General features: G+C 35.9%; 2 protein-coding genes and 2 long non-coding RNA genes across 6 annotated transcripts; 2 read left to right on the plus strand and 2 right to left on the minus strand.

The window, feature by feature from the left end:
* Positions 1-16,305: 16,305 nt before the first annotated feature.
* LOC126703372 (uncharacterized) lies at positions 16,306-17,722 on the plus strand. Its single transcript, XR_007648035.1, has 2 exons — positions 16,306-16,774; positions 17,118-17,722. It is a non-coding gene; the product is annotated as an uncharacterized LOC126703372 (long non-coding RNA).
* Positions 17,723-18,897: 1,175 nt separating this feature from the next.
* On the minus strand, positions 18,898-31,178 carry LOC126701516 (protein THALLO). Of its 2 annotated transcripts, XM_050399660.1 has the most exons (18): positions 31,055-31,170; positions 30,957-31,010; positions 30,726-30,818; positions 29,774-29,859; positions 29,190-29,241; positions 28,177-28,325; positions 27,792-27,944; positions 26,962-27,101; positions 24,972-25,059; positions 24,258-24,437; positions 22,729-22,899; positions 22,534-22,611; positions 22,109-22,248; positions 21,891-22,026; positions 19,866-20,134; positions 19,444-19,507; positions 19,280-19,348; positions 18,898-19,195 (listed from the first exon to the last, which is right to left on the minus strand). In XM_050399660.1, exons 3-18 carry the CDS (start codon positions 30,814-30,816, stop codon positions 19,064-19,066), a joined length of 1,998 nt encoding a protein of 665 aa, XP_050255617.1. In that variant the 5' UTR covers positions 30,817-30,818; positions 30,957-31,010; positions 31,055-31,170; the 3' UTR covers positions 18,898-19,063. The 2 variants fall into 2 exon arrangements, with proteins under 2 accessions (XP_050255617.1, XP_050255616.1); XM_050399659.1 differs by having other exon boundaries at positions 30,957-31,178.
* Positions 31,179-43,352: 12,174 nt separating this feature from the next.
* Positions 43,353-44,996, plus strand: LOC126702529 (uncharacterized). Of its 2 annotated transcripts, XM_050401250.1 has the most exons (3): positions 43,353-43,699; positions 43,797-44,273; positions 44,388-44,996. In XM_050401250.1, the coding sequence occupies exons 2-3, from the start codon at positions 43,798-43,800 to the stop codon at positions 44,809-44,811; spliced, it is 900 nt and encodes a 299-aa protein (XP_050257207.1). In that variant the 5' UTR covers positions 43,353-43,699; position 43,797; the 3' UTR covers positions 44,812-44,996. The 2 variants fall into 2 exon arrangements, with proteins under 2 accessions (XP_050257207.1, XP_050257206.1); XM_050401249.1 differs by having other exon boundaries at positions 43,354-43,699; positions 43,797-44,996.
* Positions 44,997-47,804: 2,808 nt separating this feature from the next.
* LOC126702530 (uncharacterized) lies at positions 47,805-51,780 on the minus strand. The gene is made up of 3 exons (XR_007647770.1): positions 51,483-51,780; positions 48,452-48,650; positions 47,805-48,363 (listed from the first exon to the last, which is right to left on the minus strand). It is a non-coding gene; the product is annotated as an uncharacterized LOC126702530 (long non-coding RNA).
* Positions 51,781-72,089: the final 20,309 nt, after the last annotated feature.

Below are 72,089 nucleotides of genomic sequence, written 5' to 3' on the forward strand. Positions count from 1 at the left end.
CAATGGGAGCAGCACCTTCGGCATGGCAAGTTTGAGAGAGCGGAGTGTCTGAGAGTGAGTTGATTTTGAAATTTTCACAGTGAGGGGAAGAGTTTGAGAGAGTTTGAGAGAGTTTGAGAGAGCTTGAGAGAGTTTGAGAGAGCGGTGTCTGAGATTGAGAGATTTTGAACGGGTCTCTGTAGATTGTTTTAAGTGGGAAGGGAAAAAAGCGTTAAAGCGAAAGCGAGTTTATAAAACTCGATTTTGGAAATCGAGTTTTATAAACTCGCTATCCAAGTGGAAACTTTTGCCATGTCAGCAACTGAAAAACAACAAAAACGAGTCTTAAAAGCTCGATTTTTAAATTGAATCTCGAGTTTAAGAAACTCGAGATGCTATTATTACAAATTGTTTCGTAACAGGACAACTAACAAAATACTTAGCATATTACAGTTATTTAGCAACAAAAATCTCTTTTAGCCTCTCTAATCGTTTCACTAGGTTTTCATATTTTAAAATTTTCTTTCATTTTCTAGCCACCAATCATGTATTCAAATTCCTGAACCCACCAAAGCAATCACTGGGATTGAGTTCAGACTTCAAAGCCACAGTCAAGCAAGAGCGAAACGACGTTGGTGAGTCCATTGCAGGCTGCGACGTGGAGAGCTGTGTAGCCGTTGCTATCCTTGAAGTTGCCGTTGATGCCAGAATCCAATAGCTCTCTGATCCCGTCCAGGTCGCCTTCTTTCGCCGAGTACATCAACCTCACTTCTGGATCGATTGGTCTCTCCATGTCATCAGTCTCCTCCGCCGCCACCGCCTCCGTGGCTTCGTGCCTCTCCGACGCCATCGACGACTGGTTCCTTAATGTGAATCTCCGGCACCAGCGACCGAGAATGGGGTCCATGGGTTTTGGCGTAGAATGGGGAGAGGAGTGTAGAGAGGTGGTGGGAGGTTGAGTTTGGGAGTCTACTTTCACTTCCACATCTATTTCTTGGGGTGTGTTTGGTTGGTGAGAAAATTAGAGTTTTAATTTAAATTTTTCTTATTTATTTAATTTCTTTATATTGAACAAAAAAAAAAAAAGGTTTAATTTAAATTTGATTTTCTTTCTTTCTTTGAACTCAAAGACTCTGAATTTTAGTTTCGTTGGAAAGAAGTTTTGGTTTTCATTTTTCAGGTGAGTTTTACTGTGAGATTAATCCATTCTATTCTAACAAATTTCTACTTCTGATTATTATTTTTTTTTTTTTACAATTTTGTGCATGTTTGAATTGTTTGGTTACTGATGTATACTTTGATTGGTTGCTGAGAAAATACTGGAAATGAAAATGATGCTATTTTTATTTATTTATATTGAACCAAAAAATAGGTTATTTAATGGCATTTTCACTTTAATGGTATTTTGGTAATTTTGATAATTGGGTAATTTGGTGAGTTGGGATTTACCCATAATAATTGGGTTGGGTTAGATTCAGGTTAAAAGCAATTAGTTAAATGAATTTTAATGGATAAATAGGTTTTATATACCAAACTCAATTATATCTACCCCAAACCCACCTAAACCCACTCATTTGACACCCCGAAAAACAGTACCCATTAACTTACTTAAGCTATTTATGGGCTTTTCTTGGACCAAATAATAATTTTTTGTGAGTATTGGGCTGAGCCTTTGGAATTATGATTGAAGGCCCAAGGAATAAAACCCAGAAGGGCAAGCCTGAACTTGCAGTTATAAGCTAGCACGTGAAAGGCACGTTACAAAATCAGGCTCCTGTGACGTCATGTACAGTTATTACAACGGCTACATATTAATAGCCGTTATTAAAAAACGTGGAAGATTATAAGGGCTACTAAGCAATAACCAGCATGGGAAACATGGCACAATGATGAAGCTGCAATGTACATGTGGCGTTAAGAGACATTATAGTAGGCATGTCCTCAATGTATAAATAGAGGCCTCAATTAATAAAGAAAAGAACAGCAAGCCAAACGAGCAAACCAGAGAATTTGTTCAAAGCACATAACAACGATCATAGAATATGGACTAGTCTCTTAGTCTTTTAGGCATGTAAGGAGATCTTCATCGTATGCTTGTAAGTTTATGTCTAGGTAGTTGTATTTATGAATATTTTAAAGTTTATTGCAATTTATATATGTTTGGGGTAATTTGATCTATATGAATGCCCATTTCAATTCAATTTAGTGCCATTATGAATATGATTGAATCAACTGAATTTTTGTGATTTCCCTTTAATCGAGATGATTTGCTTTTGTACAATTCCAATCGAGAAGACTTATTTCGAGCTCTTTGATTCTGAAATTATGCAAAATCATTTCCATGTCTTGAGAACCATCTCAAGGTAGCATCAGTTGTGTAAGGTTCATCTCAAATAACCTGCAAGCAACTGTAAACACTAAAATTAATTTATTTGTTCAAATATCTTTATCAGGCTTTGGTGGAGCTTTGGAACGAAGGATACCCTCTTGTTTCAATCTTTCTTCAAGGGCAACTCTTACTTTTAACATTTCCATGCTTTGTACACCTGTACACCAACTTGACCACTCTTACCATATTTTAACTGTTGCACATCAGCCAAATTGCAGCAACTAAAATTTTGTGTTAATTGAAAAGGTGATGGGGGAGATAGCCTAGACAAGGCAAAGTAGCATAAAAAGATTTATATGTAGAAGACTCCAATTATTTAGGATTGCAGCTTAGTTTTTTTTTTTTTTAAATTGAGTTAAAAACAAAAATGTCAAAGGGAACAGGTGGATTTTCAGTTGTTTTTTTAACATTTTTAATGGGAAAGTAGGATCAGCAATAGCATGCTTTAGAAGTGTTAAGCTGTTACAAAATGGAATGTTTGGTATCAACGAAATACTTGTTCATGTTGGTATTCTCTTTAATCTTTGTGAGAATTTGAGAACGAAAATTCTGTATTGCATTAATCAAAAAAGAATATACAAGAGCCTATTTATATAAGAATTGATACAAGAGCTAAAAAATATCTAATCCAAACTAACTTCACTTTATACGGATCTAGCCCTTACAACCAATCAAAACATTACATGTGTCTATGTATAAATAGCTACTTAACTACTGAGGCAACTAATTCAAAAACTGCAAGTCATATTAGCAGTTCTAGAGTGTCGTATAAGTGTTACTGCTGCAAGTCTTCCAGTGTTCTATTTTGAAGCCCTGCCTCTCTACCTGAAGGTTTGCTTCTTTGCAATGAATGCTTGCTTCAGCCTTGCTTCAATCCTAGTTCATCCTCAGGCTTACCCTTTTGATCAAGGAAGTCAATACTGTACCGGAAGCTGTACCAGTTTGGCCAGCGGTACAATATATTTCAGATACCGGTCAATATCGGTATACCGTTTCGGATTTACCATTATTTTATATAATACTTTCATGTAAATAAGTCATTCAAGATAATATATAAAAAATATCTTAAGTTCACAACTCATTAGATATAAGATCTTAGTGAGCAATGAGCACGTCACTAATCACTAGCCCTTCAGGTCAAGTCTTAGACCTGGCTTCTTAAGTTTAAAAATAATTTAAACAAAAGATGAGAAAAGACTTGCCATTTAAATTTGAAAATAATTAAAACAAATAAAGAGACAACTCATTCCCACTGTCACATTTCCCAAGCAATCTAAATATGATAAGTGATAATTTCTTCTAGTCTTTAATTAGCTTTTCTTCTTCCCAACATATGCTTCTCTGTCTTCAACTCATTCTTCTCACTTTTCAATCTCAACGTATGCTTCTCAGTCTCCATCTCCTTTTTCTCACTTTTCAGTCTCTACTTCACTTCGTCTTCCCCAGTTTTTCAAACACAAAGTAAAGCAACAAATTATTTCTCTCTCACAGCTTCAGCCTTCACTTGCTCTACCTCTTTCTCTCCCTTTCTCACTTTTTCTCATCTTCTTCTTCCTTTTCTTTTTCTTTTTTCTTCTTGTTTGTATTGGTCCAAAACATCTTTACCGATCGAAACAGCCAGATTTCACTGGTACGGCCGGTATGAGGCTAGTATGGCTGATATTTTTTCCGATACGAAACAAAGGGTGTACTTGTACCAGTGCACTGGCCGGTACGATATATACCGGTAGGTACGGTACGGAATTGACTTCCTTACTTTTGATACTCCCCCTCAAGAGGAATAGGGGCATGAATATTGAGCATGTTCATCTTGGACAGAAGGTGAGAGAATTGTCGTGAATTCAATGCCTTTGTTAAGAGATCCCTAACCTGTGACTTAGTTCTAATGTGCAATAGTTTGATCACCTTTTCCAAGGCTTTATCTCTAACAACATGGTAGTCTATCTCAATATGTTTTGTTCTCTCATGAAATACAGGATTAGCTGCAATGTGAAGAGTAGCTTGACTATCACTGAAGAGTAAGGCTGCCCTTGAATGAGAAACTTGAATGTCCTTAAGAAAGCTGATCAACCATATAACTTCTCACACTGCAACAGCCATTGCCCTATATTCTGACTCTACTGAAGAACATGAGACTGTTTGCTACTTCTTAGACTTCCAAGAGACCAAAGATTCTCCAATAAAACACAATAACCAGTAGTAGAGCTCCTGGTATCTGGACAAGCAGCCCAATCCGCATCTGCAAAAGCCTTAATATGTAATTCAGACTTGCTAGAAAACAACAGACCTTGCCTAGGACTGCCTTTAATGTATTGCAAAACCTTATTAGCTGCTTGAAGATGTGGCAACCTTGGTTTAGCCATGAATTGGCTAAGTTTGTGAACTGCAAAGGTAATATCAGGCCTTGTGATGGTTAGATAGAGTAACCTCCCAATCAGTCTCCTATACATGCGAGGATCCTTTAACTCTTGCCCTTCATACTTGCTTAACTTCAAAGCTGGCTCCATGGGAACCTTTGCTGGTCTACAACCCAACAACCCTGCATCTTCCAACAACTCCAAGCCATATTTTCTTTGGCAAAGGCTAATGCCTTCCTTAGACCTAGCCACTTCCAAACCTAGGAAAAATTTCAAGTCCCCCAAGTCTTTAAGCTTAAATTGCTTATCCAGCAGCACCTTAAGGTTTGCTACTACTTGAACATTATCACTAGCAATGAGAACATCATCCACACACACCAATAAGGCAACAAAGGAACCAGAACTGCTTCTAGTGAACAAAGAGTAATCAGCTTTAGATTAATGAAAGCCTAATTGGATCAAAACGTGAGAGAACTTGAAAAACCATTGCCTAAAGCCCTGCTTGAGGCCATACAAGGATTTGTTGAGCTTACAAACAACCTCCCTCTTGTTGTGAAAGCCTGGGAACAAGACCATATAAACCTCTTCATCAAGATCACCATGCAAAAATGCATTGTTGACATCAAGTTGGGATAAATGCCACCCTTTCACAGCAGCCACTGCAAGCAAAGCTTTAATAGAAACCATTTTGGCCACTGGGGAGAAAGTTTTTTGTATAGTCCAGCCCCTCCCTTTGTGTAAAACCTTTGGCAACCAACCTTGCTTTGTATCTCGCAATAGTACCATCAGCCTTATACTTGACCTTGTAGACCCATTGACAACCTATAGGCTGCTTATGAGGAGGCAAAGAAGTGAGGGACCAAGTCTGGTTAGCCTCAAGAGCAGCAATCTCAGTTGCCATGGCTTCTCTCCATTTTGGGTCCTTAACAGCTTGGGTATAAGTACTAGGTTCCACAATTGAAGAGATTGAATTGCAAAAAAACTTATAGGAAGGAGACAAATGAGAATAGGAGAGAAAATTTTGAATAGGGTGAGAAGTACCTTTCTTTGGAATGACTGGAGCGATGAAGGAAGCACTTACTTGGTTGCAATGATAAGATTGTAAGTAAGAAGGTTTAGTGGACACCCTAATAGATCTTCTAAGGGTCTGGGAAGGAGGGGAAAGTTGGGATGGAGCTGTGGGAGGTGATTCATATGGTAAATGAGGACTTGAAGTGGCTGGACAGTCAAGTGCAACAGTGGTGGAATCAATTGAAGAAGGAACAAGAGGAATAGGCTCAACAGAAGGTGTAGAAGTAGCTAAGGAGTCCAATGCTATTCTGACTTAAATAGGAAGAACAGTGGAATCATCTTCAAGGTCAAAATCGGAATCAACATCAGGAGCAAAATGTTGATCATGAAAATATGAATCATGATACATAGGTGAAGAAGATGAGTACATGGGCAGACTAGTGAGTGTGGAAGTAGTGTCATTTAAGGAAGGAAAAGAAATAGGAACATGGGAAGGACTTGAATAGACAGAATCAATAGACTAGAAAGGAAAAATATGTTCATGAAACACAACATCCCTAGACACAAACACCTGTTTAGAAGCAAGGTTCAAGAGTTTGTAACCTTTAATAGTAGGTGGATAACCTAGAAGAACACAAGCTTAGGCTCTAGGTTGAAATTTATCTCTATTGACAGAAACAGTGGATGCATAACACAAACACCCAAACACCCTCAAATAAGCATAGGAAGGCTTAATATGAAAAAAAGTTCAAAGGGGGACTTGTTCTATAAAATGGGAGATGGTAACCTATTAATAATGTGAGTGGCAGTGAGAATGCAGTCCCCCCAATAGCACAAAGGGAGATTGGACTGAATTCTCAAAGCCCTAGCAACAGATAAGAGATGTTGGTGTTTCCTTTCCACGACAGAGTTCTGTTGTGGAGTGTAAACACAACTTCTCTGATGGATAATACCATAATTGGAGTAAAAATCAGACATAACAAATTCTTGGCCATTATCAGATCTTATAGACTTGATATTTTCCTTAAATTGAGTGTGTACCATTTTGTGAAAGGAAATTAAATGAAGTCTAGCATCAGATTTAGCTCTCAATAGGTATATCCAAGTACATCTAGTTGCATCATCAACAATGGATAAAAAATATTTGAAACCATCATGAGTAGGTATAGAGTAAGGCCTCTATATATTAACATGAACAAGGTCAAATGGTGAATCAGAAAAATTATTATTAAAAGGAAAGGACAATCTTTTCTGTTTTGCCATTGGACATATGTTGCAAATGTCAGTACAAATGTCAAAGGAAACAGATAGACTATCTTTTAATGATACCAACTTATTCAAGGAGGGGTGACCTAACCTAAAATGCCAAATTCTAGGCATGCTACTAATAGCATTGACAAAATGAGAACAAGAACTAAGCTTGTGCTTGGTGAGATAATCTGACAAAGAGGAAGGACTAACACAATCTGATCTTTGCAGCAAGTAAAGTCCATGGTGTACTTCACCTAGTCCAATCGTCTTCCAAGATGAAAGGTCCTGAATGAAACAAAATTGAGAAAGGAAAACAAGGCAATATGGCATTTTCTGAGTTAGTTTGCTTATGGATAGCAAATTAAAGGAGAAAGATGGTACACAAAGAACATTATCTAGGAACAAAGTAGCAAAAAGTTGTACTGTGCCAATGTGGGTGACTTGAGCACTTTCTCCATTAGGTAATTCAACAATAGATTGGGTTAGGCTAGTTATAGTAGTAAGTAAAGTAGCAGAACAAATGATGCGGTCAGTGGCACCTATATCTAGAACCCAAGTGTTGCAACTATAAGCATTCCTATTCACTATCTTAGCAGCAAAAACAAAATGCTTCAAGTTGTAAGGCTTACCTGCAATTGGAGTAGTAACCGAAACACTATTAGCCATAGTTGGTGAGGTAGCTTCTGGTGTTGCATTGCTCCTTTGAGCTTGAAAACCACTGCCTGGACCTCCAATCAAAGCCAAGAGTCTTTGATATTGATCTGGAGTGAATGGAAAACCTTGTGGAGAGTAAGGTTGCTGCACAGGCACAAGATTTAACTCCACACCACCAAAAGCAAATCCAAATTCTAGCCCAACAACTTGATTAGCCTTTGGATTCTTTCCCTTGGCCCTATATCCAGGGGGATACCCATGGAGTTTGTAGCATTTTTCCATGGTATGCCCTGTGATTCCACAATGGCTGCATACAGGTCTATCTTTACCCTTATTCTTGCTGTCTTTCCCTACTGGACCACCTCCGCAGGCAAGATTGGCGAATCCTACAACTGATTGAGTTGCTAATGCAATGAACTCAACATAAGCCCTAGCTGAATGAGCAATAAACCTTTGACTTTCATCCTGAATCAGCAAAGAGTACATTTTGTTGATTGAGGGCAAAGGATCAAGTAGAAGTATTTGTCCTCGAAACTGACTATATGTTTCATTGAGTCCCATCAAAAATTGCATCACAGAATCTTCTAATTGATATTAAGTCAACTTCTCATTGATTGAGCACTTGCAAGAACCACAAGTACAACAAGGCAAAGCTCTATAATTCTCAATCTCATCCCATAGAACATTCAACTGAGTGAAATGATTTGTGATAGAAAGCTCTCCTTGTGTAATTGTTGCAAGTTGCTTTTGAAGTTGGAAAAGTCTTGGTCCATTCTTCTGAGAAAACCTATTCTTCAGATCTGTCCATACTTCCAAAGCAGTGTTCGCAGACAATACTAGTAAGAATTTTGGGAAAAACACAATTGAGAATCCAAGAAACCACCATATCATTGCACTTAGTCCAGGCCTGAACAAGCAAAGGACTCTTTCATGGATGGAGTCAGTGAAAGACTGCCATCAATGAATCCTAATTTGCTTTTTGCTCCTAAAGCTCTTCGCATTGACTTGGCCCAACTAGGGTAATTGTCATTGACTAGAGGTTGAGCAACAAGAATCGCGCTTGGATTCTCTCCATAGTGCAAAAAGAAAGGGTGAGATTCATCAATGGTTGTGACAAATTGTGTAGCATCCACCATTGAAGGACCTTGAGAGTGAAAGGGAAAATGAAGCTAAAGGAAAAGAAAAATCTAGAAGAAAGCAGAATGCTCTAATACCATGTGAGAATTTGAGAACAAAAATTATGTATTACATTAATCAGAAAAGAATATACAAGAGCCTATTTATATAAGAATTGATACAAGAGCTAAAAAATATCTAATCCTAACTAACTCCGCTTTATATGGATCTAGCCCTTACAACCAATCAAAACATTACACGTGGCTATGTATAAATAGCTACTTAACTACTAAGGCAACTAATTCAAAAACTACAAGCCGTATTAGCTGTTATAGAGTGTCGTATAAGTGTTACTGCTGCAAGTCTTCCAGTGCTCTGTTTTGAAGCCCTGCCTCTCTGCCTGAAGGTTTGCTTCTCTACAATAAATGCTTGCTTCAGCCTTGCTTCAATCCTAGTTCATCCTCAGGCTTACCCTTTTGATAATCTTCTTCAAATGTGGCGGTATCCAGTCTGAATTTATTAAAGGAATTTTGAGTAGTTTTGAACCGAAAGATGAGACCACAGTCTACACCAATTGGTTCTACTGTTAAAAGTGCTTGGATGCTGAGGGTGCTGTCATAGCATGCAGGTGTTCTAAAATCCCATGAGTTCAAGGCCTCTTGGACTTTTTTTCTCTCAGCAATAATTGAGGCAATTATATTCTCACAAGAGATAAGGATTATTTTTTTTAGTGTGAAGCCATTAGTGTCTCATAACAATGATGTTCTTCAAATGCTCCGTTTGGCCATCTAATAGAGGAATTCAAATGATGTTGCTAGAAAGCCACATTTGCCACATTACAGAAAACTGGGCCTATAGTGGCGTTTGTAAAACGCCACTATAGGCCCATTTAGGCTATAGCAGCGTTTGCTATACTCGCGTTTACAAACGCCACTATTGTACAGCAACTATAGGTCTACCCTATTTTTTTTATTTTTGAAAAATGCTATAACAGCATTTTAGAACGCCACTATAGGTCTATAGTGACGGTACAATAGTGGCGTTCTACAAACGCCACTATAGCCGAAAACCACCAACAAAAGAAAATTTTGATTACCAAAAATTAAATTTTGGTAATCAAATGTTTTTTTTAATTGAATTAAAATTGTAATTAAATTAAAAGATACAAAAAAAAATTAAAAAAAAAAAAAACATAAATAAAACAAAATACGTCCAGCAAAATACAAATCCAAAAAAATACAAAATACAAACACTATAGCCCAGCAAATTCAAAATGAAACACAAACCCACCAAAAAAATTCAAAATCAAACACAATATGCTCACATCCAAAAATAAATAAATAAATAACAATTCCACCCCAACACATTCAGCCGCCATAGACCAACCTGCAATAAGAAATCATCAAATAGATTTCGAATTTTTCACTACTTTTTTTGTTCTATTAACAAAGATATTATCAAACTTGAGATCTCTATACCTATCAATAATAAAAAGCCAAAGTCACAAAAATTAATCAAGGAAAAGACCAAAACAATCATTAATTTTTTTATAAAAAAAATACTTACTTGCAACTATACAACCAATGGCATCAAACACAATAGCACTCTTTCTTAAATCACAAATCCCATAACAGTAGCACCATTTACAAATTTAAACAAAATTAACAAGTTGCAACACCATCTTCAAATCCAAAACCCACTAACATTAACACCACCACAAATAAATAGGGGAAATAAAATCAAAGTGGAGAGGAAGAGAAAAGAATAAATCCAGGTGTGTAGTGAAAAAAGAGTGAAAGATGGAAAAAAAAAAAAAAAAAGAGAGAGAGAGAGAAAAGAAGAGTGGAGAAGCTAGCTAGACATGGAGAAAATGGATTGATAAGGTGAGTGGGAGTAAGGGAGAAAAAGAAGTTTGAAGAAGTGAAGATAAGGGAGATAAGGGAGAAAAGAAAGAAAGGAAAAAAAAAAAGTCTGAAGAAGTTGGCTAGACGTGGAGAAATTTGATTGATAAGGTGAGTAGGGTAGGTGGGGTTAGGTGGATTTTGAATTTTGAATTTTGAATTTTGTAATTTTTTAAACGCTTTTTTACGTGCATATATATATATATATATATATAAATTAAATAGAGAAATGATATGTTCACAATATTTTCACAACATTTTTACAACAAATCTTAAGTGGTAGGTTGTTACAAGTTGTTATTGTTAGAGCAAAAAAGTAATCTTAGTGTTAAGTTTAAATTTGAACCAATAACAACTAACCACTTATAATTTTTTGTGAAAATGTTGTAAAAATATTATGAACATAGCTTAGCCAAACTGTGAGCAGGAGATGGATCAACCTAGGTGTTGGTGCTATCAACCTTCATACCAACTTCCCACTATTGATCAGGTCTCAACTCTCTCCCATTTCCCATGATATTTGGGGTAGGAAAATGCCTTTACACATTTAAGGGAGTTCACTCCTTATAAACATATTTTCATATGCTTTCATAGGCAATGTGGTATTCCATTGATTACAAGACCCCTTTTGGGTCTCTACAATCGACCCCTACTATCACATGCGTCCTCACGTGTCGAACTCACACTTCCAGCTAGGGCATAGATATTGTCCGCTTTGAGGCTCATACCCTCATGGTTTTGTTCTCCCCCAAAGTCGACAATATCTACATAATTGGAGTGGGTAGTTACAATAATAAATCTAATTTACTAGTTGTAAAATGCTTAGTCACTGGAATGTATCAACAAAATTATTTGATAATTTTTGCTAATGATTCTAAACAAAATCCTTTTTTTTTCTTGTACAACAATAATTTGCATTCTAAAATGCTATTAGAACTTAGAAGGATTTGCAATCATTGTGGAAAATATACAGAAATATAACAAATCATCATCACACGGCATAGAAAACAGAAAAGTAAATATGATAAGTAGCAAAGACAACACAAAAATGCAATTATTTGTTTATTTTTGTTATTGGAAGTGCAATCTTTTCTGTTCATGCTTCATTGCTTCAGCCTTGGTAAACTGAAGTCAAAAACCGTCACCTGAAGACCAAAGTCTACTATCATTACCAGCACGGTTATCCACCTAACCGTATCATAGACATTATCACATCCACACAAGATTCTACAGTTGTGATCATAATCGCCTGTGACTAACAAAGAGGGATTCGTGATCTACCGAAGGTGGCACAAGGACCAGCCAACAAGAAAACACACAAGGGGGCAAAAGGAGGTCTAGGAAGAGAGAGACGCATAAGTGGAGGTCAAGATGGAAAGACTATCCTAGATATTGATAGGGACTATGATCCAACTCTACACATCCAAAAAACGGGGAGGCCTAAAGTTGGGTTCCATGTCAGACAAGCCAATGGCGGTGTTTAAGGGTGAGTTGAAAGTTGGGGTGGAGGGAAGGGGGCAAAAGGAGGTGCAGGGACAGAAGGAAGCATTGATGGAGGTAGAGATGGAATGGCAATCCCAGCAAACATCAATAGGGATTGTAATCCAGCTCTACATAGCAAAAGACCAGATGTCTCACGAGCCAATGGCAGTGACAAAAGGCGAAGTGAAAGTTTAGATGGACTGGGTGAAAGTGGACACGAAAGCACTGTTGGAGGTCAAGATCAAGAGAGAGGCGGCACTACATCAAAAAATTTCTATTACATCAAGTGTTACTACAGCAAAATATGTATATAGTAGTTTTAGACAAAATATCGCATCTACAAGTTAAAATGGTTGCAATAGTAACTTAAAAGTGTTAAATTATTGCATCAACAATAATAAGTTGCAATAACTAATAATTTTCAACTGCAATAGAAGCTTTAATATATAAGGAAAAATTGTTGCAATAACTTAAAATGAAAGAATCGTTGTAATAAATTGATACCAATTGTTTTTGTTATCTATTACAATAGAAATTTTGAATTAATAGCTATTGCGTCGAAGTTACCATTGTAATAATTTGATATTAATTCTTTTACAATCTATTGCAATGACAAACACGTAACTACAATGAATACATCGTTGTAATAACTTGGTATCAATTATTTCATAGTCAATCGCAGTGACAAAATGAATTGATTATCTATTACAATGAAAATATCATTGCTATAATTTAATCCGACTTATTTTGTTAAATTATTTGCAATCTATTACAATAAGTTTCGTGAAACAATTGCCTATACTTACAAGATATTCGAAATAGTAAATTGTTTATTACAACAATATATATATATATATATATATATATATATCAATGCATTAAAGTTATTATTAAAATATTTTGGAGTTTATTGCAACAAAATTTTTTGTTGCATAAACCTATTACCTCAAATTTTATTGCAACATCTTGTATCAACTATTGCAATGACTCTAATGTTATTGCAATGGTTTTTTTCGTTGCAATAAACATTTTTTCTTATAGTGCGGGATAGGTGGAAGTGAATGCCAAGATGCAGAAGGAGAGGGGAGCAAATCAAGTGCAAGTCAAGCTCGAGTGGGAGAAAGTGAGGGAAGCTTATCAGGTGGAAGTCCAAGTCAAGATGGAGGAGATGGGACTGCATCAAGAGTAAGTCAAGGTCAAGATGGAAACAGAGGGGGAAGCGGATCAAGTGATGATGAAGACGAACGCAAACATGAACGTAGAGTCAAGGGTGACATAGAACATGGAAGACAAGAAAGTAACCAGGAGGAGATCGACTTCTCTAGAATATCAGAGACATTCATGGCCATAATTGGCACGATAACAATTGCTGTTGTTGACTTCCATAACAGTGGATCTATTTCTTCCAGGATTCTAGGCCTCCTCATTGTTATAAATGTATTTGGTTTCTTCTGTTGCATGACTTCTATGTTGCACAAGCATAGGGAACCAAGGGCTGGGCTTATCTCCGGAACTATAGGGGCTGCTGGTGGTGGCTTGGGGTTGTTACTACCGGTATCTATACCTTTTTCCAGCTATTATAGTTGGATAATACTCGCCCTGGGATCGCTTGCTATATTGGTCATCTCTGCCTTAGTCAGATCAACGTTATAGGGCCAAGTCAGAGATGACCAATATAGCAAGCGATCCCAGGGCGAGTATTATCCAACTATAATAGCTGGAAAAAGGTATAGATACCGGTAGTAACAACCCCAAGCCACCACCAGCAGCCCCTATAGTTTCGAAGATGAGCGCAGCCCTTGGTTTCCTATGCCTGTGCAACATAGAATCATGCAACAAAGGAAACCAAATACATTTATAGCAATGAGGAGGCCCAAAATCCTGGAAGAAATAGATCCACTGTTATGGAAGTCAACAGTAGCAATTGTTGTCGTGCTAATTATGGCCATGAATGTCTCTAATATTCTAGAGAAGTCGATCTCCTCCTGGTTACTTTCTTGTCTTCCATGTTCTATGTCACCCCTGACTCTGCGTTCATGTTTGCGTTCATCTTCATCATCACTTGATCCGCTTCCCCCTCCGTTTCCATCTTGACCTTGACTTACTCCTGATGCAGTCCCATTTCCTCCATCTCGACTTGGACTTCCACTTGATAAGCTTCCCTCACTTTCTCCAACTCGATCTTGACTTGCACCAAATCTGCTCCCCTCTCCTTCTACATCTTGGCATTCACTTCCACCTATCCCACACTACAAGAAAAAAATGTTTATTGCAACGAAAAAAACCATTGCAATAACATTAGAGTCATTGCAATAGTTGATATAAGATGTTGCAATAAAATGTGAGGTAATAGGTTTATACAACAAAAATTTTTGTTGCAATAAACTCCAAAATATTTTAATAATAACTTTGATGCATTGATATATATATATTGTTGCAATAAACAACTTACTATTTCGAATATCTTGTGAGTATAGGCAATTGCTTCACAAAACTTATTGTAATAGATTACAAATAATTTAACAAAATAAGTCAGATTAAATTACTATAATGATATCTTCATTGTAATAGATAATTAATTCATTTTGTCACTGCGATTGACTATGAAATAATTGATACCAAGTTATTGCAACGATATATTCATTGTAGTTACGTGTTTGTCATTGCAATAGATTGTAAAAGAATTAATATCAAATTATTACAATGGTAACTTCGACGCAATAACTATTAAATCGAAATTTCCGTTGCAATAGATAACAAAAACAATTGGAATCAATTTATTACAACGATTCTTTCATTTTAAGTTATTGCAACAATTTTTCCTTATATATTAAAGCTTCTATTGCAGCTAAAAATTATAAGTTATTGCAACTTATTATTGTTGACGCAATAATTTAACACTTTTAAGTTACTATTGCAACCATTTTAACTTGTAGATGTGATATTTTGTCTAAAACTACTATATACATATTTTGTTGTAGTAACACTTGATGTAATAGACATTTTTTGATGTAGTGCCGCCTTTCTCTTGATCTCGACCTCCAACAGTGCTTTCGTTTCCACTTTCGCCCTTCAGTCCATCTAAACTTTCACTTCGCCTTTTGGCACTGCCATTGGCTCGTGAGACATCTGTTCTTTTGCTATGTAGAGCTGGATTACAATCCCTATCGATGTTTGCTGGGATTGCCACTCCATCTCTACCTCCATCAATGCTTCCATCTGTCCCTGCACCTCCTTTTTCCCTCTTCCCTCGACCCCAACTTTCAAATCGCCCTTCAACACCACCATCCATTGGCTTGTCTAACATGGAACCCAACTTTAGGCCTCCCCATTTTTTGGATGTGTAGAGCTGGATCATAGTCCCTATCAATATCTAGGATAGCCTTTCCATCTTGACCTCCACTTATGCATCTCTCTCTTCCTAGACCTCCTTTTGCCCCCTTGTGTGTTTTCTTGTTGGCTAGTCCTTGTGCCACCTTCAGTAGATCGCGAATCCCTCTTTGTTGGTCACGGGCGATTATGATCACAATTGTAGAATCCTGTGTGAATGTGATAATGTTTATGATGCAGTTAGGTGGATAACTACGCCGGTAATGATAGTAGACTTTGGTCTTCAGGCGACGGTTTTTGACTTCAATCTCCCAGGGCTGAAGCAATGAAGCATGAACAGAAAAGATTGGACTTCTAATAACAAAAATAAAAAATTTATTGCATTTTTGTGTTGTCTTTGCTACTTATCATATTTAATTTTCTATTTTATGTGTCGTGTGATGATGATTTGTTATATTTCTGTATATTTTCCACAATGATTGCAAATCCTTCTAAGTTCTAATAGCATTTTAGAATGCAAATTATTGTTGTACAAGAAAAAAAAAAATAATAATAATAAGGATTTCGTTTAGAATCATTAGCAAAAATTATCAAATAATTTTGTTGATACATTCCAGTGACTAGGCATTTTACAACTAGTAAATTAGATTTATTATTGTAAGTTGTAACTATCCACTCCAATTATGTAGATATTGTCGACTTTGGGGGAGAACAAAATCAAGAGGGTATGGGCCTCAAAGCGGACAATATCTATACAGTTAGGGTAAGGTTATTCGTGATGGTATTAGAGCGATGCCCTAGCTAGAAGTGTGAGTCCAACACGTGAGGACGCATGTGATAGTAGGGGTTGATTGTAGAGACCCAAAAGGGGTCTTGCAATCTATGGAATCCCACATTGCCTGTGAAAGCATATGAAAAATGTGTTTATAAGGAGTGAACTCCCTTAAATGTGTAAAAGCATTTTCCCACCCCAAATATCATGGGAAATGGGAGAGAGTTGAGACCTGATCAATAGTGGGAAGTTGATACGAAGGTTGATAGCACCAACGCCTTGGTTGATCCATCTCCTGCTCACAGTTTGGCTAAGCTTCTTCACAGAAGAATTCCCCAGCTTCACAGATACCAGCTTAACAGATAAGCTTCTTCACAGACGTGCCTGCAGCTTCACAGATAGGCTAAGCAAACGTGCCTGCATAAATACTAACCTCAAGGACCAAGGATCCATCTCCTGCTCGGATGAATTCACCATCATTTGATCGGGCTTCTTTTTGATGCGCTTATTAATAAAGCAGATGGAGATAAAGGTATTTTTAGTTCTTGTTTTTGTCAAGGCCAGTCGGATCAAACTATGCTCTTGTTTTATGTATAATAAACACTAAAACCGGTTCATCAAAAAAAAATAAACACTAAAACCATTTATCCAGTTGTCGCATTATTTTATTGCAGTAACATTGGTCTCTACGCCAGGTGATATTTTGTCAGTAAGTTACAATTGATTTCTTTCGTCTATTGTTCGATGGATTTGGAGCCGGTTGGTCATATCTAGGGAACGTTCCTTCAAAATTGTCAGATTACTTACTTTGTTAGAGCTTTCTGAAATCATTATCTTGTTTTTTTGTTTTTTTTTTACATATATCGTCAAAAAAGGGTGCACAATTCATCAAGCTCGCAAGAAGAAAGGGATGAAGTCAGTTTATTGGGAACCATCGCTTCAAGAAAGCCTTCTTCTCCGTTCAAAGGATATTGCGCTTTCAATAGTTTGCGTCTCCTCTACTGCAGTTGCAACATTTATGGTTCTTCTACAGGAAAACGTCGACGGTAGACCAGTTCCAGCCTTGTTCAGTGACCGACCGACGCTCTATCATCTGTTTCTAATCTCTGCCCTCTGCGCATTTCTGGGCTCCTTGGGTTCGCTTTTGATCCAACACAAGCCAAGGGTCGAAAGATTTTGCAGGGTTATTGGCGTGGCTTTTATGCTGTCAGCACTAGCCATTGTCCTCTATGCCACAGCTCTCTGGTTTGTAATCCCCCTCCCCTCCTCAATGTAAAAAAATATATATAAAAAATTCCGATGATTATGAAGAATCTGTGTAATGGTATTTTAGTTTGCTTTTATATTGACTTTAGCTCAATTACTCAAAGCTTTGTTGTTTGGATTTTCTTTTCTTCTGGTCTCTTCTACTATGTTTGATGTGAAGTTGGGTTCAATAGTTGTGATTTGTGAAGTTTAGAGCAGCGAAATTGAAATTCTTGATTCCACCTTTTTTTTTTTCTTTTCAAAAGGTTTCTACTTTCAATGGTATCGCTTTGGCCTAAGAAGGACTAAGGACTCCTATAGTGAAATAACACAAGAAGTATTATACGCGGCTCTGCAAAACTACTGGTGTAGGATTGTAAGCTTTTAATTGGGAAAATCATTGCTAGGAACATTTCATGGGCAGTAAATTATATGAACCATCATGAAATTTTCCTTTCTTGGAAAAAGAACAACCCAAAGCTTCTTCGACAAAAAAATGAGAAATCAAACTTGAATAAGTAAACTCATTTCGTGATTAGGTCGAACTTAACTTGAATAAAATTAAATGAACTAATCATGATAATTTAATACTTAAGATAACCACCAATGCATTTCAGTCATTGACAACACTAAAATAATAGTAATTACAAGACTATTTGAAGCCTTGGGCATTTCCTCTTGAATATTATAATTTAGTTTTGACATATGTTGAGTCCAGATTTAGGTTGGTAGATTGTGAGCAAAAGTATCTTGTAACTTGTCTTAGAAAGTTTTTCTTTAAATTCAAGACTGCTACTAAGGTTCCTGCATAACAAGTTCAAGCTTTGGTTGTTTGATAGCAAGTCGATTGATTGAACAATTAAGTTTTTGATAGATCGAGATTATTTTGAATCAATCGAACTGCATGCTTCAGAAATGCAAATTCAGCACCTCCTGGTAATACTGTAGAAGGAACACAGGAAATGTTATAGTGGCTTTGCAAATTGAAATCAAGTAGCCTTGCTCTCGGGCAAAATTCTTGTGCAGGATTGTTAGCTTTATTTGAGAAAATCATAGCTACGAACAATTCATGAGCTGTAAATTAATTAACTAATCATTAAATTTTCTTTTATTAAAAAAATGAGCAACCAATTCTCTATTTTCCTATAATAAAAAACACCCAGTTATGTTCAAATAGAATTAAATAAATCAATCAAGATATTTTAATCCTAGGCTTGGCTCGTTTACCGTCATATCGGTATCTACTATAGGCCTACCTCCAAAATCACAAACCTAGCCTAAATATACCTCTAACCCCCTTTCATCCTAACCTCACCCTGCACCAAATCTTGTGAAAAGAGAAAGTGCCATTGTGCGAGATCCCATTTTTATGGTTAAAAATAATAATTAAAAAAAAAAAAAACCAGTAGATAAGTTAATTATTTGTAGCCTTGCCCATTTCCTCTTGAAATATTATATTTTAAATATATGTATATATATGAGATATCAAAATTTGGATTGGAGACAGACACAAACATGATACATGACTAGCGCTATGCAACTGACAAAGTAGAAAAATTGAAACAAAAAACAGCATTTAGTTCTTGAATCTAACACTCCGGCTGGTTGCTACATTAATTCCAGAGGCTTCTCCACCATAAGGACCAATAGGTTTCTTGATCTCCTGCACCTGCCCTTTCCGACGATTCACTTTTTTCTTGTGTTGTTCCTGCGTATTTTACAAAAGAGAGAGATTACTTACTAAATACTAGAATAAAGTGATTTGTTACATTCAAGCAGTCTGTCATAATACCTTGTACTTCTTCCTAGGATTTTTGGTTTGATTCTTACGGTTCCGAGTCAGCCCTCTGTTCTTCTCCATCTGCAGCAAGTTTGACAGAAAATATATAATGAGAGTTTGGAGACAAAGATTATGATCAAGATCTAACAAGCCGGTGAAAATGGGGGTGTGCTCACCTCATAAGTGATATAGCGTTTTCCATCAATGGGTTCAAGGGAAGATGGGACTACCGCTGAGGTCCTGCAGAAGCAGAAATGTTTTCAGAATACAATACTACCAGAACCACAGAAAATCTAAGTGTGTAGCAACAGCAATTAAAGATTTGACTGGCACTCATAAACCATAAAAATTGCAAGATAAATAAACAATAATAATATTAATAATCAAACATGCACACAAACATATGGACAGAAAAATCTATAGCACGTGAGAGTAAACTTTAACTATATACTACAGCACAAAGGGATTTGAAAAAGTTATTCTTCTTATTCATAGATGTAATACTAAATACAAATCCATAGAGGGAATCCAGAAACCTGACTATAACTATTAGGAGGTAGCAAAAAGTATATCATCTAATCACAGTGCAGAAACACACCTTGAATACATCTCAGCTTTGGCAGCAAGTTTTGCAGCTCGTCGTTGTTCAGCTTGTTTGTAATATTCATCTTCTGAATCTCCTGTATCACCATCCCCCATGTCAGCATCCCCATTGACCTCAAAATTGTCAACTTCATCCACAACATCATCCTCCGCAACATCATCCTCAGATTTGATTCCAGCTCCAGCCAACACTCGGAGTTCATGCTTCCTCCGCCTTTCTCCAATATCATCCCTTTTAGGTAAATCATCATCACCAGAAACCGCCTTCCATATAGATTGAATACAAATGTTATTTAAATAGAGATACTTTTAAACTTCTCAAGAAATCAACTAGCAATATGGTTTCCCTAAGTTGAGAATTTTTTCTTTTTCCTAGCTATTGGAATATTTCATCAGAAAGAAGAATCTATTATTCACACAACACATTCAAATGATTCTCCATCATATTACAACCTAAAATTCGATAGAACCAGAATCACGTACATAAATCAACTATTGAATCATCCACACAAATGTAGGACACTACTATAGTAGATAGATAGTAAAATACAATAAAGTCGTTGGGTTGCAATATGAAGGGCTATGAATGAACCAAGCCAAGCAACATGATGAAAATTCAGGATTGTAAAATTAATTGTATTTCGTACACGATTCGAGCTTGAAATCATTACCAAACTAGATTACATGTTGGAGCTTAATTCATTTTCTTGTTGAACAAACTTAAGCTTGTTCACGAGCTTACATGATTAACTTACTTTTTTTCCTATGACTAAAATATTTTATTCCTTCACCAACAAATTTAAAATAAAAATAAAAATAAAAAACTAATAAATTAATTATAGATGATATTATATTATTTGAATTAATTAGATTGTTTTTTGTTTATGAACTTACAAAAGTTAGATTCACCAATACTGTATTGTTCAAATTATATATAATTTTATTATAAAATGAATTTTTTATATTATCAAGAAAATATAAATAATAATTTGATATCATATGAACTTATTTACAAACTTACGCAATCCAATCTCAAGCCTATATAAGTATATTGTTATACATTTACACTTACAAACATATAATATTATACATAAGTCAAGCCTCATCCCCACAAGGTTGTTCACAAACACGTTATCATGTTTGAGCTTGGCTTGTTAATAGTCATAAATAGCTCAGTTCATTTGAGATATTAGGCAAAAAGAGTCAAATCTTATTTGAGTAAGACATTTATGGCAAAGCAGTGGTTTCCAAATTACAATGTACATTCCTGCTTTAAAATGGGGGAAGGAAATTTTAAATGTTGTGATTTGTAACCAATGGCAAAACTTAAAAGTTAAGGTACTGTTGAGAAGCCTTAAAACTTAAGAATGGAAAATAATTGTTGCAACATGCACCAAATTAATTATTTTTTCCCATCAAAACATAAACCCTAAAGAAGCAAAAATGTATTATTAGACATGCACGGCACTCTACCCCCAACCTCATCCAACAGTTGAAAAGGACCCATGAAATGTCAGTATCAATCTTCTTTTTTGGGGGATACCCAACATGGACAACCAAACATTGATGCTCATGTTCAAAATATTATATTAAATTTTTTTAAAAAAAAATTAAAATAAAATAAAAACCAGCTGTCGTATTAAAAAGATTAATTATTTTTTCCCATCAAAACAAAAATCCTTCAGCAAAAATATATGTTTTGACATGCAGGGCACTCTACACCCAACATCATGCAACAGTTGAAAGGATCCATGAAATGTTGGTATCAATCTCCTTTTATGGGGATACCCAACATGGGCGACCAAACAATGATGCTCATGTTCAAAGTATTATATTAAATTAAAATTTTCAAAAAAAAAAAAAAAAGCTTTGAGTAGCCTTAGTACGCAGCTGGTGTATGAAAGAGATCAACTATATATATGTGATGGTTTTCTTTCACATGCAGGCTACAATTGATTGATGAAATTAATGTCCATATAAACTCACACATACAAAGAGGAGGTCCAATCAAGTTTTATACCTTGGGCTTATTTGTTTTAGCAGAAACAATTTGGGAAAGTTTACTTGTACTCAATGAACTTGGATGACCATTACTGAATCTAGTAGCCCCCACGTCTATAGCATCATCATCGAAATCATCATATGTCACAAGTCGTCTGTTCCATTCCAGCTTCAGTGAATTAGTACTCAAAATTTCAGAAAGAAGCCAACACTAGAGAGCTTAGGCAGAAACAGTACCCATTAACTGGCTTCAGACGTTTCTGGGCTTTATCAGACTTTGAAGCTCTGGAACTAAGGATACCCTCTTGTTTCAATCTTTCTTCGAGGGAAGCTCTTACTTTTAACATTTCCATGCTTTGTACACCGACTTGATCACTCTGCCATATTTTAACAGTTGCACATTAGCGAAATCGCAGCAACAAATATTTATGTTAAAAGAAAAGATATATGGGGACATGTCCTACATAAGGCCGAGTAGCATAAAAAGAACCATGTAGGAGACTTGAAATAGTTAGGATTTATCTTAGTTGTGTTGAATTGAATTAAAATAGAAAAATAAAAATTAAACATAACAAAAATGATTGATATCAGAAAAGAAACAGGAAAAGCATCAAACTTATAATCTCAAATTTGTGATCACATCTCCATCAAGAATAATTCACCTGGCGTTTGCGTTTTCCTGCTTTGTTCTCAGTATCCTTCAAAGTTTCCACATTTTCCAACTCAGCTGTGTTATGAGCCTGCAGTATTAAAAGAAAACTAAGACATGAACTAAAAAGAGAATCACTTGAAAACAAAGCATGTATTACTAAGTTAAAGAAGTAAAAACAAGCATGTTTTATAGCGAAAAGACCTACCACTGTTGTTTCTTGGGTTTCAGCTGAAGGATAGGGCCCCTGATCTTTTGTAACAGAATCACTTGACAATGTAGTATTCTCTCTACCCAACTTTACTACCATTTCAACCCCTTGATTGTTGTTCAGGAACTCCTCAAGTTCAGATGGAAGATTCCCATCAAGTTGTTTTGTCTGTTAGTGGAGCAAACATTAAAAAGAAGCAAGTTGTTTTGTCTGTTAGTGGAGCAAACGTTAAAAAGAAGCAAGTTGTCAGGGAAACCAATCCACAGCAGAAATAACTAACAGTATACCTCAATGACAGAACTGCTATAATCATCTATGTGCACAAAATGAGAAGAAAAATATGGGTAGAACACAGGTACTCATATGATCACAGAGGTTAAACATTGTCACATATAAAGCAATTTGATAAATGTAATACATAGAAAAATAATTCATCTTTTCCCAGTTGTTAACCAACTAGACCAGACCAATTTTTAATGATAAGCTTAGATCCTATCCACATCTTTTTAAAATTTACCAAAAATATATGGTGCATACCATATCAGATATGAAAGTACTTAGTTTTAACTTGTACAACCATCTATTGCAGCTATGTTGGCATTGCTTTTTTTTTTTTTTAATTATATTCAGTTTTCATCAAAAGCAATAGATAGGCATACTTAGAGACAAAGGCCACCATTCAACAATTGTCCTCATCTGAAAAAAAAATACATATACATATGTGTGTGTGTGTGTGTAACGTAGCAATTAAAGCATAAAAATTTTAGATACATATCTATATGAAAGTTTAAGAAGCAACGCCCATCTATATAGCATTGCAATAAATCCTAACAATGACAGATTAGCAAAATATTTTAAATATTCCATTATACCTGGACACTTATTTCAATTTTTTTCAAAGATGAATTAGTTTTAGATAGTGCATTATAATTTGGATCTTTCTAGCAGCACTAATAGCAGTTGACCTATCGGAGTGCCAGTCCATCAGAAACTTACACTTTTTAGTTATAATGAATGAAGTGAACCCCAGGACAAAGACATGTTACCCCTCCTTTTACTAAACCATTTTAAGTGGGCTGCTGGGTTCTTAAGGCATTCTCTGGCCCAACAAGTATTAGTTCTCTCAGCAAAGGAGGTGATCAAGCTCCTCCACTCCAGGTTGCAGAAATTACATAGATCACTCAAGGACTAAGTTATGAATGTAACTTCCAAAGGATTGACTATTATTCTAAACATGGTAAGACAGACAATACTAGTCACAGTGCACCAATTTAACTAATTTGAGAGGGGAACCTGATTCCTGAAAGAGAGGCAGAAATACAAAACATATATAAAAATATTAATGTACCATCAATAGAGAAACATAAGCCACATTGCGTACACATTATTTAACTACCAACTTTTTTAACAGATTAATACAAACAAATGATTGTTTTAGGACCACAACACTTATTGTTATAGAAATAACTACCTACTTATCACAAAATAATAATGTTAATTTAGCATTTTGATGGAGAAGAGAAGACCTTATCCAATAAGCTCTTGATCTCTACAAGGCGAGCTAGCACAGGATGATCACGAATGGGCTGCCCTTCAGACTTGAGAAGGAGATAGAAAGTTATAGCTTGGCAATACAAGAGCAAAAGAAGCTGCTTCATCTCCAAATAACGCACTCCTCCTTCCATCATGATTTCCTCCTTTTTAACCTTAAAACATCAAAACATTTACAACGCTGAATGCTAAGAAACCAATCAAAAGCATCTTTACATGTTATGACCTTTTGTGTGTGTGTGTGTGTGAGAGAGAGAGAGAGAGAGAGAGAGAGAGAGAGAGGGGGGGGGGGGGGGAGGAAGGGGGGAGAAAGAGAAACTGTAAATGAAAATTGGTGTGAGGACACTGGCAGGATGTACATGGTGAAGAGTAGGAACCACAAATATATGAACCCGGTTGGGACAACGTAATGAGTCAGATCTACGGGCATTTAAACATTCAAACATTTTAAAATCTTTTGAAAGCTAAAAAAAATTCAAGGAGTATTACATATCAAAAAGAAACCTATAACCAACCCCCTGCAGATACCACAGATAAACATAGAACAAAACATAATATAAGCCCCTCAAAAAGGAAAAATTCAGAGATAAATCATTCATTTCTAGGTAGACTCCATCTAAATCATCCTTAATGAAGCGATGCACTTTATAACACTTACAATAAACTAATCAACGAAGAAAATATAATACCATGCTTAGAAGTGGATCCACTTTTTTTTCAAGCTGTTCAATTGCATCATTCAGCTCCGACAGCAAGCCAACTAATTCTGGAGCAGAACTGTGGGATAAAAACGTTATTAACCAAGCATGCAGAAGCAAAAGATATCACTGCTAATGATAAAAAATAATAATAATAAAAAAGAGAGACATTTATAGGAAGAAGCAGTGATTAAAGGCCTCCTCCAAAAAAATAAAACTCAGCAAAATAGCTTATGAACATATTTAAGCAGCAATAAGTGGATCAAGATCTAAATAATAGAAAATCTACAATTATCACAGTCAAGCATGTATTTGATATATACAACAACCTATGTAAGAAATTCAATGCCTTCGTAGCATAACAACCACATTATACATACATCCAATTAACAGTTAACAAGGCTCAAAATTGCAAACAACTTGGAGCAGGGGCATGATGAGGAGCTGAATAGAAACAGTCTAACAGAAGAGGATGCAGGCGGAAGATCTCTTAATAAACCACCACAAATACTAAACATCTTTAGATTTTGCAGCACCAGATGAGTTCACAGAACCAAAGCCAAATGTAATATTATAACACATTGTTGGGGAAGCGAAGATAACGACTTAGGGAGCCACCAACTGAGTAGTTAATATAACATATAAGGACACCACTTATCCCGAAAGACTTAAGCCTGTGAGTTTGGGCCCAACTATGTTGTATTAATCACTCCATCTTGACATTCTTATTCAATGTGGAACTTCACTCCCACGTGTATTCCCAACACACATTCTATTAAATGTAGGTTCCACCTCTAAAAGGTGGATGGAACACCTTTTTTTTACATGTCCTATTTTACTACTTCTATTGGCATTATTTTTCTACCTTTTTTGTTCCCTTAACTTGAATCAACTTATTCTTTCTCACCGGTGCATTGTGCTGTCTTTTGAATAACCAAACCATCTCAAGAAAACCTCCCTCACCTTTTCATTAATATGGGCCAACCCTATCTTTAAAGGGGATTTCCTCATTTTGAATCTTATCTTTTCATGTACTTCCACTTATCCAAGCTACAAAGATCCATTACTCTAAAGAAATTGTCAACTTAACTATCTCTCTTTTTTTTTTTTTTTTTTTTGATAGGTAATAAAAGTTTTATTGATAGCAAAAGTGCAATGTGTTTACAACTGTCAACCCAACTATCTCAACACCTTCAGTTTCACTTACATATAGTGAATAATGGTTGCCCACTTGACATCAAGCAACAATTGCTATAATTCAACGGCATTTCAAATCACCTTTTGAAAACTTCATTGCAAGTACAAGGCCCACTAATAAATCCCCTAGACACCCTTATTTTCATTCTTAGAAAACCCATCCCCTTCCCTACCCCTCAAAAATATATTCAATTTCTTCCTATAGTTGAACCAAGATTTTTTCTATAGATAATATAATTGCAAGCATAATTTTTCCACAAAATTTGGAGCTATGAAAGCATAAGAAAAGGGGAACCTCCCTAGTTGAAGGAAGCAAAATAATACTGCAGACCCATCTGCAAATATTCCTGTGGCATGTCCTATGTTGTTAATTTGAAGTAAGAAGAATGGATAGGCCAATCTGGTTACTCCATCATGTTGAAAGACACGATGAATCTATTGTGCATCTTGTATTAGTTCCCTCCTTCATCAGATTTCTACAAATTCTTATTCAATCTTTGGCTTTCTCTAAGATAGCCAGACTAGCTCAACAAGATAAATTTCTAAGTAAAAGCACCCCACACTAGATTTCATCTCTAATCATAATCTTATTACATTTCTAACACCACCACCTGTTTGAGCTCTGGAATGGCTATAACTTATGAAGCTACAAAACCTTTCTCCTTATCATTTTCTTCTGAGTATTACATTTCAGCCTTGATCAAAAAGAGTCAGCTCAAAAATAAAACACACGAACAAGTGCAGAAATATAAGAACTACACAAACAAAAATTGAAAAACCTTACCTATATAAAACATCCATTTGTTCCTCCTTTGATAGAGCACTCAAATCTTTCTTAACCTCCTCATAAGCTGCTCCCGTGTCATCAAAGGCTTCTTTGATCCCTGGATATTTTTTTCTGCCTTTTCTTTTGGCTGACATTTCCTGTACAAGCAGCAATATTGGGCTATGTGTCATTCAAAAGAATTAATAGTCCACACACCCCTTTAAAAGTAACAAACAATAAAATATGGATAAGACATGTACAATGGTAACATATTGGTGTTATACGTGCAAAGGGAGTGAACAATCTGTGGATCACTTATTGCTTCATTGTCCTATAGCTTCTGAATTGTGGTGTATCATGTATGGTATTCAGGTTCATGGAGTTTCTTGGGTGATGCCAAAGTCAGTTGTGGATTTGATAGCCTCTTAACAAGGTCATTTTCGTAGACATTGGGAAACTGTTATTTGGAGAGCCATTCCTCATTGCTTGAAGTGGTGAATTCGGAGGAAGCAGAATGCTCAGTGTTTTGAGGACAGTGAAAGATATTTGCCTGATATTAAGCTGTTTTTCTTTAAATGCTGTTTGAGCGGATGTTAGTTGTGGGTTCTCCTTCTTTCTTTATGTTCATTATATGATTTTGTTGATCATTGTAATCTGTTAGATTGATTGTATTGCTCCCTTTGTATACTTCTTGTATACTTGGGTATTTGTTTTCTATCAATAAAATTTACTTATTAAAAAAACACAAAAGAGGATAACCCAAGCTTGAAAGTAAAGACCAAAGGTTTAACTTACTTATCTCTTTACTTCCTATTTTCATTAACAAGGAGAGAATATTGAACCCTCACCTCTAGAGTTAATTCCTTATCACTCGGATCACTACAATCTTCAATCACATCAAGGCCAAAGTCTTCAATTGTATAAGATTCTGCTTTTTGCATCTGTAGTTTCTTAACCGCTTCCTCCTCCTTCAAAGGTCCGTCATCATCACTTGATTGTGCCTTCATCAGAAACAAAAAGGTTAGAGCAACTACAAAGACAACCTCAATTATATACATATGATTGCATTAAATAATTAGTTTGCGAACAAGATAGTTTCCATAGTGGCAGTAAGTGATTGTTGCTGGAAAATATATATATATATATATATATATATTAAATACAAAGGGGAAAAAAGTGAGAAGGGATGTGGAGCATGATTGGACAAATAGCAAATAATATTCAAATCATCACCTCATAATCAGCATTATCACCATGATAATATTCCTTCTTTTTTCCACCCCATAGAGACTCTTGTTCTTCCTCATCTTCTTCATCATCTTCAAGCATAGCATCTTCGGCTCCACCAAATTTTTCCCGTAAATATTTCTGTGTCCTAGCCACTACAGACAATATGCACAATTAATCATACAAAACGTTACTCCAATTGTTGAAAGAACCAAAGGGAATAACAATTGAGAGTTTTTTACGTAAGAAAATATGTAGAGAACGATTTAGAACCCATCCCCCCTCCCCCCAAAAAAAGAGAGATTCTCATCAGAGTCCATTCTATCATTTCAGCCAAAGGAATACCAAGTGATGAACCTAGTACTACCTAAGGTCACTTATAAGTGCCCCATAATAATTCCAAAATAGACTAATACCAATTGGCCAACTTGAAAACACGCTCAATTACACTTCGGAGATAAGTAACCCAGGTGCAGGTGTAAAATTGCAGAATATGCATGTGTAGGATGTATGATTACTTTTTCTTAATGAATTAATTTACTTGTCCCCAAAAAAAAAAAAAAAAAGTTATAGGAATATGCATGAAACAAAATGACATAGAGAGTTGGGTTGGTTTACAATAGCATTGATTTACTACAACGCTCATTCTTTTATTACTAATTTGTGTTTTGCAGTTTGAAACACTCAAACTTTTGTTTAATATTTATTATATACATCTACATCAATATTACAGGCTCTTGTACGGAAGAATGGTATTTTATTTAGCTAACAAAATCTTTTACAAATGTAGGTGATTCTTTTTTTTTTTTTTTTTTGGAGGAGTGCTGTTAAGCAAGAATTTCCTCTAATTCAACTTCACATTTTCTCAATTAGAGCATCTTTATTTATGTAGATGTAGTTATGCAGTTGTTTTTTATCAAAAAAAGAAAACAAAAAACAAAACAAACAGCTTGAGATATACTTTCAAAGAACAAAACTGATTAAATGCAATGCAAGAAATTGCAAACAAATTTCCTTACTTTTTGCAATATCTCCAGTTTCATCATCTTCATCCTCGTCATCATTCATACCCTGTAAGCAACATTAGGATTGCCAAGTGGGAAAGAACAAAGATACAAACAAAAATCACACTGCTTGCTACATGCATATGCTCAATCAAAAAAACTTACAAAATAAGAATTCTGCCTTAACATGTTTGTTTCAGTTATGCAGAAGAGATCTATAATGTTTTTTTTTTTTTTTTTTTTTTTTTTGATAGGTAAAAATTATATAGAAGAGATTTGCATAGTTTTCACATATAGAAGGCTCTCTTAAAGTTCACAATTCTTTTTAGCATTCTTTTCCAAGATCTTTTAAATGTTTAAAACAGTTATATGCTTTCACAAAACTAAAAAAAATGTAACTTCAATCCTAATTCACACATGACAAGCATTTTTATTCAACTAAAGGTTTTATATATATATATATATATATATATATAAGTAACAACATTTAATTGGAAAAGAAAAAAAACTAAATTAAATGCTACATTATTCTCAACTAGAAGAATCTATTTTAAAATTTCAAAGCAACTATTACAACTTGACATAAAAGGGGGAAAAACCTTGAGATCAAAGACAGGTATCTCATCATCTGAGTCCACAATATCACCATTCGCATCCAGCGGGATAATATCCCTCTGCTTATGAACTGCAAACACAAATAAACATTAGAAAACCCATCAATTTTTCCCAAAAACTAAAACAATAGTACAAATACAAAATAAGTTTGTCACGGACTCCATAACATTGAAACAGTAAGCAACATAAAAACAATAAATCAGAGAGCTTAAAAAAAAGAGCATCAAGCTCAATGTACCAAAATGGTCTCAGTCACATTGAAAAAATATAGGCCAAAATAAATTGTTTCTCTAAACTTTAACCCTTGAGCAATTTTAGTTCTTGAATTTTAAAGAGTTCACATTTAGTCCCCAACAAACTGAAAGTGATCGCTTTTAGTCCCCAACAAACTAAAAGTAATGGCTTTTAATCCCTAAGAAGTTAAAAGTAATCAATTTTAGTCCATATCAAACTTAAACCGATGGCTTTTAGTCCTTAAAAAACATAGAGTGATTAAAAGTAGTCCTTGAAAACATAGAGTGATCGCTTTTAGTCCTTAAAAAGACATAAATTAATCAATTTTAGCTCCTATGAAGTGAGGGTGTATCATTTTTATTTTGGCCAGGGACTAAATGCAATCACTTTAAACTTCAGATACTAAAATTGCTCGTGAACTAAGCTTCACAGTTTGTTTAAGCTGAAAATATAAAAGAAAATACTAACTGCACAAATTATTCAAAACTCATCAACTTTTTTTGTCTATTTCACAACTAAGAATACTACCAATACAAAAATAAAAATAAGTGAATCATCGATTCCACAACATCCAAATTGTGAGCAGCAGCACAAAAAACAATGAATACAGATTCTCAAATTCCATCTCCAAGTTCAAGTCTTTGTTTAATAATTACACAAAGAATTGGAAAAAAAAGAAACAGAGAATGAGCTTTTGCTTACAGGCATCAATTTCATCGTCCATGTCATCGGAGGCAACACCACGGTTGCGTGAAAACCTCTTAGTGTTTATGACCTTTCCTCTCTTACCCATTGCTACAAAGATTCAAAGAAGAAAAATTAATAAAATAAAATTAACAAAACCCCTATATCATAAATTCGTGGTTCCATTTATTTACATAGCTTAAAGGGGTTATTAAAAACAAGGTAATATGAATAGAAGAAAGGTATTACCTGAAGTGAAAGGTGGCGCAGAGAGTGAGAGAGAGTTTTATGGTTTGAAATAACAGAGTTCGACGGAAGCAAAGGATGAAAGGAGATTGGTAATGTGTAGAGCGGTGGCTGTGGGTGGTGGTGGTGGTGATTTTCCGAATGAAGGAGAGACTGTGCGGCGCGCGGAGGGTAGGAAACATATGAAAGCAGAGGAGGAGAGTGGGGGAGGGGCTTAAGTTAATACATGAAAAACCAAAAAATAAAAATAAAAAGTGTTTAAAGACCTGGACAATTGGTCGGTTTGGCCGGGTTCGGATTCAGGTTCGACCCAAGTCAGTGGAAGCCTATCACCTGCAATTAGGTCTAGGTCATATGCAATCCCTGCAATACTGGTCCAATGACATGGTGCCAAATAATTAAAATAAGACACATCATCATCATAACCAATTACCATCCTTTAATTATAGAGTAAAATTTTATTTTAGTTTTAAAATTTTATTAAAAATTTATTTTTTATCCCTAAATTTTAAAAAATTCTTTTTATTCATCCTAAAATTTGTAAATAGTTTTTTTTTTCTAATTTTAAAGAGTTTTTTAAGAGATAAAAATATAGATGAAAAAAACTTCTTTCAATAGTTTAATGATAATTTTTTTTCTTTTTTTTTAAATTTTGAAGATATTAGTAAAATATTTTCAATAGTATAGGAACCAAAAACAAACTTTTCAATAGTTTACAAAAGAAAAAATAAATTTCTTAAAGTTTAAGGAGGAAAAACAAATTTTTTGTATTTTACCTTAAATTATATATTTCTCAAATTTTGATTCTACTACTGATTTTGCAATTAGAAAATTTATTCAAGCCACTATGGCTCACTTTTGTAAACATACACCAACTAGTGTCTAACAGACCTACTTTATGTACTTTACTTTTAAATATTAAATAAATTCTCCCTTTTCACCACACACACACACACAAAGAGAGAGAGAGAGAGAGAGAGAGAGAGAGAGAGAGAGAGAGAGAGAGAGAGAGAGAGAGAGAGAGAGAGAGAGAGAGAGTTGGATTAAGACAAGGTAAATGGAAGATGGAAAATTGGTTGGACCAAATGGGTTGATACACCAACAAATAAAAGTAGAAAACTCTAATATTTGGAATCGGTACAAGTAGAGGATGATGGGAGAAGAGAACTTACTTGATTGACATGGATCTTTGTTTCCAAAATCTCCTTAACTTCTCTTCTTCTTCAGTTTCTCCTTTGGTGGCTGCAAGCTTTGTAGTGAGGAGAAAGTCATGAATGTATTCTAGGTTTGAAACATCAGCTACAGTTCATTTGGCTAGAGGATGTAAAAGTGAGAGGATAAAAAATGGTGAATGGATAATTTTTTTAAAAAAAAAATTTTCCCATATATTGTTTGATTCAATATATGGGAAAATTGGTCGGTTTGGCCGGGTTCGGATTCAGGTTCGACCTGCAATTAGGTCTAGGTCATATGCAATCCCTGCAATGTGACAGCTAGTCCAATGACATGGTGCCAAATAATTAAAATAAGACACATCATCATCATCACCAATTACCATCCTTTAATTATAGAGTAAAATACCATTTTTGGTTTTTAAATTTTATTGAAAATTTATTTTTTACCCCTAAATTTTAAAAAATTCTTTTTACTCATCCTAAAATTTTGTAAATAGTTTTTTTTTTCTAATTTTAAAGAGTTTTTTAAGAGATAAAAATATAGATGAAAAAAACTTCTTTCAATAGTTTAATGATAATTTTTTTTTTTTTAATTTTGAAGATATTAGTAAAATATTTTCAATAGTATAGGAACCAAAAACAAACTTTTCAACAGTTTACAAATGAAAAAATAAATTTCTTAAAGTTTAAAGAGGAAAAACAAATTTTTAGTAAAGTTCAGGATCAAAATAGGATTTTACCTTAAATTATATATTCCTCGAATTTTGGCTCTATTATTGATTTTGCAATTGAAAATTTTATTTCAAGCCACTATGGCTCACCTTCGTAAACATACACCAACTAGTGTCTAACAGACCTAATTTATGTAATTTACTTTTAAATATTAAATAAATTCTCCCTTTTCACCACACACACACACAGGCACACAAATAAAAACAAAAAAAAACAAAAAACAAAAAACAAAAAAAAAAAGAAAGAGAGAGAGAGAAAGAAAGAATTGGATTAAGACAAGGTAAATGGAAGATGGAAAATTGGTTGGACCAAATGGGTTGATACACCAACAAATAAAAGTAGAAAACTCTAATATTTGGAATCGGTACAAAGAGAGGATGATGGAAGAAGAGAACTTACTTGATTGACATGGATCTTTGTTTCCAAAATCTCCTTAACTTCTCTTATTCTTCAGTTTCTCCTTTGGTGGCTGCAAGCTTGGTAGTGAGGAGTAAGTCATGAATGTATTCCAAGTTTGAAACATCAAATACAGTTCATTTGGCTGGAGAATGTAAAAGTGAGATGATAGAAAATGGTGAATGAATAAAAAATATTTTAATTTTCCAATATATTGTTTGGTTCAAGAGGTGGAAAAGTAAAGTGATGAAAACTCTTTGTTTGGTTGAAAAGAAAAATGTAAATTGTATAAATTTACTTTCATGTTCTTAGTAGATACTTTTTTTAATGAAAAAAAATATATTATTAGAAAAAAATAAAAACCAAAGTAGTCAAGGTAAAAAGAATAAAACCAAATGTAAGATTGATATTGTAGGGTCACGTTCCGCGACGAACCGCAGTAGAGTTGGGTTCGCATATGAATGGGCCCAAACAATATCATTTGTAGAGAGTGGATTCGAAAGGCTAGGCCTTAGTTACCCAATGGTGGTTCTGGTGGTGTTCATAGGTGATTTAAGCGTTTTCACCCTTGGGGCCTTTCTTCTGGAGGTAGACTGGGAGCCTTTTCTCCTTGGACAGTCGTCCCAGCCCCCCCTCTATATTACTTATTTTTTCTTTTATACTAGTCTGCACTCATTTTCCTTCGTCCACGTGTAGGGTCGACATTTCCAAGACTGATACTTGTCCTGTCAATCCCAACCCAAAGTTGTTGGGAGTGGTTCATAAAGTTAATGGATAAGGCTCTGTTAGGCGCAGAGATATGCATGGGGAAGATGGTAAAGGCAGCCTTTCCTAGATATTTTTGATTTCCCTTCAAGCATGTCCATTTACCGTTTTGCCCCTGTTCTTGGTGGATCTTTGGGTCAGCCGAGGACTGCACTGTCCTCAGCTGCTTCTCCGGGCCAATTGGGCCTTACTATTCTTGAGCTCGGGCCATGACCTTTTTCGGCTTAGGCCTTTGAACTCTCCATCAGCAAGTGGGCCTGGCCCATCAATTATTGGACCCCACAATAGCCCCTCAAAACCCTGCTGTCCGACATCATGGTTGGAGAGGGGGGTTTTGGTAATACCGAGCCTTTATTATGGCTCATTTAATTCATCCCTTGACTGGTGCTGGCGACTCTTCACCTGCCCAGGGAATGTACCGGCCTACAAGACGTTTCCCTTGATTTGCGCACGATGCGTTTATGCCGTTTGGTTATCTGAAGCGCGCCTTTAATGTCTTCCCTTTACGAGGCCTCCCAGATTCAACGGTTTTTGATGTCGTGGGGGAACTAAACGGACGCATTCATGTTTGCAGATTTCTTTGGAGATCTGAACGTATTATGCTCTCTTTTCCTCGTCCCCTATATAAAGAGAGAAGACAAAAGCTTACTTTCTCATACCTGAGTCCCTCAGATTCCTCCCAGAGTCCACCTCTTCTCTCTGGTTATACCTTATTCGATAGAAAGTTCACCACAGTAGTCAGCCATGAATAAACCACTTCACTCCCGAAAACACCATGTCCCAATAAAGCTCGAGATGGCTCGGTCAGGGCAAGGATGGCGGAGACTCAAGATTCGTTTCCTCTTCCTTTTAGCCAAAATCCGAAGCAGGGACTCGTCACATCTCACTTTCGGTGTGACCGAGTCAAAGACATCCATTATCACCACCCTCCACTCTGTCATGAGCATATCTAACATGGCACCAGTGTGTTAGGAGTCAGGACTGGGGCAGGGACTAAGTGCCCCTGCTTCTTCCTCTCTTCGTTCACTGGCGCCTCCTTCTGCCTCTCTTTCTTCTTCTTTCCACCACCAGATCCATCCTGGTGCTTTTCCTTCTCCCTCTTTTGCTCCTTTTTCTTTCTTTTCATTTCTTCCCTCTTCTTCTCCTCCTTCTTTTACTCATGTCCTCCATCTTCCTCATTCATCTCCTCCATTTTCTCCTCATGTCCTCCATCTTCTTCTTCATTTGCGCTCCTTGATGACAAGAGCTTGCTGAAGTGCTTCCATGTGTTCCAATTCTTCTTCCTTCTCCTTCATCTTTTTCTAAAGAAGGTTCTTCTCCTGATATGAGCAGTACTGAGGCAGAGATTTGAGAGACTTTGAAGGCGAGTTTAAAAGACACCTGACTGTTTACTTATCTGTATTGCGGATGCTATTGTTGCTTTGGCAGTTCATCTTTTGTATAGGCTTGTTTAAGCCCTTCTTTGTACGTTGTAATAATTTTTCACATTAATAAAAGTTGCTGTTACCTTATTTCGCATGTTATGTTTTTATGTTTTTACAAGTTTACAAACGTTGCTCGGCACCGTAATATAGCATTTGAATCAATGATAACTAAGGCTAAAATGTTTGCTAATAAAAAGGTGTCACCATAACTTTAATAAAATTATTTAACATAGCAAAGCCGACCAGTGAGGAACGAAACTCACCTTAAAATTAGCCAAGATTAGGACTAAGTGCTCGATATGGTGTAGGAAGTAACTATCCGAGGACATGCCACTCGCCAAATGGACAGTTTCCTTAAGTTAATGAAAGTTGGGTCGTTTCGCCATCTTCTTAACACACTGGCTTTAACCTTTTACAGTATTCGAGCCGAGAACCTTCCCCATTTGAGTAGTCGGTTTCCCAAAAGGCTTGAGTCCGAAGACTTCGTAACACCTGGGTTTTGTCTAAAACTTAGATTGTCTTTGTAAGTAGTTAGTTTCCCCAGAGGCTTGAGTCCGAGGACCATGCAAGTCCTAGGTTCTGTCCAAAACTTAGGTTTTTCTCAGTACTTGGTTTCCCCATAGGCTTAAGTCCGAGGACCATACAAGTCCTAGGTTCTGTCCAAAACTTTTTGAGCTCAGTTTCTCCCTTTCCTCAGGTATTTCACGAGGTGCCGAGCAGAGAGTTGTCCTCGGCAACGATTATTCCTCGGCGTGGGCCATTGCCCCTGGGCCCCCATGCAGAACAGGTCTGGGCCGCGAATTCACTCGGCCCACAACTTAAAGGGTATTTATGTAGTTTTTGGTTACGTAGTACTTTTTGGCGTCCCAATGTTCGAGGTGCACCTTCCAGAGACTCCTTTAATCCTCTGGTTGCAGGTGGCGTTGGAGATTAAGCCTAAGCCATCTTGTCTGTAGCATTCCTTGGGACGATGCGTGAATTAAATGCCACCACCTTATCTCTTTAAATAAATAGGAGAGAAAGTTACTTCACTTTCGCACCAATTCTTTAGTTTTCTCCCAAATCACAGCTCCTATACTCAGTGCTGTCCTCCCTTAGCACAACATGTTTGAGGCGAAGGTTGGGAAGAAGGAACTCTCTCCGCCACGGAAGCGCCGTGCCCTCATGAGACTCAAAATAGTGAGGTATGGGCACAGGAAGCATAAGTTCAAGAGAATACTCCATTTCGATCGAGGGGAAAGGATGTCTCTCCCTCTTTTAGTCAAAATCCGAAGCAGGTTCTGTTCATGCCAGAATTTTGGTGTGTCAGAAGAAAGATTCTCCGCCATCAGCGCCTCTGCCTTGTGGCGGGCAAATATTTAGAGAAAGCCCCACAACTTCCAACTCCCTGCACCTTTCCTTCAGCGGTGTCAGGCTCAAGTTGGGTCTCTTTTGCTGTTTGAGTTGTGGGCATGTGAAAGCATTAAGGAAGAACAAGGTCTTGGAGCTATAGCCAACCTCTCCTCTGATCTACTTCCTCGGCTTCATCTTATTCTCTTGTATCTTCCTTTCTTTTTGGTTATGTAGTGAGCTTTGACACAAACTGATTCCAGCTTTTCATTGTACGCTATACTATTTCTTTGTTTTAGTAAAACAAAATGGAAATTTCTTTACTTGTTTTGAATACTGTTCCTTTGACAACACTGCTTTGTGAATGGGTGTGCTCCATGTGTGTGTTTCTCCTTGGCAGTATTTAAAGCAAGAACTCTTGAAACACAATCCAACTAATTCTAATTTACCGACACTATCAGGCATAATGATAATAACTCATAGTAAGTTAAACTTAGGAAACTAACCGAGATAACGGTTGAACGTTCTGTAATAAGCGCGAGAATACTGTCTGAGAACGACGAATTCTAAATAATTCATCCAAGGTAGTGACCGAGCATTGCATGACTTCGATTATGCTTTTGGAAACACGTTACTCCATTCCGTACTGGTCTCTTTAGTGTTGAGGATCCGAGGGCAAACTAGAGAATCTATGTAACGTAGTTTTTCCTTTTAAGTAGTTGGTTTCCTCAGAGGCTTGGGTCCGAGGACCATACAAGGCCTTGGTTCTGTCCAAAACTTGTATTGTCTTTGTAAGTAGTTGGTTCCCCAGAGGCTTGGGTCCGAGGACCATACAAGGCCTTGGTTCTGTCCAAAACTTGTATTGTCTTTTTAAGTAGTTGGTTTCCCCAGAGGCTTGGGTCCGAGGACCATACAAGGCCTTGGTTCTGTCCAAAACTTGTATTGTCTTTTTAAGTAGTTGGTTTCCCTAGAGGCTTGGGTCCGAGGACCATACAAGGCCTTGGTTCTGTCCAAAACTTGTATTGTCTTTGTAAGTAGTTGGTTTCCCCAGAGGCTTGGGTCCGAGAACCATACAAGGCCTTGGTTCTGTCCAAAACTTGTATTGTCTTTTTAAGTAGTTGGTTTCCCTAGAGGCTTGGGTCCGAGGACTATACAAGGTCTTGGTTCTGTCCAAAACTTGTATTGTCTTTTTAAGTAGTTGGTTTCCCCAGAGGCTTGGGTCCGAGGACCATACAAGGCCTTGGTTCTGTCCAAAACTTGTATTGTCTTTGTAAGTAGTTGGTTTCCCCAGAGGCTTGGGTCCGAGGACCATACAAGGCCTTGGTTCTGTCCAAAACTTGTATTGTCTTTTTAAGTAGTTGGTTTCCCCAGAGGCTTGGGTCCGAGGACCATACAAGGCCTTGGTTCTGTCCAAAACTTGTATTGTCTTTGTAAGTAGTTGGTTTCCCCAGAGGCTTGGGTCCGAGGACCATACAAGGCCTTGATTCTGTCCAAAACTTGTATTGTCTTTTTAAGTAGTTGGTTTCCCCAGAGGCTTGAGTCCAAGGACCATACAAGGCCTTAGTTCTGTCCAAAACTTGTATTGTCTTTTTAAGTAGTTGGTTTCCCCAGAGGCTTGGGTCCGAGGACCATACAAGGCCTTGGTTCTGTCCAAAACTTGTATTGTCTTTGTAAGTAGTTGGTTTCCCCAGAGGCTTGGGTCCGAGGACCATACAAGGCCTTGGTTCTGTCCAAAACTTGTATTGTCTTTGTAAGTAGTTGGTTTCCCCAGAGGCTTGGGTCCGAGGACCATACAAGGCCTTGGTTCTGTCCAAAACTTGTATTGTCTTTTTAAGTAGTTGGTTTCCCCAAAGGCTTGGGTCCGAGGACCATACAAGGCCTTGGTTCTGTCCAAAACTTGTATTGTCTTTTTAAGTAGTTGGTTTCCCCAGAGGCTTGGGTCCGAGGACCATACAAGGCCTTGGTTCTGTCCAAAACTTGTATTGTCTTTGTAAGTAGTTGGTTTCCCCAGAGGCTTGGGTCCGAGGACCATACAAGGCCTTGGTTCTGTCCAAAACTTGTATTGTCTTTGTAAGTAGTTGGTTTCCCCAGAGGCTTGGGTTTGAGGACCATACAAGGCCTTGGTTCTGTCCAAAACTTGTATTGTCTTTTTAAGTAGTTGGTTTCCCCAGAGGCTTGGGTCCGAGGACCATACAAGGCCTTGGTTCTGTCCAAAACTTGTATTGTCTTTTTAATTAGTTGGTTTCCCCAGAGGCTTGGGTCCGAGGACCATACAAGGCCTTGGTTCTGTCCAAAACTTGTATTATCTTTTTAAGTAGTTGGTTTCCCCAGAGGCTTGGGTCCGAGGACCATACAAGGCCTTGGTTCTGTCCAAAACTTGTATTCTTCTTTACTTATTTATCTTCCGAAAGTTTAGCTCCTTGAACAAGGTGGAGGAAGCTAGCCTGATGTTTGAAGCCCCTAGAGTTTCCCATGTCATTGACACCGTGAAACGTAGCCCCTAGTGGGAACTTATGTTGGAATAACAACAATGTGTCGCTGGTGATAAAGGCACCCTCATAGACCCTTGTTCGACAGAAGCTCAACTTCACCACCGCTCGAGCTAACGCGCAAGCCTTCCCCACAGACGGCGCCAATTGTAGGGTCACGTTCTGCGACGAACCGCAGTAGAGTTGGGTTCGCACGTGAATGGGCCCAAACAATATCATTTGTAGAGAGTGGATTCGAAAGGCTAGGCCTTAGTTACCCAATGGTGGTTCTGGTGGTGTTCATAAGTGATTTAAGCGTTTTCACCCTTGGGGCCTTTCTTCTGGAGGTAGACTGGGAGCCTTTTCTCCTTGGACAGTCGTCCCAGCCCCCCCTCTATATTACTTATTTTTTCTTTTATACTAGTCTGCACTCATTTTCCTTCGTCCACGTGTAGGGTCGACATTTCCAAGACTGATACTTGTCCTGTCAATCCCAACCCAAAGTTGTTGGGAGTGGTTCATAAAGTTAATGGATAAGGCTCTGTTAGGCGCAGAGATATGCATGGGGAAGATGGTAAAGGCAGCCTTTCCTAGATATTTTTGATTTCCCTTCAAGCATGTCCCTTTACCGTTTTGCCCCTGTTCTTGGTGGATCTTTGGGTCAGCCGAGGACTGCACTGTCCTCGGCTGCTTCTCCGGGCCAATTGGGCCTTACTATTCTTGAGCTCGGGCTATGACCTTTTTCGGCTTAGGCCTTTGAACTCTCCATCAGCAAGTGGGCCTGGCCCATCAATTATTGGACCCCACAGATATATATAAATATATATATATATATATATATATATATTGGGTAGTTTATTACAATGATTAAAAATGAATTTTTTTTTTTAATTATCTTTTATGGGAAGAGATTAGGGTCGTTTGGACATTGTGGATATTCATAGGAAAGAGTGAAAATGACATTATAGTTTAGATAAATTGTTAGTGGTTAAATAGGATTGGGATACATATGATTAGTGAAAATGAAATTTTTGCACGATTATCCAATGTTTTCTTTTTCTTTGAGATGATTGGCAAATCGGTGGAAGTAAAATGAAATTATATATTCCTTTTTTTTTTTTTTGCTGAATAAAAAATGGGGTTTTCGGTGTGGGCTTATCGATCCCACGCCACGTGACGGCAATGGGTAATACCACGTGTACCACATGAGCATTGCTGGAGTTATCACTCGAACCGCTCCTCTCTAGGTGCAAAACGAGGACTTTTACCATCAAGTATTCAACCTCAAGTGACGTATATGTGTATATACAATAGCAAAATAATTTCACACACTTCCTTTTTCTTTTGTTTTGTGCCATGTGATGTAGTTGCACATGGACTAATGGCAGCATCCATAGTAGTGGAGCCAAATTTTTTGCTTTTTAGCACTATAAAAAGCAAATTTATCTATTTTATCTTCTCACATTCAACAACAGTTGTTTTATTTTAGTTTTTAACATAATAAAATAATATAAACACTATAATAAAATAATATTTCATTCAACCACCAAAACACAACCACATCCACCCCATAGAAATCGCTGCACAAAGACACAAAGAGATGAAAATTAGTGTGAATGTAGAGACAAGGAGAGAGGAAAAAGAGTGTAAATGCAAAAGAAAGAATAAAAAATAAGAAAAGTAGTGTGAACACAAAATAAAATAAAATAAAATTTTTACCTTTCAGCTACCGTGTATAGCCAAAAATAATTGTGCACTGTAGCTATGAAGCCAAAAAATATTACTTTGGCTCTACTATTGCAATGTACATTTTGAGTTTTAGTGGTGTTAAAAATAGCTAACTATATAGCTATTTAGCATCACTATTGCTAGTGCTCTCATCCACAGCAGTGGAGCTAAATTTTTAACTTTTTAGTTTCACAAAAAGTCACTTTATCTATTTTACCTTCTCACATCCAACAACAGTGGTTTTATTTTAGTTTTAACACAATAAAATAATATAAACATTACAATATTATATTTTATTCAACCACTAAAATACAACCACATCCACCCTATAGAAATCACTACACATAGACACAAAGGGTCCGTTTGGATGGAGGAGTGAAAAATTGAGAGGATGGAAAATTAGTGGGAGGATGGAAAAGTGGGAGGATAGAAAATATTTAGTTTTCCCTCGTGTGTGTTTGGTTGGAAGGATGGAAAAGTAGGAGGGTGGAAAACTCTTTTGTTTGGTTGAAAAGAAAAGTGAGAGGATAGAAAATGCAGTTTATATAAATTGACTATTATACCCTTGTTACATAATAGGTAAGAAATAGATTTATTTGTACTTATTAAATAATATAAAATTTACCAACAATTATATTTTTCAATGAGAAGTGTTACGTCCACAACATTTTTCGCAATACTTTCACAACAAAATTTATGTGGAAAGTTGTTACTAGTTTTAATTTAAACCCACTATTAAAATTATTTTTTTACTCACCAACATTAACTAATTACAATCTGTTACTTGAAATTTATTGTAAAAATATTGTAGTAACATTTCTCAAATAGGATTTTTATTCTTTATATTATTTCTCTTTTCTCTCTTTTCATTTCATCCCTACGTTTTTCTTTTCTTTTCTTTTTTTTTTTCTTTTTTTTTTCTATGCTATCTCCTCCACACACGTTGTATCTCTATCCCACCCCATCTTTTTCTTTTTCTCCCTCATTCAAGTCTCCAGCACTCCTACTTTCTTCGATAAAAAAGTCTCCAGCACTCTCTCTTTTTTTCTCCAGTTTGCTCTCTCTGGTTGGTTTTTTTTTTTTTTTTTTTTTTCTCCACACGTTGTCCTTATATCTCCATCCCCTTTCTTTTATTTGCTTTGTCTTCCTCATTCAAGAACGTTCCAGGCTTCCACAGGTGCAGCTCACATTCTCCAGCACTCTCTCTCTGTTTCTTTCCTTTCTTTACTTTTTTTTTTTTTTTTTTTTTTTTTTTTTTTAAAGCTTGATTCCAGAGGGCATTATGGACAAAGTTTTCTTCATCAGTTTTCCACTCAAGCTTTTCCTCCCGATTTGGGGAGACGAAATTTGTGGGCCCGGGAGAGAAAATTTTCTCCCGGGTTTTCCACTCTCCCTATTTTCCTCTCTTTCCCAAACAGTGGAAAACACTGTTTTCCACTCAGTTTTCCGCTCTATGTTTTCCATCCCTCCTAAAATCACCCCAACCAAACACAGCCAAAGAGAGGAAAAGTAGTGTGAGCGTAGAGACAAGGGGAGAGGAAAAGTAGTTTTAATGCAAAATGAAATGCTAAAGAAAGAATAAAAAATAACAAAAGTAGTGTGAACGCAAAATAATTTTTTCTCTTTTTAACCTTTAAGCTACTGTGCACAGCCAAAAATAACTGTGTACTGTAGCTGTGAAAAGCCAAAAAATATTGCTTTGACTCCATTATTGCAGGGTATATTTTGAATTTTAGTGGTGCTAAAAATAGTTATATAGCTATTTAGCTATTTAGCACCACTATTACTAGTGCTGAGGAATATATTTTAGGCTCTTGTTAATAGATGTCTTTAAATATTTGTTAATAAATTATTTTAGAAAATTTTAATATTACTTTTATAAAAAAAATCAAAAAACATAATAAAAAATTAATTACTTTTTTATTTCTTATAATTTTTTTATCAAAGTAGGACCATTTCCTAAAAGAAATGCCTTAAGTTTACAAAATCCTAAAGAATGGTGGGTTGTTTCATACATTAATACTGTAATCCAATAACAAATTGATATATGTGTAATTTGGTGCATAAATCGGTGTATGAAAAAAAAAATTTAAATTTCCGCACAGAAAATTATTATTAGCAAAAAAAATAAAGTACTTAATTCTCTTATATTTGTTGTGAATTTCCCCATTAATTTAATAAGTGGACTAGAACGTGAGAGGAGTGAGTACGCATATTTAGCGCCTGTTTGGTACATGTGTTTAAAAACTGAAAATTATTGTTTAAAAACTTTTGTGGAAATACGTATGGTTGAAAAAGTGTATAAAAATACGTGAGATATTGTTTAAAAACTGAAAATTGTTGTTTAGAAACACTCACCAAACACCCCCTTAATAATTACTCATCTCCCGCACACGAGAGGAAAGAAAATCTATCATCACTTGTTCCATAAGAATTCTGTTCCTGAGAGAATCATTGAGAACTTCAATCAATTTTAAAGAGCAAATGAGTAAGAATAATTCCATACTGTGTGGTCAATGTGAAAGAACAAACACAAAAAGAGAGAAAAAAAGAAGTAAAAAACTGAAAAAAAAAAAAAAATTGAAAGAGATTGATGGACTTTTTGTTTGGCGTTGGAATTCCGGACACTTTGAACGGGGAAAGAGGTAGGATTCGTAGACAAGCTTCTAACCTAGTGGATGACTGAGTGAATCTGTGGGCTGCTATGATGCATCTGGCTGCTTCTTAAGGTAAAGCAGCAATACTCCATTTTCATCTTCCTAAACTTCATTTCCATAAAAAAAAAAATTTCCTTGCTCTGATCTTTTTCACTTACTGTGTTTTCAGCATGGGGAAGCAACTCTCAGTGATACTATGGCTAATTGTAATCCAACTTCTTTTTTCAACTGGGTTTGGTGACTATGCTCGTACACCCACCGGGATTGGAAGTTCTTCTGGTGGATTCAATTCGGAGGAGGCTAGTCGAGATGCTTACGCGGCCCTAAAAAGTAATCGTTTCCCTGATTCATCAGCTCTTAGAAGATCTGATAGAGCGGATGTGGATGTGGATGTGGATTCAGATTCAATCCCGCAGTTCAATGAGCCCGTTGGTCTACAAGCGGAAGCCCAAGATGGTGGGGTGATGATGCTGCCAAACTTTAATGGTGAAAGGAATGATGAAAATAGTGAGGTATATGTCGAAGTTCGAAGGCTAAGGTTCTCAAGTGGTGCCCAAGATCAAGATGTAGTTACTTACGAAATATTGTCAAGTCTGTTGGCTGTTTCACACTCTGAAGTTCCTGGCTTGGAAAGCGGAAGGCGAAGGTTATCATTATCAAGTGATGCCCTTGATGTAGTTGCTCACGGAATATGGTCAAGTCTGTGGGCTGTTACAAATACAAACTCTGAAGTTCCTGACTTGGAAAGCGGAAGGCGAAGGTGGTCAACCCCAGGAGCTAGTACATCCTCTCAAGTTGCGAGGAGCTCAAATCAGAGGCTTATTGAATTGGGTTTTGCAATCCTTCTCGGATCAATTACTGCTGTTGTTTCCATCGGTGTTGGTGAGCTATCATCTCGAAACAGATTTATATTAAATTGTGTATTGGTTATAAGCGTAGTGGGTTTTGTTTCTCTCGCGGCGGCCTTCATGAATCTCTCATCAACTCCTTCTACTGATACTCATACAAACCAAACTGCTAACACAATTTTGGCCGGGCTAGGATTCGCTGCTAGTGCTTTTGGGTTCATATTAGCGATAGGTATGGGCCTCCCAGACAATCTTCTTTGGGTCATCGCCCTGGCTTTAATTGCTCTAGTGTTCATATTTGTCAAAACTTGTTTGGATCGTCGTCCTCATATTTAATTAGGTATATATATGTATTGTGTTGACACGAATAAATGTTTATTTTTGTTTTTTGAAATGTTAAGGGACACTTAGAGGTTATATCATGTGTATATGCTTTTCCTTTCATGTATGGTTTTAAAGAATGTGCTATCATCTGGTGGAGCAGGATATAAAGATGTTAAGTATTTGTGGTTGTTGATTAAGTGCTCCTCCATACACTTGCCGCTTCTATTAAGCTCTGCATGATATGTATCTATGGATGTACTTGTTCTATTAAGTGCTCCTCTAATCACTGCTTCTTTCAAAAAAAAAATCTGCTTCTGTTTTTCTATTTCATCACTAGCATTAATAGCTTTTGGTTCTGCATGCTTGGTTAATAATGTTTTTATCACACACTTCTGCTCCAGAATTAGTTGCCTTGCTTTCAAAGCTGAATGATGCAATTGAACATCTTGAAAGAAAAGTGATTCCACTTCTAAGCATGGTATTATCTGTTCTTTTTTTACTGTGCGTGGATATGGATTGATTTAGCTCTGAATTATTCCTTTTAGAGGGACTTATATTTTGTTTTGTTCTATGTTGATTATATGTTGTATCTGCAGGGTTTGATAATAGGTTTCTCTTTGAAGCTGTTCCTTTTACATGCTTTGTATGAGTGGATGGCTGTGTTACTCAACCATTGTTCTTCTACTTTGTTTGCTTGCATTCATAGCTGTTCCTGTTCTTGATGTTGTTGCTCTCTTAGTATGTTTCTTGAGTACTGAGGGTCTCTTTTATTAATAATACAATTTTTATTATACATAAGAAAAAAGATATGAGATGCTTAATATTTTTCCTGGAATTTTTTTGGCTTTCAAAAGATTAAAATGTGTGAATGTTAAAATCCTTGTTGATCTGACTCGTTATATTTTTTCTACCATTTAATTACCATCTAATACAAAGTTCTCGGTCTACATAATTGTGGTTCTTGCTCTTCTCCTTGTGCATCCTGCCAGAGTCCTCATCACCAATTTTCATAAACTGTATAAATGCATTTGACTGGTTACTTAACATTTAGCATTGTAAATGCTTTCATGTTGTAAGAAGGTTAAGGATGAATTTTTTATGGAAGTAGAGCGTTATTTGGAGGTAAAGTAGGTCCTCTGAAGTCTGATGGGCAGCCCATTCGTAATCATCATTTGCTAGCTTGCCTTGTAGAGATCAAGAGCATATTGCATATTGCAATGAGGTTTTTTCTTCTCAATCAAAAAGCTGATTATTTTCTATATCAAGGAAGTGTTTTGATCCTAAAACAATAATTTGTTTGTATTAATATGTGGAAAAAGGTGGTACATGCATGATGTGTGCAAAAGGTGCCATAGGTTTCACTATTGATGATACATTATTATTTATACATGCTTTGTATTTCTGCCTCTCTTTTGGGAATCAGGTTCCCCTCACCTTGGTGATACTCAGTGTATGAAATTAGTTAATTTCGTACACAATGACTATTAATCTCCATCTTACTATATTTAGAATAGTGGTCAATCCCTCAGAAATTACATTCATTACTTAGCCGTTGATTGAACTTTGTAATTTTGACTACCTGGAGTATAGGGGTTGAATCATTTCCTTTGTGCTAGAGCTAATGTTTGTTGAGCTAAAGAATTCCCCAAGAACCCAGCAGCCAAGTCTAGATTGTTTAGTGAAAGGAGGGATGACTTCTCTTTCTTCAGGGGTCGATGCAAACTGTTTAAGGCTAGGCTAGGTTCTAGAAAGATGTTAGGTTGATAGCTCTAAGTTGTGTTGAAGGGAATGAAAAAAAATATCAATTCTTCAAGAATACTTTCTTGGAAACAAAGCTATTGAGCTTATTCAAAAGGGTATTATTATTCAAAAACTGCTGTACTTTACAATAGCGATGTTATTTATAGGTGCATAGCCTTAGTTTAGTCTCTAGGAGCTTTAACTAACTCAGGCAATAAGCTGAACATCAGATTACAACAACCCCTTTAACTAACTTGGCTCCTATCCTATCCAATACAGCTTGTTACAAAAGACTAATTGTTACAATTACAAGTGGTAAACTAAAAGCTACTGCATCAGACCCTTCCTCTTAAAAGAAACTTGTCTCAAGTGTAAATCATGAGGAGTCTTCATATTGATGGTAAGACAGAAGGTGCTGCACATGGTATGATTTTGAAATTTGCAAGTGGGATGGGAGTTCCACATTGTAGACATTCTCATTGATCTGCTGCAATACTTAGCATGGACCTACCTTTCTATCATGCAGCTTCATGTAGAGAATAGATGGCTGCCTTTTTTTAGTTGGGATCACCCATACTAAGTCTACCTCTTGAAATGCAACTCTTCTTCTTCTATGTATGTCTGCTTTAGCTTTATTTCTTGCACTGGCAGCGTCAATCCTCTTCTTGTCTTCCTTGTGGACTTGCTGCATGTGCTCTACCACGTCTAAGGCTTTAGGATGAGCCTTGGCTGGCAGAGGAAAGGGAATCACATCAATAACACTAGATGGCTTGGCTCCATACACTATGTCAAATGGAGATGTTTAAATTGATATGTTGAGTGATGAATTCTAGGTAAACTCTGCTAATGGTAGGATAACTACCCATTCTCTAGGATTTTCTCCAACCTCAACAGGTTCCCCAAGCTCCTATTTGTCACCTCAGTCTGTCCATCAGTTTGAGGATGGAAAGTAGTGCTGAAATTAAGTCCAGTCCCTATCTTCTTCCATAGGGTCCTCCAGAAATGTGCCAAGAACTTGGCATCTCTGTCAGATGTAACAGAAGAAACACATATTAGTATATTACTGCTTCTATGGTACTGCTTTGGCTTGAGGACTCTTATAGTGAAATTTCTACAGCAAATTGAAATTGGAGAATACTTGATGAATTGGCTTGGCAAATGAGACTTTTTTTGCTACACTGCCAATTGGTACCTCTGTAGAAGGAACACAAGAAGTGTTGTACGCCACTCAGCTCAGCTGGACTTAACTCATATACAATCCTATCAGTATCTACTGTAAGCCTACCTCCAAAATCACTAACACACGCACACCTGAGAGGAGAATACAACCTGAATAGATGCTAAAAACTAATAAATTTTCACCAACTTCCCTTCCCCTCTCATCTCTTCTTCATCCTAACCTCACCCTCCACCAAATCTTGTGATATGAGAAAGTGCCAATGAGAAAGCCCATTTGTTATACTGAACCGAGGCTTTTAAGGCAACATTAAAATAGCAGCAATTAAGTTAATTATTTGAAGCCTTGGAAGGCTTGAATATGTGTGTATAAATGCCATAAGAAAATTTAGTTCAGACAAATACACTATTTTTTTTTTCCAAAAAATAAGAAGTTTCAGACACATACATTATGCATGATCCAACAAGCACTATGCAATTGAAAAGGTAGAAAATTGGAAACAAAGAAACAGTATCAAGTGCTTGAATCAAGCAACTGACTCGTTGCTACATTTTAAGTCCTGGGGCTTCTGCACCACAAAGACAACTAGGTTTCTTGATCTTCTGCACCTGCCCTTTCTGACGATTCAATTTTTTCTTCTGTTGTTCCTACACATTTGGAGAGAGAGACATTAGTTTATAAATACAAGAATACAGTAATTTGTTACATTGAAGCAAACAGTCTCTGCCGTAATACCTTGTACTTCTATCTAAAATTTTTGGATCGCTTCTTGCACTTTTGAGTCAGCCTCTGCAGCAAGTTTGGCAGGAAATATAGGATGAGAGTCTGGAGACAGTTATTATAGTGAAGATCTAGCAAGCTGGTGAAAATGGGTGTGGTAAGTGGTATGTCATTTCCATCAAGGAGTTCTGGAGAAGATGGGACTGCTAGGGCCCTGCAGAAGCAGAAATGTTCTCAAAATACAAGATACCAGAACCAGGGAAATCTAAGTGCGTAGAAATGGCCATTAACAGCAGGAATGAAAATCAGCACCAGAAATTAAAGGAAAAGCATACACACATATATGACCATGCATGTATAACCACTAAGTGTCCCCTATACGCATATAGGAAACAGTAACATCTGCATTGATAAGCTATGGTCCCTATGCTGTAAATAGAAACATGCAATTCCTACACAGGTATTCCTTAAGCTGCATGTCGTCCTTAATCCTGAGTTCAGTTCAAAAGAAATGAAATGCAGATTTAGTCTTTTAATCTGACATGGCCACCTCCTAGAGCCTCCAGCTTGAAAATTCTTCTTCCAATGATTTTAAATTTCAAAACCATTACGGCCATCCCCACTGCTTCACCACTGACCGATTGCATAGCCAAACTTTCTTGCACATTTTTTTTTCCCTTCTGCTGAGAACTTTCTTGCACCATCCTACTTCGAGCACCATATCTTTTATTTTCACTTTGCTCATATTTATCAATACCTTTCGTTTTCCTCCTGATTAAAAAAATAACTACATGCTAGAGTGCCAAAAAGATAAGAGGATTGAGAAATAGGAGCTCTCCTAACAAAAGAGAAGATTAGCACACGGACAAAAAGATCTCAACTAACAAGCTTTTTGTTACTGCTAAGAAATTCATCTTTTAATTTTTTTTTTTTTGGTTAACTGTAATTCGTCTTTGATGTCCCAACCTATTGATAGCAACCTCATCTGAGGCCCAAAACAAAAATCTCTCAGCAATCTACATTGGCCAATATTCTCTGAGAACACCTCAGACCAATTGTCTCTACACCTTCAATTTTCACTATGTTTAATGAATAATGGTAGCCCACTTGACATCAAGCAATAATTGCTATAATCAAATTAACTTTAAAAACTTCATTATTGCAAGTACAAGGCCCACTTAAAAGTCCTCTAGATAGACAGACACCCTATGTTCCATTCTTTGAAAACCCTTCCCCTTCCCCACCCCTCAAATTGAAAAGCAGATTTTGTAAGGTTGAATTTATTCAACCATCTAATTGGCTTTATTCCGTGCCAAATTTGCTTGTAATTCAGCATTTAGTAACCCTGTATTTAGGTGGGTTTGTTGTAAGGGTAGTGAGTGAGATAGAGTGAAGTTTGCTCAAGAGTGTGCAAGAAAACAGAGACTCGCGGCTGGGACTCGCGGGTGGACTCGCGGCTGCAAGCCGCCAGAAGCTTCACACGTGCCAAGCATGCTGGAAGATGAACAGTCATGCTAGCTGGAGCACTACAGGACAAAACAGGACAACTGGCCATACGGTTAACTCGCGACTGGATCTCGCGACTTGGTCAAGCCGCGAGGTCAAGCCGCGAGCCACCCCTGTTTTGCCAAAACCTGACGTTTCACATTCCTCTCCCACTCCAGTATAAATACCCCTTTAACCCACGATTGAAAGAGAGCTTCCAGAGAGAATTTTGAGAGAGAAACCCTAAAGAAAAACAAGATTGTTTCACACACAATCCCTACCTGGAGTCTCTTCAAATTCCCTTACTCTCTTCCTCTCCATTGTCAAATCCTTGAGAGGCATTATACCAAACCTGGTTCTCACCATCATCATCTCTGTGAGACAGTCGTTTGGAGTTCTGGGAAGCAGTTAGGAAGGAGCCAATCTTCATTGGTTGATGCTACGGTCTAGTAGCGGAATCCGGGAAGTTAGAAAAGAAAAAGGTTCGGCGCAACCTCGTTGGAGCAAGAAGCTTGGAGGGCTTAGGTGCACTGGGTAGATTAGGCTTGGAGGGTCTATTGCTGTCCTTGTATCCCAACTGTATTTTCTAGTGGATTGATTACCGCTTGGAGGGTGGCGGAGAGGTTTTTCGCCGAGGACTTCGGTTTCCTCTTCGATAACACATCGCGTGTTGTCTGTGTGTTTGCATCTTCCTTCCTCTCTATCTCTGCCTTTACATTATCTGCTGTGGTTTTATTTTGTTATGGCTTAGATAGTTTATAACCAATTTCATATTATAGCATGTGTTAAGTTTCCGCACACTAGTTGTTTGACATATTGCTTGAGTTGGTTAAGTTGTATTTTGGGGGTCTAAACGTTCAAAGGTGTTTTGTACACGTTTTTGAACTTTCAGATTTAATTTCTTAATATGCTTGGTCAAGATTTTTTCTATACATGATATAATTGCAAGCACACATTTTTCCACACAATTTGGAGCTAGGAAAGAATATATATATAAAAGCGGAACCTCCCTCGTCGAAGGAATCAAAATGGTACTGCAAAACCATCAGCAAAAATCTTGTGGACTTGTCAAATGTTGTTTGAAGTAAGAAGAATGGAGTGGCCAATCTGGCTACTCCATCATGTTGAAAGACGCAATGAATCTATAATGCATTTATGCATCTTTTATGATCAGATTTCTGCAAACTCTTACTCAACCTTTGGTTTCCTCTAAGAGAGCTAGACTAGCTCAACAAGATAAATTTCTACAGAATAGCACCACACACTAGATATCGTCTCAGATAATGTTATTACATTTCTAAGACCACATTTTCGGCTCTGGGATGGCGATTACTTCCAATGCTTCAAAAACTTTCTCCTTATTATTCTTTTCTGATCTATGTATTTCAGTCCTTTTTTGATAGGTATATTTTTACGTTTCAGTCTTGATCAGAGAGAGGTACAGCAAAAAATTAATTTATATCACATGTCTAATAGCATAGATATAAAATGACAAAGTTTTATATAAATAAAATAACTGCATAAATACAAGAACCATAAAAATAGAAATTGAAGACCTCACCTATGCAAAACATCCATTTGTTCCTCCTTAGATAGAGCACTCGAATCTTTCTTAACCTCCTCATAAGCTGCACCTGTGTCATCTAAGAGAGGTTTTTTTCTGCCTTTATTTTGGCTTCTGTTATTCTCTTTTCGCTGACATTTTCTTGTACAAGCAGTGATATTGGACTAGTATCATTCAAACAAATTGATAGTCCGTATGTCCCTTTCAAAGTAACAAACAACAAAATTATCTAAAAATGCACAAAAGGAGATAACCCAAGCTTGAAAACGACATTTAAAATAAATAAATAAAGGTACACAAAGACATTTAAAATAAATAAATAAAGGTACACAAAACCAAGACCAAAAGTTTAACTAACTTATCATTATAATTCCTTTTTCATTAACAAAGAGAGAAATTAAACCCTCAGATCTAGAGAGAATTCCTAATCACTCCCATCTTCATTAACATCTTCTAGGTTGAAAGTCTTCAATTGATAAGATTTTTCTTTTTGCCTCTGCAGTTGCAAAGCCTCTTCCTCCTCTCTCAATGATCCCTAAACACCGCTTGATTCTCCATCATAAACAAAAAAAGTTAGAGCTACTACAAAGACATTGAAAGAATAGTGCCAATATAAAATAAGTTGCTACTGAGTCCATGACATTGAAACAGTAAGCAACAGAAACAATAAATCAGAGCGCTTCTAAAAACTAAAAAGAGCATCAAGAATTGTCTTTTCCACCTTCATGTATGCATACTAAATTGCTCTAGTCTCGTTGAAAAAATATAGACCAAAATACACTGTTAGTTGCTAAACATTACCCAAGTGCACAATTTTAGTCTCTAAAGTTTGATCACTTTTAGTTTCTAGCAAACTTAAAATGACTGCTTTTAGATCCTAAAAAACTTAAATAGATCAATTTTAGTCTTAAAAAAAACATAAAGTGATCAATTTCAGTTTCAATGAAGTGATGATGTACTAATTTTTAGTTTGGCCACATTATGTAAAGGACTAACTGTGATAACTTTAAGCTTTAGACACTAAAATTGCTTGTGTGCTCAACTTTACCATGTGTCCAAAAGCTCTAATTGATTCCACAATATCCAGAATCCAGATTGTGAGCAGCAGCACAAAAACAATTTCATCAAAGAGAACAAAGAAAAGCACCAAGCGGATTCTCAAAAATCCATCTTCAACTTCAAGTCTTTTCGTTTAATAATTACACAAATAATTGGAAAAGGAAACAATGAATAGAAGAAAGTTCTACCTGAACTGAAAGGTGGCGAAGAGAATAAGAGGGACTTTTCTGGTTCTCAAGGTGGAGACAAGGATTGAAGGAGGTTTGGTAGAGCAGTGGCTCTAGGTAGTGGTGGTGGTGACGGAGGAAAATGGAGTTAATACAGCAAACGGGTCCATTCTATTGGTTTCGGATTCGACCCATTAGATTTCGGCTAAAAACTTGCGGAGTAATTTTTTGAAGATTTATTATTTTTATTGCTTTTATAGGGCTCATATCTTCAATTTCTAATGCTTATTTTATATGTATTTTAACCAAAAAGTAAAGAGTTTAGCTTAAATAGAATAAAATTTTATACTTTTCTTTTCAATCCAAAAATTAATAGAGAAGAAATGAATTTTTGAGCCAAAACTGAAAAGAACTTAAGGAAATTTTTTTTTTGAATTTTAGGCTTAGTTAGTTCAAAATGAATCAAAGTGAACCAAAATGAACCGACAAGACTGAAGTGGATCAAATATAGTAAAGTGGACCTAAATGGATTGAATTGATAAAAAAGAACCAAAATAGATTGAATAGACAAAATTGGAACGAATTAAACTAGAATAAACTGAAATGGATCGAAATGGACATAAGAAGTCTAAATGGACTGAAATGTTACACTATTGTGGCTTAAAAAGAGTGTAGTAACAATAAATGGTACATTTAAAATTTTATATGTTATAGAGATGAATATACATGTATAGAGTTGGCATATATATATTAATAGTCAAAGTTGAGAGAAAATCTAATTAGATTCTAATTAGATTTCAAATTGGAATTCAATTAGAGTCTAATTTTGTGCCATGTGTTTCATCTAATTTAAACTTTTAATATTTTGTGCTAGGTGAGCTAATATATATAAGCAAAGGTTAGAGAAAGTTCGATTATAATTTGAAATTAGAATCCAATTTTGTGTCATATGTTTAAATTTATGTAGGGATCACGTCATAATTATCCACTTAAGTTTGTGCCATGTGTTCACTTAAGTTTTTTTAATTTTTGTACCAAGTGAGTTATTAAGTGCAAAATACTAAGAACCTAATATTAATGAACTATAATTAAAAAAAAAAAAAAAAAACCAATCACATATACTCAATAAAAATTACCACACAACAAAAATCACAACTCGTTCTATTCCGTTAAAAATTAGAAAAAAAAAATCATAAACAGTATTAAATTTAGGTAAGAATTTTAATATGTGACTAATTACATTTACTTTAAAAAAATAATTTGACTAATTATTTATATTTTTATGATAAAAATTGTGTTTAATTTTAAATATATCTATACGTATGTGTGGGAGGAACGAATCTTTCCCCAATCAGGTATTTTAAAAGAGTTTTTCTTGACTCTTGTTCAAAATGAATTAGATCTGAATTGATGTATTTTATTGTTTTTAATTTTGTTTTTTCTTTTTTAATTTCGTTAAAATTGATTAATAATTTTTTTTAGAAGCTAACATGGCATTTTTTTTTAATACTAATTAAAATTTATTATTATTTTTTTAATTGGCTATGTCAGCATCAGTTTGCCACCTAAGTAATTTCCGTTGGTGGGCTAACGGAAAGGACTAAAATAGAACGCGTTAATTGATTTAGGGACTAAAAGTGGTAAAATTAAAATGTAGGGACTAAAATAGAAAAAATCTAAAATATAGGGACTAAAAGTGCATTTACGCCTTTATTAAATCATACCGCTTCCAAGTCTAGTGATAGGTATTTGAACCACGCGCATTTATGTTTGCAGATAGAATTGTTGAGGTATTGTGCATAACAGATGTCTTCAGCCATTCAAAATAGTAAGTTAGGCAACGTTTGAAATAATAAAGGAAAGTAGCATCTTGAGTTTTAGAAACTCGAGATCCATATTAGAACTCGAGTCTAAAAGACTTGCTTTGCGAGTGTGAAAATGCCACATAGATCTCGAGTCTTTAAAACTCGAGTTTCATGCAAAAAAAATTTAACCTATAGTGGCGTTTTTAAGTCTTACAGTGATGTTTTAAAGCCCTATAGTGACGTTTTCCTGCAAAAATTTTTTTAAGTACAGGTTTAAGGAGTCCTATAGTGGCGTTTTTAAGCCCTATAGTGACGTTTTATAGACCTATAGCGGCGTTTTTATTCAATTTATGGAAATCGAGTCTTTAAAACTCAATTTTCAGCTTGATTTTTTTTGCAAATCGAGACTTAAAAACTCGAGTTTTATCTTGGAACTCGAGTTTTAGACACTCGAGATGCTATTTTTCAACATTGTTTTGAAACGTGACAATTAACTAAATTTTTTAATATTTATTGTTATTTAGAAAAAAAATTCTAGAATTGTTCTTCTAACAAGGTATGGGCTACAAACTAACACTTTAAATATTGTTTCTTATAAATTTTAGCCCCAAAAAAAGAGCTTCTGGTGTATGATATAGTGATATACTGAAATTTAAACCCAAAAATAATAATAAATAAATGCTCCAAACACGCTTCTATAAAAAATTACATTGAGACAATTTGGATAAATAAAATTCACGATATGTTTCTTACTACCAATAACACAGAATTTGACTGGAAAGTGAAAGTGTGAAACTATTTGATCGAAAATCATTATCAAAAGAGATTAGTTATTTATTAAACATAAGGTCATAGGAAGATCAACATCAAATTGGTCCAAAAAAATCTTCGATTTAACTGGTATATCCAAAATTTATTTTGTAAATAATAAATTCATGGTATCAACGTGGATAACAAATTAACACAGTCACAACTTACAAAGAGCTTTGAAATTTAGTATTATATAGTTGTCTTATATTAACAATTTGTGCTTTTTTTTTTTTTTTTTTTCTTTTTAATTTTTATACAAGATATAAATTCTATTCTAACTTAATCTAAGTGTATATGTGTGTGAAAACTCCTTCTTGAAAACTTGAACCCTAACCCTTACCCCCACACCCTACAAGCACTAATACTTATGGAGTGACTATCGCACCAAATGTGTGCAGTGGTAACAACTTGTGCTTAACTAATAGTGAAAATGCCGACCAGACTACCATGCCTAATTTATTAACAACTTAGCCAGCTGGGCCAAATTATTAAACACAAAAAGATTCCATATTGATGCGGTTCGAGGCTTCTAGCCATGTTCAAACAAATGTAAAATTGTCCTTAATAAAAAATAACAACAATAAAAAAAGATGAACATAAAATTGAAAAAAAACTATTACCCTGTCTAGTTATTAGTTTGGGATAATTACAGATTACCACCTGTGGTTTAGCCTGAATTTAATTTACGCTCCTGTGGTTTCATTTTTGACACTTTACCCATCGGTGGTTCATTCCGTTTATGCTTCATAACCCACCTCTAATTTGGGTTTTGATTTGTGGAGGAGGAGCATGATTGATTTGGGTCTGGATTTTGAGGAGCGTGACATGTAGGTTGCAATTTGGGTTTTGGTGGTGGTTGATCTAAGATTTTGGGTTGTTACGGTGGATGTGGCTTGGCTGTGGTGTCATCGTGGGTGTGGTGGATCATCGGTGTTGCTAGTGGTGGCTCCATTCCTTTGCTCAAACCCAGGTCCATGATAAGCATATCATTTTCTTAGAAATGAAGTGAGTGACACCCATGAACCCATTCAACGGATCAACCATTAAAGATCATGTCTTCTTACATTCAGTTTCCACGTTGCTAGGAACAAAATTTGATGTCATTTGCATCATTTATGGTTTGTCTGCATGAATTAAAATATAAATGAGTCAATGATAGTGGAAGTCTTGGATTGGGTCATGGATGATTCAAGCCTATTGTTATTGGAATTTAAAAGATGGAATGAAGGGTGGAATCACCGTGGTGCTTGGATTTTTTGTGGGTTTTTTATTTGCCATTGAAATCTGATTTTTTTATTTTTTATTTTATAGGTACAAAGATCTGAGTCTATTGTACTTTGATGGTATTGCTTAATTTGATTTGCATTAGTTTTCTGGGTGTATGTTCTTCATGTTTGTGTATGTTCTTCATGTTTGTGAATTGTGAGAAACTAATACCATATTTTAATCTTGTTTTTCTTTGGTTTTTTTTTTTTTTTTGTTTTTTTTGTTTTGGTTTTTTTTTTCTTGTTTTGGGAGGAGAGAGACATAAAATGGGTGTAAAAAGACTTATTTACCCCTCTTTTTTAACAAAAGTTGGTAACAGAGACTAAACGGAAGTAATCTCAGGTAGGTAAAGTGACAAAAATGAAACCATGAGTGGGTAAGTTAAATTTGGGCTAAACCACATGTGGGTAATTTGTAATTATCCCCATTAGTTTCCTTTACTTGGAAACAAAACGGTCTGAATTAAGGATTTGCATCCTCTCCATTAATAGTTATATTGCAAAGTAGAACCTCGTCCCCTCTTGTGTATGTTTGTTTATCATGAAAATCATTTCAAAGTAGAATAATTTAAGATTTAGATTTTGTTAATTCAGTTAAATTAAAATTGTGGTTAAACTAAACTAGAGTTTTATAAATAAATAAATAAATAATGAATAAAAAAAAAAAACTAAACTAGAGTTAATGAGCACAATTTAGACCTTAAATTTTTTCCGAATAATGACCCATAAATGGCTGGACTTGTTAGTCTAAGTGGTTCTTGATAGGCCAAGAATGTATTGACCTTTTTGTGATGAATTAACAAATTAATTAGCCAAGTGAATTAATTAAATCAATTTCATACAATACGCGTGGTAACACAAACAAATCACCAAATAACTAAATGCAGCGGAAAATAAATTGACATGGTGATTTTTTTACGAATGGGGAAAACCTACACGGTAAAAACCTCATCGGGTGATTTTAAGGTCACCACTCCCAAGAATTCACTATTATCAAAACAAGTAGTTACAAGTAAAGGAATCCTAGTGCCTTATACCAACCTACAGTTGAACCCTTATCCCAATACTTAATTAGACTTGTTCTGTAATGACAATCTCTCCTGTTAATGCACGGCTCACAGTATTTGACTAACTAATTTGATGCGCAGATCCCAGTATGCGACTTACTCACCAACTTGAGAAAGATGTTGGCTGCAAAGTTTTTCAGTTCATCACACGATGAAAATCACGTAGCTCCTTGGTTACAAAACCCTACGGTGTACAAACACAACAACTTCTTCAAGAGAAAGATAAACTAGGGCAAATTCTGTCTCCGGTCGCAATTTGCATGAACACAACTTTGCTCTACACTTGCGCAACTTTTGACAGTCCTTAAAATAATCCTTATATATGTTTAGGGTTACAAGAAAAGAAAACCCAAACATATACCCACAGATTGGATGAAAATTAGATACTAACTGTCGAGATTTAAAATCCAGCACTTCTTCACTTGTTTCTTGGACAGACTTGCATGGCTTTAACATTTGAACTTGAAACCTTGTTCCTTGAAGTATTAAACACATCCTAAATCTACCCAATTATAAGTAAAGTGCGTTTTGTTAAAGGATTAGCTAATTACATAAAATATTGACATATGTTCCTAACATGATTCACATATATCCTAACAATCTCCCCTTTTGGCAATCCGTGATGAAACCACAACAAACAAATGAACATATGAGAGAAGTCATAAATCACTAAACTCATACTCACTTGTTAAATTACAATAAAATCTATCCTAGCGCAAACTCTTGAAAAACTTTGCAAGAAGAGAGTTTATGGCAAGAAGACTTTGACAACCTGTATTTCTGAAACACTTTAAATAAAACTCATCATGGCATCTTAGTGTGAAACAGAAATAATAGATTGCGTACATTAAATAAGAAACATGTGTATAAAGAGAGAAAAGAAACAACACATGGAGAGATAGGTGAAATGTGATAACAACATCATCAAATATATATATCAAAGATAAGTACAATGTTTGCTATCACTAAGTGGTCATAAGACCAATGTACAAGAGATAATGTATTTAAAATAGAAAGAAAAGAAAAGATACAAAAATCCTCACTACATCCTTCATATACACTCCCCCTATCACAAAAATCTCCTATACTAACCCTCCCCCTATGTGTATGACTACTATCATATCAAAACTACTCCCCCTTTTTGTCACGAGTGACAAAGGCTAAGTACATCAAGTAGACATCTCATCATCACTGGGTGAGCTAGCACTATCATCCTCATCAGCATTGCCGGAGCCTTCATCACTCTCATCCTCGGAAGCCGATGGAGATGGAGAAGACACAACAATGAAACCACCCATGACAACCTGTCGTCGTACAATACGACCAATACAGGTGTTCACCTAAAACAACTCATCACTGAGAGTGTCAAGGCGCGCATCCATGCGCACAAGCTGTGCCATGATGGCCTTAAGTGTCACTCCACCCGTCGAGGAAGAAGGAGCGGAGGTGGAAGGAGCTGAAGAAGCTGGAGGAGTTGTTGTCTCGGTCTGTGTCCGCCTCGAGCAAAGCTGAGCCTCACTTCATCTAACAGTTACGGCATCAATGACACCCATAATGGAAAAGTGATCAGACACGGGACAGGGGACAGAAAAATGGTGAATGATCCTCGTGATAGCCGAAGGAAAAATGAGCTTATCACGAGTTGCTGTATCCCTATATACATCTATAAGGGATAGGATAAAGTGAGAAGGGAAGTCAATGGAAATGTCCTTTAAGAGGGACAACAAAAACCAAGCACAAGGCTCTGTGATAGTGTTATAGTGAGATAAGGGATGAAGAATGAATGTCATCATCATGTTAAGGAATCTCGGACCTTTTGCAAAGCCCGAGCAAGGGGTGTTTTGACAATCACCCCAAAAAAAGGTGTCTTATAGGAGAGAGACAAGAGTTCATCTTTGGACACAATCCTTAGACGATCGCATCCAGGGTAGTCAGGATGCGCTACCCTAGGAACGTGTAGTACCTCAGATATAAGATACAGAGTAACTACAATGCGTATACCCTGAACGTGAGTGACAAACTGGGGTATAGAGTAATCAAATCTGTGCATGTTGGAGTAAAATTCATGTATGATCACGAAAATGCACATGATTGGGACGCCACACAGTGACTCCTAACCCCGACTGTAGATAACAGTGGGTAGGTCAGTATCGGAGAAATCTGATAGGATAAGTTGGCGTTCCGAATGAATGCCTCCTCTAAAGAAGTTATCCGAAAAGTCCTTTCAGGCTTTATCATCACAGAACCAAACAGAAGAAGGAGTAAGGTTAAAGGAAGAGGATTCCCCAGAATGAAGAGGGTTCTGGGATGGAGTGGATTTTCGTTTATGTGCCATGAAGCAACTAACCGAAAGAAGGAGAGAGAGAGGGAGAAATAGAGACACGCAGAAAAGCACCAAACACATCAATATATAGGAATATAAAGAAATGAAGGTACATATGCATGAATATGTGACATGCAAATCAAAAAAATATCATGGGCTTAGCCCAATCCGAACCTAACAGCACACAGCAGATCAACATATATATCACACATCTATAATGCGTGAAAATATAGTTATAATGCAAGAGTGATGCAATGCATGACTTTTAGGATCATATAAACATAACCCAACCTAAAAATTTCACCAAAACTTCATCAATTTTGAAAAACCTCAAAAGTTTTCAAAAAATCCCAAAATCTAGGTCAGAATGCATGAAATGTATGATTAAAGGCTAGAAAAGAGATCATACCTGTGAAAAATGCAATGAAAAGACCAAAGAATGAATGGAGAATGTGAAGAGGTTGAGTGAGAAGTGTTTAGGAGAGAGAAAAGACACAAACTATCGAGAGAGATCGAAGAGAAATGAGAGAAATGTCGCGTGGACCCTATATATAGAAATCTTCACAGCTTGATGGATAGAGAGGTGTCTAGCTTTAAAAACACATGTTTTACATGTCGAAGAGCTATCTAGAATCCGTTAGGAGGTGTCCACCGCTAAAGGATCTCGATGGATCGAGGTAGCTATCGAGTAGTTATTGAGCATCCAGAAAGTTTCTCGATGGATTGAAATAGCAATCGAGAAGTTGTCGAGAATGCAATAAAAAGCAGTTGAAGGGTCTCGATAGATGGCCTAGCTGTCGAGGCGTGTCCAGCAACTGTCGAGATTGCTTAAAAATAGTTTTTGAAGAAGAGAAAAACACAGACATGAATGCAATCAAGCATGCTACACAACCAAAGATCCAAACAACATTTTAAGCTCTCAAAATCATCTCTCAACAAGAAAAATGTCAAGCACATAGATCCAAACACACACACACACACACACACAACAAGTTTAACAAATTTTATATTTCAAAAACAAGTTAAGGTAGTTTAGTGAGCATACATTAACACATGTATTCTTGTGATGACCAAATCACATTGTACCTGCACATGTATCAAAAGTAGCAAAGAATATTGCATGTTGTGTGTGAAAAACATCGCAAGATTGCATAAGTGTTTTCATGTTATGATGATTTGAGATATTAGAAAATCACTTTAACTCACACACAATCATAACTGTTTGATAGAGATTATCACCTTTGAGGTACATCCTATAACTCCCACATCTCATAGAATACACGCTTCCAATCATGTATAAAGTATTTTGATTCTTTTTGCTTTTTGTTGTTCTTTGCATATTTTTCTTTTAAGTAAACCATGCATGGGCATATAAGAGATAGAAAAGAAATACCCAATAATGTTAAGCATTTGACATTCCACTTTTGCTATGCCAAAGCATACAAATGTCATTTCATAATTGGTGGGTAATAGTGGTGAGATGGTTATTTATGCCTTTCTATTAGAATTTTCTAGTCCTTCCTGTCAAAAAGAGTGATACGAGTGTTAAGAACAAGAGATTACTTAATCTTACTCATCACAAACACGAGCCACAAAGTTCACTTGCTTAGTTGTGCATAGAAATGCTCATCTAAGCTACAAATGATACAAAGTTTAGAAAACTTTGTTTCAATGGCCATCCAAGGTACATAAGTACCAATGTACACAAACACACACTGTTTTTGTATTTTTCTGATTTTTCAATTTTTTTATGAAAAACAAAATAAATCAAAATTGAAAATAAACAAACAAAAACATGTTAGACAAAGCAATGCATAAAACTAGACTGACTCAAAACACGAAAGCAAAACACATAAGTAATGCAAAAACAAAAACAAGAAGAGGAGAGAGAGAAAAAAAAATATGATAGAATCACTTGGAACCTTTTTCCTTTTATACCTTGGAAGAACCTTTCCGTTTAGCAAACCCTTGATCTGGCAGTGAGGGGGAAGAATTGAAACCATTCAAGTTCAAAAGGAACATGAGGGCTTTGAGAAGATCTCCAAGAGGAGCAAAGGAGGATGGAAACTGATTCTGGTTTCCCGATAAAATCATGTTAATGCTCTGTTAAGTGGCTAACCATTTATAGCAATTAGGTCGAGTATGTCTAGCTGCTCCAAAGTGGTGATAAAAATGCTGCTTTTTTTGTTTGGGCTTTTGGGTATTTCCCTTCTTACTCCTAGGGTTCTTAATCTTTCTTATCAAACTTAGGGGGTTCTCCTAAGATAGATTTGTCATTGTCTATGTTCTCACTAGCTAATTCATTTTTAATATCATTGTTCTTAGTTTCATTATTATTAGCAAGAGGAACAAAAATAGAAGTACTAGCAGAAGCAATACTAAGAGAAGAAAAATCATACCCTAAACCGGTTCGATCAGAAGTAGATTTCTGAAGATTAAGCATCTCATTAAGCTTTGCACTTGAATTCCTTTCCAACTGAGCTCTGACTTGGAACAATTCTACCTCAAGTTTCTTGGTCTTCTCAGCCAAGAAATTATTCTCAAATCTCAGTGCTTTAATGATCTGATTTGTTTCATCAAACTTTATGGAGATTTCTTCTCGTTCAAGCTCCACTTCACTAAGCTTCTTGGTGGCCAACCTATACAAGTTCTCATACTTTTTCGAGACCTTGTATAACTTTGCATAGGCTGTGTGGATGTCATCTTGTTCATCCATCTTTTCAAACTTAGACTCCACAATTCCTCTTCTTCATCCACATCTTCAACAATCCCTTCAGTAGGTTTTACAGTGGCAGTGAAGACATTTAGGATTCCATCATCCTCATTGTCGGAATCATCTTCAGGCTTGGTGTCGCTCAAGGTAGCAGCAAGTGCCTTGCTTTTCCCAATGGTCTTGAGATATGTAGGGCACTCTTGTTTCATGTGTTCTAAGCCTTGACACCCAAAGCATTTTGGTCCTAAGGGAACAGTGTACTGATCGCCATCCCTAGCATCCTTCTTCCCTTTGTCTTGGCTCTTGAACTGTGAAGAACTGGATTGCTTTCGGTCCTTGTCAAATCCTTTTGCGTTGGCATTCTTCATAAACTTCTTGAACTGCCTCGTGATATAGGATTTCATCTTAGAATCTTCATCGTCTAAAGACTCATCAGTGTCTCTACTCTTAGCCTTCAATGTCATACTCTTGCTTTTGCTTAATTTCCTGATCCTTGTCAAACCCAACTTATAGGTCTGCAGATTGCCAACCAACTCTATTAAAGGAATTTTGTCAATATCCTTTGATTCCTCAATCGCGGTGATCTTGGCATGAAATCTCTCGGGTAGAGATCTGAGCACTTTTCTTACAATCTTGGGTTTAGGAATGATTTCCCCAAGATTAAAGGCTGAGTTCACTATGTCCTTGAGCTTGGCATAGAACTCATCAAAGCTCGTAGTAAGCCTCTGAAGTTTTGAATTCTTGATAGCCTTGGTTCCTTCATAGGTTGTCTGGAGAATGGTCCATGCTTCCTTAACAGTTTCTGTAGAGGATATCTTCTTGAATTCCTCATTCGTAACTGCACTGAATAAAGCATTCAATGTCCTACTATTGAAGTTTGCCGCCTTGATATTAGCATCATCCCAGTCGGCCGACTCTTCCGTTGGCTTAGTCCAACCTATCTCCACAGCTTGCCACAACTTTTCATCTAATGACTGCAAGAAAACTCTTATGTGTACTTTTCAATATGCATAGTTAGTGCCATCAAATAAAGGAGGTATAATAAGAGACTGTCCTCTATTCATGACAAATATGGGTCAATGGATCACACAGCAAAGATTAACCATAATCAGAGTGTACCTGCTTTGATACCACTTGATAGGCCAAGAATGTATTAACCACTTGTGATGAATTAACAAATTAATTAGCCAAGTTAATTAATTAATTCAATTAGCATGCAATACGCGTGGTAGCACAAACAACTCACCAATTAAACTAAATGCAGCAGAAATTAAATTGACATGGTGATTTGTTTTAGAATGGGGAAAACCTACACAGCAAAAACCCCACTAGGTGATTTTAAAGTCACCACTCTCGAGAATTCACTATTATCAAAACACGCAGTTGCAAGAAAAGGAATCCAGTACCTTATACCAACCTACAGTTGAACCCTTACCCCAATACCCAATTGGACTTGTTCTGTAGTGACAATCTCTCCTTTTCAATGCACGACTCCCAGTACGTGACTAACCAATTCGATGAGTGGATCCCAGTACGCCACTTACTCACCAACTTGAGAAAGATGTTGACTGCAAAGTTCTTCAGTTCATCAACACGATGAAGATCAAGAAGCTCATTGGTCACAAAATCCTACGGTGTACAAACACAGTGGCTTCTTCAAGAGAAAGATGAACTAGGGCAAATTCTGTCTCTGGTCACAATTTGCACAAACACAATTTTGCTTCACACTTGTGCAACCTTTGACGGCCCTTAAAATAATCATTATATATGTTTAGGGTTGTGAGAAAAAAAAGCCCAAACATATACATACAGATTGGATGAAAATCAGAGCTAGAAATCTGTTTTTCATAAACCTCGATAGATAGCTTATCTATCGAGCTAGCTGTCGAGTATCGGGATTCAGCAGCTTTTAAACCTCGATAGATATTAGCTGTTGAGATTTAAAATGCAGCATTTCTTCACTTGTTTCTTGGACAGACTTGCATGGCTTTAACACTTGAACTTGAAACCTTATTTCTTGAAGTATTAAACACATCCTAGATCTACCCAATTACAAGTAAAGTGCGTTTTGTCAAAGGATTAGCCAATTACATAAAATATTGACATATGTTCCTAACATGATTCACATATGTCCTAACATTTATGTACTTGCATATGTTTTTATTTTGTGATGTTAATATATTCAAATTTTATTATTATTAAATTTTTTTTAATGACCACCCTGAAAGGAATTTCTAGAGACGCCATTGGTGTTGCTGCCTTGAATATGCTTTGATGCCATGTTAAATGTATGCTAGGGTTTTTGATGAAATGCCATGATTAGATGTATGGTTAGGGTTTGGAACGAATGATGCCATGTTGTATGCTTAGATGTATGTTAGTATGTGTATGAGTTAGAATACTAGTATTGAATATGCTTTTAACAAGGTTAAGATATAAGACACAATGATGGGAGGCCAACCTTAGGGTTGGGCAATCTTGGGTGCCGAATACCTTCCTAAGAGTGTACCTAAACTCCAAACCCATATCTCTGGTAGTAAGATCAAAAGGTACTTCCTCTAATGGACGCTATATATATGATTCCTAAACCATTGCAAAAACTAAGTGGCGACCCCTCTCCTCCCCCCCCCTCCCCCTTGCGCCCACATTTACCTATAGTCAACTTCTACGAAACCTTTTTTTTTTTTTTTTTTTTCCTGTTTTGCCTATTTCTATTTTATTAACGTTTAGGGACATCAAAAAATGGAATTAAAAGTAGTGATTATTCCATCAATGAAAAGGAATAATCAAAATGAAAATTTAGAGTAAGCCAAATCAATGTTTGATACAATACTGAAAGAAACTAGAAAAATCAATGTTTGATCACTTCGGTTGCTGGTGGCTGATGGGCACTCAGGGTTGAAATTGAAAGGATCTAAACTTGAAGATATGGTTGCTGCCTTGCTGGGAACCTGGGGTGGCTTTTTTGGGTTTTGGACAAGAGTTAACTTAGGTTACAAAATTTGAATTTGCTATTTGGTTAGGTTAAAGCTTTTGAATGAGGTGGAATGTTATAGGCCTTTGATTGTTTTTAGGCAAATCCTAACCCTTAACTAGACACTCTCCATTTCAAATAGAAATGGAGAGGATCCTTATCCGTCCTAACAGGATCTCTTTCTTTTTTTCTTAATCCTAAAGTTTTTTATTTTTAATTAAATCAAATTAAAAAGTATAAATAAAAAACGCTGATGTGGAAAATTGTGGAGAGGTCAACCAAAAGTTAGAGACTTCGGTTTTATATATAGAGGACACATGGCAAAAAATTAGACTATAATTAGAATCTAATTTGAAATCTACTACTAAGAACTAAAAGATCTACTGAGAAACACAAATGACCTCAATTACTTCTCTGGTGTGTCACGATGTCTTCTTCCACATAATGAGCCTCTATTTATGCTTAAATGGTTACCATCAAATATGCTTTTCACGTGTTGCTTCCTTGTTGAATCTCAATGACACTCATCTTGCTATCAACTGGTTCTGATAAGCTGTTGTAACTTCTCTGAAGCAATTGCTCCAAAATTGTCTGCATCAATGCCATGTGTCCCTTGTTATTGTAATTTCCTTAAGTTAACTGTCCCACCCTTTCCTTAACCGATTTGAATAATTTATACTACTATTTAAGAGGCTTCTCCTGTTTGGATTGAATTTTTTTTTGTTCCAAAATATCCTAACACTCCTAGGTTTAAGTAAAGACAAAACTAAAGAATAGTCTAGTAAGAATACATGTCTAACATGCACTAAAACATTGCCTACAAATAGGAATACTCTTCCACTAACCCACTTCTTCAAAGCAACTATATGTTTATTGTTTTTTTTAAAAAGAAAAAGAAAAAGAAAAATAAGTTAAACACCCCACCTTTATCCAAAAACAAAACTAAATATATATAAAAATAAAAATAAATAAAAAACTAAATAGTTATTAAAAAAAAAAAAACTAAATAGATATATACATGTTTTTTTTTTTGATAAGTAGATACATCTTTAACTTCCACTAAAACATTGCCTACAAAACAGGACCACTCTCTCATAATTTTCAAATTGCTTTATCCATTTATAAAAAAATTAAAATTAAAATTAAAACAAACACACGTTTCTTTGTAAAAACACATCTACCGTACTAATTAAAAAAAAAAAAACAGCCATACACCCACATTTTAGTCACACACACAACTCCAAACCTCTACCCAACAAATTTAAATCTCCCCATTATCATTAAGCAATTATAATGTTATCAAATTACTTCCCATCTCTTCCATTAAAAAAAAAAAATTACTTCTCATCTCCATCCTCAAGTCCCTGCTTTTTATACTAAGAGGAACAAACATTTTTGGATTTTAGTAATAGGTGACTACGTGCTAGAGGAAGCCACTCAAAAAGATATTTGCTCATCATTTTCTTTCCGTTCATGTCAAATAATTTAAGCTTTTAAGTTTTTCGAACCCTTGTCACTAAATTCTACTTTTTATTTTTTATTTTTTAATACTAAGTATTTTAACACACACAAGGGAAGAATTTGATTTGTCACCAAATTCTATTCAATACCACTATTCTATAACTTCATTTGGAATTTGATGTTTACAGCATATTAATTAAGCTCAAAAGCTATGAGACTTACATAGCGGATGTGTTTTCTAACTGCAACCTTGGTTAGTTTGTCTCTTCTAATTTTATTTTTATTTTACATAAATATTTACACATGATATGTATTCTTTCTGGTAATTTCTATTTTTCTTAATCAAGGTTGGTAAAGTATTAAATAGACACAAGAAAATGAAACTATACTTATAAAAACAAAAGATCTTTTCTAATTGTTCTTGTTCAAACAAAAAAGGCTTTTCCATCTCAACAAGTATGTCTTATTTTATTATTATTTTTTTTAAGGAAAAAAATAGGTATGTTAATGTACATAGTTCTATTCTTTTTATTTTTTTAATAAAGAAATAAACAGTCTTCTAACACTTTTTATTTTTATCACAGTCACCGACAATTTATCTATTGATAAGGATTATGCAATTTGTAGTTGGTTTTTGTTGAATTCGGGTAGGACCTCATGCTTTCCCGCATGAGGTCTCTGCTTATATATATATATATATATACACACACACACTTTAGATACTTTGGGTTGATGCATTTTAGTGGTATATTTTATGAGTTTCTCATCATATATACTCTCTCTCCCTCTTATAGTTTTGGTTTGAGTTAATTCTTAGATATTTTGGAAGTGAGGATTTGATAATTTTGTTTACTTAAATTTAAGTAAAATATTATATGTTTAATTTAATGATATAGAGGATGTGGCTGAATTTAAATGTTGAATAAAATAAGATGAGAAGAAGAATAAAAGATATAATAATAAACACCAAATTATCTAAATCATGTTATGTAAGATAATAAGATTATATTCTTATATACTATTTTTAATTCTTTATAATGCAATAGGATAACATTTAACAATCAAAGAGAACAACTGTAATAATTGAATATGCCTATCAATTATTTGATTAATATCAAGGCGTAAATGCACTTTTAGTCCCTAAATTTTGACGTTTTTCCATTTTAGTCCCTACATTTTATTTTTTCCACTTTTAGTCCCTAAAACCAATTTACGCTTTCCGTTTTAGTCCTTAAAGCCTCATTCCATCACCTAACTAATGGAGAAACTGACAGATGAATAAAATATTTTTTTTTTCATGTTGGACAATAAAATAATAAATTTTTATTATTATTGACTAACTTTTCTTCAAAACGTTAAAACCCATGTTTGAATCGGTTGATCGATTCCTTGTACCACTTCTGCCGCCTTCTTTTTTTCCTTCTTTCTTCTTCTCCCCCTCTCTACAGCTTCAGCAAAAAGGGTATTAAGAGACACGTATCACAAGTTGAGTGTTGGCTCTTTTCTTCGTGTTTTTGCTAGGCTTTGCAATCGAGGTGTTGTCCATCTTGCCCGATGTCAAGCCTACAAGCACGAATCCCATGCTGGGCGCCTTGACTCAAACCATCATATATACTTGTCGCATGGTTTTTGCTTACTTAGTCATGCTCTCTGTCATGTCCTTCAACCTTGGAATCTTCATAGCCGCCCTGGCTTCCATTTCTAACAGGTACCCGAAATATACAAAAGTATAAACCAAATTATTCACCAACAAGCACATCCCAATATTTCCAATCCTCATATAATCCTATACCTGGAAAACAACACACACACACAGTGAACAAAAAATAGGGAACTGTAGGGAAAACACGAAGAAAAGAGTGAACCTAGGCCGAATGGAGTGGGTGTCGTTCAATTTTGGTTGGATGAAGGAGCCATGTAGGTGATGAGGTGTGCTCTATTTTGGGTTGTACGGAATAGGGGCTGCAATAGTTTCGGTTTGGGGGGTAAAAACATGAAGAGGTCGTGCGCATGTAGAAAACGTAAATTTATTTTCTCCTACTTACACTTTCTTTCATTCCAAATTTTTTTATGTGCATGGATGCATGATATATAGCCAGTACTGATGATGTCCCACCTTACAAAACACAGAGAAACCCACTTATAAGATATGATACCAATGTGAGTTATGGCCTCCACCATTTGGCTTATACAAATAATGGTGTACAAAGCTATTGATAATGAAGAAAAAAAAATACTTATCTAAAAATACTTTTATTCTTTAAAAAAACAAAAGAAAAACATTCACAGCTAGACTTACCAAATGTCTTTTAATTTGTGTCAGTGACGTGAGGTGTCTTCTTGCCAAAGATTCTTCAGGGGCGCTCACACTAATCTCACTCCCATTTCCTTTTATTATTTCTAGTATTCTCCGCACCATCTCTATATATAGCTCTCACATTGGTCAGCTCCTCACTCACAAGCACTCTTTCTCATTCCTTTGTTACTCATATATTTCACCTCTTTCAATTCTCTCTCTTCAAGTTTTCTTTTACTTTCAGTTTTTGCAACCCAAATGGCCACAGTTGAGGTATTCAACTATTATGTTTTCTACATGCACACGACCTCTTCATGTTTTTACCCCCAAAACCAAAACTATTTCAGCCCCTGTTCCATATAACCCAAAACAGAGCACACCTCATCACCTACATGGCTCCTTCATCCAACCAAAATTGAACGACATCCACTCCATTCGGCCTAGGTTCACTATTTTCTTCGTGTTTTCCCTACAGTTCCCTATTTTTTGTTCACTGTGTGTGTGTTGTTTTCCAGATATAGGATTATATGAGGATTGGAAATATTGGGATGTGCTTGTTGGTGAATAATTTGGTTTATGCTTTTGTATATTTCGGGTACCTGTTAGAAATGGAAGCCAGGGTGGCTATGAAGATTCCAAGGTTGAAGGACATGATAGAGAGAATGACAAAGAAAAACCCATGCAACAAGTATATATGATGGTTTGAGTCAAGGCGCCCAGCATGGGATTCGTGCTTGTAGGCTTGATATTGGGCAAGATGGACAACACCTCGATTGCAAAGGCTAGCAAAAACACGAAGAAAAGAGCCAACACTCAACTTGTGATACGTGTCTCTTAATACCCTTTCTACTGAAGCTGTAGAGAGGGGGAGAAGAAGAAAGAAGGAAAAAAAGAAGGCGGCAAAAGTGGTACAAGGAACCGATCAGCCGATTCAAACATGGGTTTTAACGTTTTGAAGAAAATTTAGTCGATAATAATAAAAAATTATTATTTTATTGTCCAACATGGAAAAAAATTAATATTTTATTCATCCGTCAGTTTCTCCGTTAGTTAGGTGACGGAATGAGGCTTTAAGGACTAAAACGGAAAGCGTAAATTGGTTTTAGGGACTAAAAGTGGAAAAAATAAAATGTAGGGACTAAAATGGAAAAACGTCAAAATGTAGGGACTAAAAGTGCATTTACGCCTAATATCAATTGTAAAATTGTGATGAGATTTGATTAACATGACAATCTCCTTAAGAGAATGAGAAATTTAAATAATTAATTTAAAACTTAAAAATTTTTAGTTGTAAAAATAAAAAAGGAAAACATAACACACTATAACAAAAGTTTGAATTAGATAACTTGAAAAAGAATAATAGCTCTTCTAAAAAAGAAAAAAGAAAAGAAGAATAATATCAATTAAACACAACCAAATTTTTTATAAAAATTATAAAAAAAAAATCCACAAAATAATAGAATGATATATTTGTAGAGATAGAGAGATAAAAAATACTTTTAGAAATAATTCAAATTTTAAGGAGAACAAATTATCTTCAATAAATTTTAGAGAATTAATTATACGTGTGGGGGCACAATTTAGCAACCAAATTCTTGTTGTTACAAGCCTTGGTCCAAAAAGCCCAACACAATGAATTCTTGTAGAGTATGGGCTAAAGAACTCGGTTTAAGCAAGTTTAGACGGATTGCTGCATGGGTTAAGGGAACACACGAACAAGAACAAATGCTATTGTGTAGAAAAGTCACCCGGAATGATAGAGCTAAAAAATTGATTAATAGATACAGATCAATGCAGTAAGACTCCTCTCAAGGCTACAATATTCTCCTTTTTTTTTTCCCCCTCTCCTCTTGGGGGACTTTTACATATTATATAGGCCCTTTCCAATCATCTAGATTTTACACTTGTTGATCATCCAAACCCCCACTTGAGCACCTGTCCTATTAGACACCTCTCTCAGTTCTTTGTGAGTTGCGGTAGCCAAGGTAGCACTGTTCAGGGGTCTTCTCCACATTAATGCGGTCAGGAGAGTAGTTGTAATGCATTTAATGTGGTGGTGGCAGCCTTTGCTGAGATATTTCGGGTTTCCTTCCTTTTTACGTATTTAGAAGATGGACTGTAGTGGCTTGGATGTACCTTTGCTTCGGATTTTGCAGTATCCGAGGAGAAATTACTCCTCGGACATGTTTTCTTTGCCCCAGTGGGCCTGAATAAGGATTGCTTGGGTCTTGCTCGCTCCTCGGATGGGCCGCGTCCTCGGACGGGCCTAGGGCCTAGCCTGTTATTTTGGACCGGTCCCCACAATACGTTATACCACATTACAAAATAATTATATATTCTCACGCATAATGTGGGTTTGTGACTAGTCTATATATATATATATATATATATATATATATATATAAAACCAAAATTTTTGACTTTTTGTTAACCTTTCCAAAGCTTACCACATCATTATTTTTTTTTTACCACATAATAATTATTATTAGAAAAAAAAACACTACTACTAAAACATAAAACCCTAGAATTCTTCCCTATGCAAGTCATCTTTGTTTTCCCATTCCCAATCCGCAGGCTAACCTACACAAGCCATCTTTGTTTTCCTATTTGACTTTGAAGACCTTTGCTTTATTTATATATAGGCCTTTGTTTATTTATTTTTTA

Source organism: Quercus robur, chromosome 10 (genome assembly GCF_932294415.1).
Source record: "Quercus robur chromosome 10, dhQueRobu3.1, whole genome shotgun sequence".
NCBI classification, from domain to species: domain Eukaryota; kingdom Viridiplantae; phylum Streptophyta; class Magnoliopsida; order Fagales; family Fagaceae; genus Quercus; species Quercus robur.

What these genes read in the sequence shown, in the direction of transcription:
- LOC126701516 (XM_050399659.1), bottom strand. Translation starts at nt 30,816, where the DNA reads ATGGGTAAGAGAGGAAAGGTCATAAACACTAAGAGGTTTTCACGCAAC. An exon ending in CAAATGGATGTTTTATATAG is followed by an intron (nt 25,060 to 26,961) that starts GTAAGGTTTTTC and finishes TTTATCCCACAG; the next exon opens with TTCTGCTCCAGAATTAGTTG. An exon ending in ATCCTAGGAAGAAGTACAAG is followed by an intron (nt 19,196 to 19,279) that starts GTATTATGACAG and finishes TAAAATACGCAG; the next exon opens with GAACAACACAAGAAAAAAGT.
- LOC126702529 (XM_050401249.1), top strand. Translation starts at nt 43,798, where the DNA reads ATGGGGAAGCAACTCTCAGTGATACTATGGCTAATTGTAATCCAACTT.